The sequence below is a fragment of the Ornithorhynchus anatinus genome, chromosome 11 (genome assembly GCF_004115215.2).
Source record: "Ornithorhynchus anatinus isolate Pmale09 chromosome 11, mOrnAna1.pri.v4, whole genome shotgun sequence".
NCBI lineage: Eukaryota > Metazoa > Chordata > Mammalia > Monotremata > Ornithorhynchidae > Ornithorhynchus > Ornithorhynchus anatinus.
Genome location: NC_041738.1, coordinates 14,289,418 through 14,351,293, shown reverse-complemented (window position 1 = coordinate 14,351,293; position 61,876 = coordinate 14,289,418). Strand labels below are relative to the sequence as shown.

At 44.3% G+C, this 61,876-nt stretch overlaps 1 protein-coding gene across 1 annotated transcript; it reads left to right on the top strand.

Moving 5' to 3' along the window:
• Positions 1-4,228: 4,228 nt before the first annotated feature.
• On the top strand, positions 4,229-32,395 carry KRT23 (keratin 23). Its single transcript, XM_007664243.3, has 9 exons — positions 4,229-4,425; positions 4,997-5,787; positions 17,673-17,755; positions 18,110-18,266; positions 20,716-20,877; positions 20,966-21,085; positions 22,112-22,332; positions 24,268-24,299; positions 30,114-32,395. Exons 2-9 carry the CDS (start codon positions 5,392-5,394, stop codon positions 30,206-30,208), a joined length of 1,266 nt encoding a protein of 421 aa, XP_007662433.2. The 5' UTR covers positions 4,229-4,425; positions 4,997-5,391; the 3' UTR covers positions 30,209-32,395.
• The last annotated feature ends 29,481 nt before the right edge of the window (positions 32,396-61,876 follow it).

The window sequence follows — 61,876 nt, the reverse complement described above, 5'->3', positions numbered from 1 at the left end:
GTGACCTTGAGCACATCACTTAACTTTTCTATGCCTCAGTTTCCTCATCTATAAAATGGGAATTAAAACTGTGAACCCCATGTGGGACAGGGACTGTGTCCACCCTACTTAAGTACAGTTACTACAGTACTTAGTACACTTCCTGCCATGTAGTAAGCACTTAATAAATACCACAGTTATTATTACTGTTATTAATATCCTTCTCAAAAACCTGCTCCCCACCACGTCAGACAGAAACACACCTGAACAGTGGCTTCAAGGCACGCCATTAGCTCTCACCCTCTGACATCAACTCTCTTGTCCCACTACACCCCAGCTCACATTCTTGGCCCCTCCCAAACTAACCTTCCCACTCTGTCTCTGTTGACTCCTCCACCTCTTACTCTTCTTCCTGCCAGAGACTCCCCACTCCCTCAATTCCACCAAACCCCACTTCCTGATTAGGCTCCACCTTACCCGGTTACATCAATTCAATAACTATCCTCAGCACTTTTGTTCATATTCCTTCCCTCAGCAATTAGATCTATTGTCAACCTATATTAATTTACATTTATTTTTCTAGTTATCCTTCCAAACTCCATCTAACAGCAGTTGTAGTGCATTTGTTTTCTCCTGTTCCAGCTTTTTGTTAACAGCCTGTGCCTGTCGGGCTCACTCACCCCAGTCAGATTGTACACTCCTTGAGGCTAGGACTGTGTCACTTAATCTGTGGAACTTTTTTAAATACTTAGGGTACTGCTCTAAAACCTTTAGTTGCTCAATAGATCCCGTTGATTGACCAATCCTATTTTCTGGAGGAAACGAGAATAAGAGAATGTTTCATCATCCTGATTCCTAGCTCTTAAAAAGCCTATATCCTAAAATTTGATGATTCAGTGCCTTTATCCAAACTACCCTGGTACATGTCACTGAAGAAGCTATAAATATGTAATCCTTTATTTAATCCTAGGAATCAGAGATTATAATATAATAATAATGCTCGGATGTCCACTAGTGATTTGTCCTGAAATGTCGTTCACTGTTAAGAGCCAGGCAAGGATTGCTTTTTCACCCTGCTGTCATCAAGGAAGATGATGGAGTGATTGCCTTTGAAAAATACAGACTATAGTACCAATTAATTTTTTGTTGACGGCTTCCTCCTGATTTCTGATACACCCACATGCAACCCTATTCATTCACTCACCGCTCAACCTCTCCCTCAAGATACACACCTCCTCGATGCAGGCATTTCAACTCACAGAAAGCATACTTTAACTCCAAGATGAAATATACGTGCTAGCCATGAAACCATTAAAGAACAATGACTTAACAAAGAATATCTACATTCTATTACTCACTTGATTAAATATGGAATTGAATAAAAATTAAGAACTTCTTTATCGGAAGAGTAATTAAATACAGGTACACGCGTCAAGAAAGGTCATGAAATCACCAAATAAGGTTGTCAGATTTATTTATGGTTTGACACGCAAATGGTCGTGTGACTTGATCCACCCTCTGCTCCCATAGAGACTTATGCCACTCAAATTCTATGGAAATATTCTGTGTCCTCTCTTGCCAGATATTTTCAGGCAGAGTAGCCACATTAAATAAATAAAGGATAATTGCTGATCTATAGCACGTCTGACAACACCAATCCAAAGAATATTTTAAAATGGGATCGACAATGATTTACTCAAGAACTGACCTGCCTGAAGCTTGGGATCAAGATTAAATGTTTCTAAGGGGTTCTTCTCAGTGTCTGATTTAATGATTATGTTTATACATATGTATATTTTAGCATAATCATAATTAGATATACATATATCCAATTCAGCCATTCATGGGAGTACTAACTCCCTGTAAAATATGATGCTTAGTGGTTAGAAAACAGGGAGCATATTCTTTCCTAGAAGGATGTTTATTCAGTATAATAAAGTTACCATGTAATGTTCATTCATTCATTCAATAGTATTTATTGAGCGCTTACTATGTGCAGAGCACTGTACTAAGCGCTTGGAATGAACAAGTCGGCAACAGATAGAGACAGTCGCTGCCGTTTGACGGGCTTACGGTCTAATCGGGGGAGACGGACAGACGAGAACAATGGCAATAAATAGAGTCAAGGGGAAGAACATCTCGTAAAAACAATGGCAACTAAGTAGAATCAAGACTAAATAGAATCAAGACTAAATAGAATCAAGGAATGTTGGAATGGGAGAGCAAATTTTTAGTGCAATGGCTTTGTTTTTGTTTGTTTTATATCAAAACCTCAACTGTTGTATGAAAACTTGAAGTCTAACAAAAAAAAAATCTGAGTGTTTTCATACCTAAGAAAAAGCAGCACCGAAACTCAGGTTCTACAATCCACATTGTGAAATCTAGAGAAGCAGCTTGGCCTAGTGGAAAAAGCAGAGGCCTGGGAGTCAGAGGATCTGGGTTGCAATTCCACCTCGGCCACTTATCTGCTGTGGGCGAGTCACTTGACTTACCTGTCCCTCAGTTACCTCATCTATATAATGGGAATTCAATACCCGTTTTTCCTCCTATGTAGTATATGAGTCCCATATGGGCCAGGGACTTTGTCCAACCTGATTGCCAGCGCTTACTACAGTACCTGGCACACAGTAAGTGCTTCAGTAATGACATTTGAAAAAAATGTACAAATTAGGGACTCGTGAAGCCTGGTCCTAGCATCAGTGGTTAAAGTTACTCTCATTTTTAAGTGATTTCTGGACTGGCTTCTTTCTGGCAATACCAGTTTCTTGCTTCAAGTTCTCATTTTCACATATAAGAAAGGATACGTTATTTTAAACACTAGAAGATTCTGTTTGCCTTAATTGTAGTCCTTTTTCCCTTACACCTTTCTACGTACATTTTTTCTCAATCGGATCGTGACGGTATTGCCCCTCAGAAAAAAAAAACCCACCACGTATTTCATAAAATCAAATGAAGTGGGCCCTGCTCAAATTGTTATAGCTACTGTCTGAAGGACGATATGCGAGTGAAATGATGAATTCTTAGATATTTTATTTTCGATGCAGAATGCATCTTGTTTTTGCCTGACTTCAGTTACAGTTATAGAAGAAGTATCAACCTAAATTGCCTTCTTCCTCAGTATATGCGGTGCCACTGAAAGAGGTGGTGGTTGGGAAGTACCACGGCCTAATAGATAGAGCCCGGGCTTGGGAGTCAGAGGGACTTGGTTCTAATCCCAGCTCTGCCACTTGTCTGCTGGGTTACCTTGAGAGAGTCACTTAACTTCTCTGTGCCTCCGTAACCTCATCTGTAAAATGGAGATTAAATTTGTGAGCCCCATGTGAGATGTGGACTGTGTCCAACCTTATTAGCTTGTATCTATCCCAGTACACAAAGTAAGAGCTTACCAAACATCATAAAAAAATTCAAGTGGCAGAGGTTTAGGGCAAAACATTTTCATCTTTCCAATTGTTGAAAACCTTTTAAAACACAGATGTCAGCCAATTGTAAAGCGTCCTTTCCACATTTATTCTTTCCTTCCCCCTGGAGTGGCCCAAGACCCTCCCATAGTCTGAATCAATCCAGTAATCAATCATACTTATTGAGTGCTTACTATGTGCAGAGCACTCTACTAAGTGCTTGGGAGAGGACAATACAGCAGGTTTGGAAGACGCGTTTCCTGGCCACAAAGACCTTACAATCTAGAGAAGACAGGCATTAATATATATATATAAATTATAGTTACCTACATAAGTTCCATGGGGCTGACAAAATAATCCAAGTGTAAGGACAAGACAGAAGTGCGATGGAGTAGAGAAAACAAGGGCTTAGTTGGGAAAGACCTCTTAAAGACGATGGGATTTTGAAGGGCAAGGAAACTCCAGCCTCTAGTCCCCAGAGGACAACTGTGATTTACCACTTCTGCCCTTACCTCCTATGGAGAGTAGACTGGCCTTGGTGAAAAGCCACAGGCCTTGAAGTCAGAGAATCTGTGTTCTAACCCCAATTCCACCATGTAACTGCTCTTTGACCTTGATCAAATCACTGAGCTTCTCTATACTTCCGTTTCCTCATCTGTAAAATGGGGATTAAATATCTGTTCTCCCTCTCCCTTCGAACGTCAGCCCCATGTGGGACAGGGAGTGTGTCCGGCCCGATTATCTCGCATGAACCCCGGCGCTTAGTACAGTGCGCGGCACATAGTAGGCAGCTAACAGATGCCATCATTATGCAAACACCAGAACTAAATTTCCACTCTTCCTAGACTCTTCTCTAAGGAGTTCCTAAAGGACCTGAACAAATTGCCGGGAAGTTATCTGTCACGACGCTCCCAGTGAGACTACAAACAATCAATATGGTCTTGAGAGGCTGAGGAAAAGGGTCCAGCTCCAGCAGAACAAACCATCCTGCCTCTTCACAAGGATTAGAATTGGAGGCCTGACAAATTCCACCACATGCATTCATTTCGTGAGTGTTTCCCTGCTTTCCCAGGTTGAAGAGAAGGCAGACTTTTACCATGCTTCCTGTTCTAGACTGCTATGATAATAATAATAATGATAGTGTTTATTGAGTTCTTAATACGTGCCTAAATGCTGGGGGAGATAAAAGTTACAAGATACAAGGTCTGTGAAGTGTCTGAGCTGATTCAGCAATTGCAAGGGGCAGCAACATTTGGATGTTCAAATCTTTTGCCTAATAAGGTGGGTAGGACTGAAAGGTGCTAGGAAGTTGTAGGATCTCATTATTAATTCATCTGCACTCTGAATTTTGCTCTTTGAAAATCACTTTCCATTAACGGGGTATGGTAAGAACCACCGCTATGACAGTGTGACATTCCACATTCTTCAGTGCGCATTCTATTTCCCCGAACTGGCTCTCACTTATGTTCTCTGGGAAGGTCTAGGAATAAATCTTTGCCTGCAGATGCTTTGGTGATTCATGGATCTCTGATCATTTCCCAGCAAAAAGTAACCTTTTTTAAAAAAAAATTCTTACATTTCCTGGAAAGAATTCATACCACACCTTTGATCTTTTTCAGGATTTTAACCTACTCCAGCTTAGCTTTACTTGGACTCGAAACGGGAAAGCCCAGAGCATCCAGCCAAAGATCAGTGAGAAGTCAGAGACTAATGTTGACCCAGCTCTACAGGACACACCTCGCGGTTACAGTAAGAAGGGGGGAAGAAAAAAAACAACTAAAGCGGAATGCGGTTGTTGTTCCAAATAACAACAGCAATGGGTAACGATTTAGGAGTGCTGCAGAATTGACCAAGAGGAAACTCAGATTACGCAATGGCCCGATCTCGTCGGTACAGTCTCCGAGAGGGACACTCCCACAGAGAAGAGCATAAAAGAATACGGAGCAATCAGGGCTGATCATCTGCGCGGTGCCAGTGAGCAGAGAACAGCCCTCCACTCTTCCCTGATGGGACCATGAGCTCCTGTTATGGCTCCTTCCAGGCCCCTCCCAGGGGCGGCTGGGCCCGGCCCGGGAAGATCTGGAGGGCCCCCAGCGTCCACGGAGGAGCTGGTGGGATCTGTATCTCCGTTTCCTCCACCAGACCATTCTGCGGGGCCTCTTGGGAGAGGGGATATGGAGGCGGCTTCGGAGGGGGTGGTGAGAAGAGAGGCCTTCTGGGCGGGAATGGCAAAGAGACCATGCAGAACCTGAACGAGCGCCTGGCGGCTTATCTGGAGAAGGTCCGTTCCCTGGAGGCAGCCAATACTAAGCTGGAGAGCCGGATCTTGGAGTGGCATAAGAAGAGAGACCCTGACAAGAAGCAAAACTATACTGTTTATGAAGAAAACATCAACACTCTGCAAGAACAGGTAAGATCAGGCTGAACCTACGGGTTCCTCACTTTTAAGCGGGCCCTATTGGAAAGAGCACAGGTCTGGGAGGGCCTGGGTTCTAATTCCCCCTCCGCCATTTCATTCATTCATTCAGTCGTATTTATTTAGCATTGACTACATGCAGAGCACTGTACTAAGCGTTTGGGAAAGTACAATAAACAGTGACCATCCCTGCCCACAACAAGCTCCCAGTCTAAAGAGGGGGGAACAATTTGCCAGCTGTGCGACCTTGGGCAAGTCACTTAGATTTTCTGGGATGCAAGCAGCGTGGCTCAGTGGAAAGAGCGCGGGCTTGGGAGTCAGAGGTCATGGGTTCGACTCCCGGCTCAGCCACTTGTCAGCTGTGTGACTGTGGGCAAGTCATTTCACTTCCCTGAGCCTCAGTTCCCTCATCTGTAAAATGGGGATGAAGACTGTGAGCCTCACGTGGGGCAACCTCATTCCCCTGTATCTCCCCCAGCGCTTAGAACAGTGCTCTGCACATAGTAAGCGCTTAACAAATACCAACATCATTATTATTATTATTTATCTGCAAACTGGGGATTCAAAACATGTTCTCTGTGCCCCTTTCCTCATCTGTAAAATGGGGATTCTCTGATTTAAACTGTTCTCCCTCCTACTTACACTGCAAGTCCCATGTGGGACAGAGACTGTTTCCAACCTGATTAACTTTTATCGATTCCAGGGCTTAGAAGAGAGTTTGCCACGTAGTAAGCACATTTTTGGTAATCTGTAGGCATTCCTCTCCCACATTAGATTGCAAGCTTCTCGAGGACAAAGCTGTGCTTTACTTTTGTTTGGGGAAGTAGCATGGCATAGTGGCTAGAGCACAGGCCTGGTAGTCAGAAGGTCATGGGTTCTAATCCTGGCTCTGCCCCTTGTCTGCTGCATGACCACGGGCAAGTCACTTCACTTCTCTGGGCCTCAGTTCCCTCCTCTGTAAAGTGGAGATTGAGACTTTGAGCCCCACGTGGGACAGGGATCATGTCCAACCAATTTGCTTGTATCCACCCTAGCGCTTAGTACATAATAGGACCTTAACAAATACCACTATTATCATCATTATTATTATTACATGTTCTCAAGTGCCTCGCACAGTGATCTGCGCACAGTGAGGGTTCAGTAAATGTGATTGTTAATGAAGACTGTAAGTTTCTTTTGGAAGGGGAATGTATCTATCAACTTTACAGTATTATTCTCTAGATGCTTGGTATGGTGCTCGGGATACAGTAAGAGCTCAGTAAGTACCACTGATTGATCGATTGATTGATGATGGGACTGCTTGAAGAGAGGAACCAGACAAGGAAGGGAAGAATAAGAGGGAGAAGGTTGGGAGGAGATAAGAAAAATAATGATGTATGACAAATACACAAAAAAAATGTTGCTAAATAACACTTTCTTGTTACTTTACATGGAATTTAGGGGTGATAGTTTTAACCAAGACCCTCCTACAAAGTGATAGACAAATAAAGAAGGCAAAAAGTACAGTTCTTTTAAAGAGACGATATAGGTCTTCACCTTTATTTCCACCAAGTGAAGCTCTGTAGAGGAATGAGACTTGCTTTGGCTTGGCCAAATCAGTTGTTATCTAGGCAGGCCTAACTTCTCAAAGATCCTACAAGAGTCGGTGCTGGCTTCTCCTCACCAACTTGAGTTCTGATGTCATTTCTAGGATGACAGGTAAAAAATTAAGTCACCGGGTCACTCCTGATGGTGCCACGTCTGGTGAAGAAAGAAGTAGGACAGTAGTTTGGGGAAGAACAGTTAAAATTTATGTGATGGCATTTCAAGAGTATAAATGGGGAAGTGAGTGGTAAATGACTTCCCTCTCATCCCTGCAAAATTATCCGGCGCTTTGCAGAATCCTTCCCAGCTAACAGTGGCTTTGGCAGGATGTGAAGAAAGGACAGTGCACCCCTGAAATAATCTAAAAGAGCTCCCACTAAGTCGTAAAATGATATTACTATTTTGTGATTATTAAAGCAAATGGAGTTTTAACCTGAACTGGAAAATAGAACCCAAGTTTCCAAAAGAAGGGAATGTCTTCTAGGCCTGAAGTTACCCCTTGAAGTCTTCAAAATAATATATACTATGGCACTAAACACTTCATCTTACCAAGTTGCATGGAGGAAGAATTAAGTATGATAATATAAATCTGTTCTTCTAATGAACCCTAATTACTGAATAATCAACTTAATCACTACTTGGGAAATTACCTTAACTATATAGTACATGGCTGTCTTCAGAGAAAAACAAGGTGACTCAACAATCCTAACTATGTTTGTGTTTAATAATGATGTTTTGGCTTTGGAGTGGGGAGACTTGGAGATGCTTAATGATTCTCGATCCTTCAAGGACATATTTTCTGGCAGAAACGGGAAAGTATTACTAAATCAAGCAAATGGGCAGCGTGTCCTTATACTCTGCTGTTTCCCCTATCTGAAATGTGTTTTAACATCTGTCTCCCCACTTAGATTACAACCTTCTTGGGGGCAGGGATTGTGTCTACCAACTCAATTGCATTGTACTTTTTCGAGAGTTTAGCACAGTGTGCAAACACATCTACCAACTCTGTTAAATTGTTGTATTCTCCTAAGTGCTTAATACAGTGTCTGCACACAATAAGCGCTCAATATCATCTATTGATGAAGTACTTAGTAACTACCACAGATTGGTAGTAAATAAAGTAAATAATAATATTTGTGGAAAAGTGCTTACTATGGGCCAGGCACTGTCCTAAACCCTGGATACAAGCTAATCAGGTTGTACACAGTCCACGTCTCACATGGGGCTCGCAGTCTAAATCCCCATTTTACAGATGAGGTAACTGAGGCTCAGGGAAGTGACCTGACTTCCTCAAGGTCACACAGCAGACAAGTGGCGGAGCCGGAATTAGAACACACGATCTTCTGACTCTCAGGCCCCTTCTCTAAATAAAAACTGAGTGCCCAGAAGAGTTAAACTACCAAACTTCAAGAGGCAGCATGAGTTTACAGGCCAGAGGTGAGGAAAAGACATAGGATTCCGGCACTGAAAAGTTTAAAATGTCACTTTCCAGATGGTCATTCATTCATTCATTGTTTCAGAATGATTAGGAAACAGTTCAGAGGTGGCAATTCAGTATCCACCAACTCATTCTTCCATCTTTGATGAATAATTTATTGAATATTTTCTTTTTTAAAAAAGGAAAGCCACAATTCTCCAAAATCACAAGCAGGTTTTCCCACAGTTTATCAATCGATCCAATTTACGGAGCTCTTACTGGACATTTGAGGGAGGGCCATAAAGTTAGCAGACATGATCCCTGCCCTCAGGGAACTTAGAATCTCCCTGGGGAAACAGACAGTAAAATAAATTACAGGTGAGGGGGAAGCAATGGAATTTAACAATATGTAAATGCTAGTGGTGGGGGTGGTGAGAACCCGGTTGCTTAAGTGATGGGGAAATGCTGAAGAGGCAGTAGGAGAGGAAATAGAATGGGGAGATGAGAGATTAGTCAGGTAAGGCCTCCTGTTAGAGATGTGATTTCATTCATTTGGATTTATTGAGCGCTCACTGTGTGCAGTGCACTGGTTGGGAAGTACAATTCAGCAACAAATAGAGACAATCCCTGCCCACAACGACTCACAGTCTAGAAGCGGGGGAGACAGACATCAAAACAAGTAAACAGGCATCGGTAGCATCATTATAAATAAATAGAATTAGAGATATATATATATGCATTATTCATAAAGGTAAATAGAATTATAAATATGTACTTATGTACACTAGCGCTGTGGGGCGGGGAGGGGCCGTAGAGCAAAGGGAGCGAGGCGAGGTGATGGGGAGGGGAGGGGGAGCAGCGTAAATGGAGGATTTAGATTTCAGAAGGGCCGCGAATTTGGGGAGAGCAAGGGTCTGCCTGATGTGAAGGGAGAGGGCGTTTCACACTGAAGGGATGGAATGAGCAAGAAGTCAGTGAAGACAGAGATGAGGATGAGGCCCAGAATAATAATAATAATAATGGTATTTGTTAAGCGCTTACTATGTGCCAAACACTGTACTAAGCACTGGGGTGAATACAAGCAAATCAGGTTGGACACAGTCACAGTCACTGTGCCACTCAGGGCTCACATTCTCAATTCCCATTTGACAGACGAGGTAACTGGGGCAAAGAGAAGTGAAGTGATTTGCCCAAGGTCACACAAGGGACAGAGGGAAAATCAGGATTAGAACCCAGGTTCTTCCGACTCCCAGGCCCATTCGCTATCCACATTGCTTCTCATTGTAGTGGGGAGGGAAAACAGATCGAATACCTTAAAACCGAAAGTCAGGAGTTTCTGCTTCATGTGGAGAGGAATGGGCAGCCACTGCACGTTTTTTGGGTTTTTTATAGTATTTATTAAGTGCTTACTATGTGCCAGGCACTGTTCTAAGCGCTAGGGTAGATACAAGGTAATTGGGTTGGACACAGTCCCTGTCCCACATGGGGCTCCCAGATTTAATCTCCATTGTTCTTGTCTGTCCGTCTCCCCCGATTAGACCGTAAGCCCGTCAAAGGGCAGGGACTGTCTCTGTCCGTTACCGATTTGTACATTCCAAGCGCTTAGGACGGTGCTCTGCACATAGTAGGCGCTCAATAAATACTATTGAATGAATGAATGAATTTTACAGATAAGGAAACTGAGGCACAGAAAAGGTAAGTGACTTGCCCAAGGTCACAGAGCAGACAAGTGGCGGGGCCAGGATTAGAACCCAGCTCCTTCTGAATACCAGGCCCATGTTCTATCCACTAGGCCATGCTGCTTCTTGGTGTGATGGGGGTGGGGGGGAATGTGTACCAAATGATGGTTCAGAAAAATGGTGAGGATAATAATAATAGTGGTAATTGTTAAACCAAGCACTGTACTAAACGCTGGGGGGAGGGGGTCACAGTCTAAATAAGAGGGAGAGCAGGTATTGCACCCCCATTTTGAAGATGAGGGAACTGAGGCACAGAGAAGTGAAGTGACTTGCCCAAGGTCACACAGCAGTGAAGTGTGGGATTGGAACTCAAATCCTCTGACCGCCAAGCCCAGGTCCAGGCAGCAGAGTGAAGTGTGGGCTGTGGAGGGGAAAGAAGCTCGAAGCAGGGAGGTTTCCTTGCTTTGATGTGTATATTTCTATAATTCTATTTATTTATAATGATGCCTGTTTACTTGTTTTGATGTCTGCCTTCCCCCTTCTAGGCTGTAAGCCCGGTTTGGGCAGGGCTTATCTCTCTTTATTGCTGAATTGTACTTTCCAAGCGCTTAGTACCGCGCTCTGCACACAGAAAACGCTCAATAAATACGACTGAATGAAAGAAGGCTAACGCAAGGAAATGCAGTGAATTTCATTTGGTGAAATGACATTTTCGGTCAACTTTTGTTTATGAGGGGAACAGGCTCTTTTAAGAGCATGGGGAGTTAAACCTCTAGTTGTTTTCCTCATGACACCTTGTCCACCCAGCCTGTAACTGTTGAGTTGGGAAACTACAGAGATGCTAAGCTCCCAGGCAGCACAGGAATGATCAGTTTGTAACCTTCAAGTTGATCCATCAGTGGTATTTATTGAGCACTTCCTGTGTGCAGAGCCTTGGATGATTAATAATAATAATGCTAATAATGTTGGTATTTGTTAAGCGCTTACTCTGGGCAGAGCACTGTTCTAAGCGCTGGGGGAGATACAGGGTAATCAGGTCGTCCCACGTGAGGCTCACAGATGAGGTAACTGAGGCCCAGAGAAGCGAAGTGACCTGCCCACAGTCACACAGCTGACAAGCCGGGAGTCGAACTCATGACCTCTGACTCCGAAGCCCAGGCTCTTTCCACTGAGCCACGCTGCTTCCCCAGCTGTATTGAGGATTAGCAATACGCTGCTGTATTGATGATTACAATATAGCAGGGTTGACAGACACCTTCCCTGCCCACAAGGAGCTTATAGTCTGAGGAGAGTGGGAAGGGAATGAAGCGAGTTGCTCTATCCTCCTTGAATTTCAAAATGCACGACTATACCCTTGTGACCTTTGGATCAGAGCTGTGGCCAGTGAATTAATTATTGGTATTTATTGACCGCTAGCCGGGCGCAGATCCCTCCCCTAAGTGCCTGGGTGATTACAAAAGAGGTGGTAGACGTGTTCCCTCTCCACAGGGAGCTTCTAGTCTAGAGGGGGAGGCAGATCTGAAAATAAATTAGGAGAATGTACGTAAATGCAGTGAGGCTGGGAGGGGGTTGGCTGGGGCGGTGAATGTCAAGTGAGTAAGTGATGAGGAAGGGAGAGAGAGTAGGGGGAATGAGGGCTTAAAAAAGGGAAGGCTTCTAAATTCCTACTTCTAGGCAAAACATAATAATAATGTTGGTATTTGTTAAGCGCTTACTATGGGCAGAGCACTGTTCTAAGCGCTGGGGTAGATACAGGGTAAGCAGGTTGTCCCACGTGAGGCTCACAGTCTTCATCCCCATTTTCCAGATGAGGTCACTGAGGCCCAGAGCAGCGAAGTGACTTGCCCACAGTCACGCAGCTGCCAAGTGGCAGAGCCGGGATTCAAACCCATGACCTCTGACGCCCAAGCCCGAGCCCCGAATACAAATGAAAGACCAGAAAGTAGAGAAACAAATCAAGATACCTAGCATATTCTTTGGGTCGCTAAAATTTAACAGGGAGTGGAGGCAGCTTATGAGGTACCAGGCGCCGGATAAATACTAAAAATCTAGAGAGTGAAGTGGGGTCCAACCTCCTCTCTGACTTTCAGGACCCCCAACCCACGTCAAATCCTACTCCTTAAGCGGTTCCGTCTGCATCGTTTACGGGCCATATTCAGTATCAAGTGGCAAGGCTGGATGACGGACAATGAAGTCACCGAACCAAGTCGATCTCCTAACATAAAAGCCGTGCTCCTCTTCATCACGCTGGGTGGAACATGTGTAGAGAACGGACGACAAGTGAATACCCAAAAAGCTGCTGCCTAGTGAGCGTGGCCCAGGGGAAAGAGCCCGGGTTTGGGAGTCAGAGGTCATGGGTTCAGATCCCGGCTCAGCCACTTGTCAGCTGTGTGACTGCGGGCAAGTCATTTAACTTCTCTGTGCTTCAGTTCCCTCATCTGTAAAATGGGGATTAACTCTGAGCCTCACGCGGGACAACCTGATTACCCTGTATCCACCCCAGTGCTTAGAGCAGTGCTCTGCACATAGTAAACGCTTAACAAATATCAACATTATTATTCTTCCCAGATTAGACCGTAAGCCCATCAAAGGGCAGGGACTGTCTCTATCTGTTACCGATTTGTCCGTTCCAAGCGCTTAGTCCAGTGCTCTGCACATAGTAAGCGCTCAATAAATACTATTGAATGGACTGTAAGCTCCTTGTGGGCAGGGAACATGTCTGCTAACTCTGTTATATTGTACTCCCCCAAAGGCTTAGTACAGTGCTCCGCAAATAGTAAGGGCTCAGTAAATACCACTTTTGATTACTTGAACTGAAACTGGGAAACCGAAAGATAGGAGAGAACATTTTAAGGATATGGTAAAACAAAGCTTCAGACAGTGCTGCCTCTAAGTTGAAAATACAATCGCCTAAACAAGGTGCAAAGCTCTGCCCCTTGTCTGTTGTGTGACCTTGGGCAAGTCACTTAACTTCTCTGTGTCTCAGTTACCTCATCTGCAAAAGGTGGAGTAAAACTGTGAGCCCCATGTGGGACAGGGACTGTGTCCAACCTGATTAGCTGGCATCTACCCCAGTTCTTAGAACAGTGCTTGGCACATATTAAGCACTTAACAAATACCATAATTATTATTATTATTTTATGAACTGTGAGAAAAGAAGGCAAAAGGAAAAATGGCAGATGCTTCTATCTATGAGCACAACAGCATCAAAAGGGACAATTCTGTGGGTGAACTGCGTGGACATGAACATCTGTTGAACCCTTACTTTGTGCAAAACATTGTACTAAGCACTTGGGAGAGCACAATATACTAAGCGCTTGGGAAAAAACACTTTGGTGGTAGACACGATCCCTGTCTTTAAGGAGTTTACAGTCTAGTGGGGGAGAACGATGTTAAAATAAAGGTAAGGGAACCAACAGAGTGGCTCAATGGAAAGAGCACGGGCTTCGGAGTCAGGGGTCATGAGTTCAGATCCCAGCTCTGCCACTTGTCAGCTGTGTGACTGTGGGCAAGTCACTTAACTTCTCTGTGCCTCAGTTCCCTCGTCTGTAAAATGGGGATTAAGACTGTGAGCCCCACGTGGGACAACCTGATTCTCCTGTGTCTACCCCAGCGCTTAGAACAGTGTTCTGCACATAGTAAGTGCTTAACAAATACCAACATTATTATTATTATATAAGTGCAATGGGGGTAGGAGTGGGGTGGTACCTAAGTACTTGGGGGTGGGACTAAATGCGTGGTAAGAGTGGTGGGAATGAAAGCTTAGGGAAGCAGTGTGGCCTAGTGGAAAGAGCACAGGTCTGGGAGTCAGAGGTCTTGGCTTCTGCTCTGGGTTCCACCACTCGTCTGTTGTGTGACCTGGACGAGTCACTTGACTTCTCTGTGCCTCCGTTACCTCATCTGTAAAATGGGCATTAAGGCCGGGAGGCCCACATGGGCCATGGACTATTTCCAACCTGATTATATTGTATCTATTCCCAGCCCTTAGGACAGTGTCTGGCACATAGTAAGCACTTAACAAATACCATTTTTTTAAAAAGAAGACTTCCTGGAGGAGTTGTTTTCAGCCACATTCCAGGCAAAGATGAATTTCACCATTAGTGAAATATATTTACTCCCAACTGTAATAATAATAATATTGGTATTTGTTAAGCGATTACTAGGTGCCAAGCACTGTTCTAAGTGCTGGGGAGGATACAAGATCATCAGGTTGTCCCACATGGGGCTCACAGTCTTAATCCCCATTTTACAGATGAGGGAATTGAGGCACAGAGAAGTGAAGTGACTTACCCACAGTCACCCAGCTGACAAGTGGCGGGGCCAGGATTAGAACCCACAACCTCTGACTCCCAAGCCCGTGCTCTTGCCGCTAAGGCTCGCTGCTTCTCGGTAGACTGAATATATGTATATACGACTGTATATATGACTATATAGGCACTATGAATATCTATTGATCATGACTAAGTGGTTCTGAATCCTCCTTTGTCCAAACCCTAGTGGGTAAATATTAATAGCACACTTTGGCTAACCATGATTCAGCTCTCCGTAATACTAAAATCACTGCAGTAACCTAGGTACTTATTGCATAATGCTCCTTCTGATTCAGTGCATCACAAACCCAACCACAAACAGAACCCGAACGTGATACTCCTTCTTAAATGTCTGTATTCCCACAAGCGAACTGCACCGAGGAGATTAAGACTCAGTGATTCAGAATCAGAGGATGTGGGTTCTAATCCCAGTTCCACCTCTTGCCTTGAGCAAGTGACCTTGGACCGGTCCCTTAACTTCTCAGTTACTGCTCTGTAAAGTCGGAATTACGTACCTCTTCTCCAACCTGCTCGGTCTGGGAGGCCCATGTACCGCAGGCGCTGAGTCCCATCTGATTAATTTGTATCTATCACAGCGCTTCATACAGTGCTTGGCACCTAGTAAGCATTTAACAAATGCCACAATTATTGTTTCTATTATTATAGAGTATACACAGAAACCTTCTTTACTCACTGTTTCGAAGGGTGCCAGAAAAAAGAGTAATTTTAAAGATCACCCTAAACATCTGATCTCTCCCCGAATAATTGCTGTGTCCAATGAAAGAATCAGAATCTTGATCTAATTTTCATGGGGGTACTATTGTAAATTATTCTGGGAAAAGCAAACCAGCACTGAAGAGAATTGAATGTGACAGATAGTATTGCAGTAGCCATGCCGTAAAGTCTCAAGATTTAAACCTATTCAGGCATTAATTCATTAGTATTTGAGGTCCTATGAAATAAAGAGAACTGTACTAGACGCTGGCAGTATTCTATAAAATAATAATGTTGGTACTTGTGAAGCGCTTACTATGTGCAGAGCACTGTTCTAAGCGCTGGGGGAGATACAGGGTAATCAGGTTGTCCCACATGAGGCTCACACTCAATCACTGTTTTACAGATGAGAGAACTGAGGCACAGAGAAGTTAAGTGACTTGCCCACAGTCACACAGCTGACAAGTGGCAGAGCGGGGATTTGAACCCTTGACCTCCGGCTCCCAAGCTCTTTAAGCAAAAGGCACTGTGCCTGTTCTTGAATAAATCTGGGATCAGAACCCGGGTCCTTTGACTCCCAGATCCTTGCTTTATCCTCTAGGCTATGGGTTGTTGGTGTCAATTGGGAAAAAAGATTTAATAGTCGTCCTCTCAGCCAACCAATGAACCACACTTGTCTTCCTCTAGGCTAAAATGGTTCCCCATGATCAGGTTTCTAATTAGTCCCCTGGGCCTCCTCTCTCTCTGCCCTCCCAATAACTCTCACCACCAGGGCTTCCTGCCCTCCATCACCACCACCCCTACCCGTCTCCACCGTAGAACACCCTCCCTCCTCAAATCTGACAGACGATGACTCTCCCTCCTCTTCAAAGCCTTGCTGAAGGCACATCTCCTCCAAGAAGCCTTCCCAGACTAAGCCCCACTTTTCCTCATCTCTCACTCCCTTCTGCATCACCCTGACTTGCTCCCTTTGCTCTTCCCCCCTCTCAGCCCCTTAGCACTTACATAAATATCTGTCATTTTATTTATTTGTACTGATATCTGTCTTCCCCCTCTACACGGTAGGCCCGTTGTGGGCAGGGAATGCTCCTGTTTATTACTGTATTTTACTCCCCCGAACACTTAGTACAGTGCTCTGCACACAGTGAGCGGTCAATAAATACAATCGAATGAATGATGAATAAACGAATAATCTTATGAAAAACACGGATGGCAAGGTTTTTAGTAAAACCAGGGATCAGGCTTTGGTTAACCAGGAATCCAAAAAAGGTACTTGGGTGTTGGCCACTTAGTCTGTGTCATCCTGAGTTGCTCCCTTTATTCATCTCCCCTTCAAACCCCACAACAATTATGGACATATATGAAATTTATTTATTCATATTAATGTCTGTCTCCCTCTCTGGACTGTAAGCTTGCTGTGGACAGGGAATGTGTCTATTTATTGCTATACTGCACTGTCCCAAGCCCTTATTACAGTGTTCTGCACACAGCAAGCGCTCAATAAATACGACTGACCGACTGACAGACTTAGTTTACCGTCAGCCATCCTCTGGTTGGCATCATCATATTAATACAGTTGGTGGTCTTCATCCGATTCAGCCTAGAAGAGGAGGGTTCACACTGTAGATAAGCCCCATGATAACCACCATCCGTCATGCTTTTCCATCGATCCAACCTGAAAAGTCCAAGTCAAGAATCGGCAATGGAGTTTCAACTCTTCGTTGGAGTCCGCAGACCTAGAAGATCTCAGGGACAGGGAGAAGATATGTTGTCAGGGCCACCAGAGTTAGAAAGCACTCTGAATTGATATAACTTTGCCGTAAGTCCTACGTAATAGGTCAACTAAGTATTTTCTTCTGAGGATCCTTCAATTCTGAATGACCAAATTTTTCATCCTTGAAAAAAACAAAGGAGGGACTGATTTCTACACCCCTACAACTTGATATTACCATATCCGCCTTTGTCTCAGGAGATGTTTACAACGATTATCCTTGTCTGAGAATCAGGCAGTGTTTACAGTGATTATCCTTGTCTGACAACCAGAAAAGATGTTCCTTAATGACTAAGACTACTGCTATTTACCCAGAAAACGTAAGCAATGTGGGCTAGCGAGTCACCTCTCCCGTCTGGCACTGCCAGAATATCTTGTAATGTCTCCTTCTGTGTGTTTTACAGATCGTGGATGGCAAGCTTAACAATGCCAAGATTGTCCTTCAGATTGACAATGCCAGAATGGCAGTAGATGACTTCAGTTTCAAGTAAGTTCGTTCTTCTCGACATTATTTATTCTTTCTAAAAGAAAATATAAGAAAATGATTTTGGCCAGTCCCCCAAACAAATGTAATTAAAATAAATGATAAGCAACAATCATATAAAGTCCTAATTATCCATTTCCAAATGTACTTTACATTTGTTTCATCTTCATGGTAACTCAATTGTTACAGAATTAATCTTGTTTCAGCAAGCAGCAAACAAGGAGCATTAAAAGAAAGACAACCTAGAAATCTTTGTTCCATTTTTTTCATAAATATAAATAAGTGTTTATTTTCACATTACAAATGCTACAACTTTACATCAACAAGTGCATTTACCCTCATTTAATTCCCCCAAAGGTATGAGAATGAGCTTTCATTCACAAATGACATGGAAGTTGAGGTTGAGGCACTGCGTAAGATTTTAGATGATCTGACCATTATCACCACAGATCTGGAAATGGAGGTTGAAGGTATGAGGGAGGAACTCATCCTCATGAAGAAGAAACATGAACAGGTGAGGAAAAACTTTTAGTTTTGGGGACTTCTCTTTAAAAATGATATTTATGCAGCTTGACTGTTAACAAAGAGTTTCAGGCCACATGATCAACTACTCAATCAATCAGTGGTATTTACTGAGCACTTGCTGTGTGCAGAACCCTGTACCAAGCACTTGGGAGAGTACAAAGTAACAGAGTTAATAGACACAAACCCTGTCCATGATGAGTTTACAGGCTAGAGGGCGAGTCTGACATTAAAATAAATTATAAACAACAATCATATAAAGTCCTAATTATCCATTTCCCATACTTTATCACACCACTAAAGTGTAGATAATCTGTGACTCAGTTCAATGGGTTATCATATCATTCTCAGTATGAATGTCTGTTTGAATCTAATCACAGAATGCTGCATAAGAAACATTCGTAATCACCTCTTCATAAATTATTAAACAGCATGTGAAATGTAGAAACAGATATGGTAATAGTCAAGAGATTTGACTATTACCAAAAGTCAAAAGGGGGAAGCAGCGTGGCTCAGTGGAAAGAGCCTGGGCTTCGGAGTCAGAGGTCACGGGTTCGACTCCCGTCTCTGCCACTTGTCAGCTGGGTGACTGTGGGCAAGTCACTTCACTTCTCTGTGCCTCAGTACCTCATCTGTAAAATGGGGATTAACTGTGAGCCTCACGTGGGACAACCTGATTACCCTGTATCTACCCCAGCACTTAGAACAGTGCTCTGCACATAGTAAGCGCTTAACAAATACCAACATTATTATTTGGATAATATACAGAGACACAGTGCTTAATTGAATAAATTAAGTCTGAAAAAATCTCAGACGATCTCAAACTGAACTCCTTTCAGTGTTTTTTACGTGGAAACGTATTGGTGAGATCACAGTGTATTAGAGTAATTGTCACTGCTCCAGGTATAAAACTTCTGCTAATAATGGGTAGACTTACATTTCCAGGGCCTCAGACTACCTTTAAACAGTTCCAGCTAATTGGTATTCTCTTATGAATAGTATTCCTAAAAACAGAGAACAGAGAAACACTGAGAATCAAGGACACAGTTTCTAGACCCTGGAGAAATACAACTTCTGACTACCTTCTCCGAAGATAATGACTAATCATTAAACTTGTCCTGTGGCTGCTGGGTTCATTCAATTTCCTGATGAGAGTTGATTTATTATGACCATGAGCAAAGAGAGGATTTAAACAATCACTATACCTTTCCGGTGTTGGTTATGAAAGTGTTTCCTAACTTAAAAGTTTAACCATTCCCTTATGCAAGAACTTCAATCAAAAGAATGGCTTTGGTGGGTGTGAGCGGGGTGTTTATGTTATGTTCTAAGTCAGATCAATTCTTCCTGGAGCATTTCTAACGTAGGAATAAATTATTCTCATGCAAAAATTCATTTCCAGGCATAATGAAATAATATTTACTCATTTGGTTTATGGAATTAAGAGGAAAATTTCATCTACCCAATGTAAGCACAACAGTGAGGCCTAGTGGAAAGAGCACGGGCCTTGCAGTCAGAGAACCTGGCAGCCCGGCTCTGCCATTTGCCCGTTGTGTGACCTTGGGCAAGTCATTTAACTTCTTTGTGGTTCAGGTTCCTCAGCTGTAAAATGAGGATTCGCCGTCTCTTCACTCTCCCTTGTAGACTGTGAGCCCATGTAGAACAACGATTGTATTCAAACTGATTACCTTGTATCTGCTCCAGTCCTTAGTACAGTGTTTGGCACATAGTAAAAGGTATTCCTTAAAGCACTCCTTCACCTTACCCCCTCCTACCTCACCTCGCTACCCTCCTACTACAATCCAGCCTGCACACTTCATTCCTCCAATGTTAATCTTCTCATCTCCTCTATCTTGCCACCAACCCCTCACCCACATCCTACCTCTGACCTGGAACACCCTCCCTCCTTGTATCAGAAAAATATTTGCTCTCCCTCACTTAAAAGCCTTATGGAAGGCACATCTCCTCCAAGAAGACTTCCCTAAGCCCTACTCTCCTCTTCTCCCACTCCCTTTTTCTTCTCCCACTCCCTTTTGCATCACCTTGATTGCTCCCTTCATTCATCCTCCCACCCATCCCCACAATACATATTTATGTATCTGTAATTTATTTATTTAGATTACTGTCTCCCCCTCTAGACTGTGAGCTCAATGTGGGCAGGGAATGTGTCTGTTTTTGTATTCTACTCTCTCAAGCACTTAGTACAGTGCTTTGTACACGGTTCGTGCTCAATAAATACGATCGAATTGAACATAGTAAGCACTTGACAAATACCATTCATTATTATTATGACGATTATGATTATTGTTATTGTTACTAGCAGCAAAGAAGCAGAAGATAAATAACCTACACACTGCATCTGATCATTAGGAAATCTAATGCTTTTTATCAGCTTTTTTCCTCATTTGATTGGTGAATTTTCTCTTCATTATCAAAATGAACAGGAAATTGCGACCCATTGCATGCCAAATGATTTCAAGGTCAATGTAAAGGTGAATGCAACTCCTGGGGAAGATCTTGTTAAGATCCTAGAGGATATGAGGAAGGAATATGAGGTCATCATTACAAAAAAACGCAAAGATTTGGACACCTGGTACAAAGGAAAGGTAAAAGAAAAATGCACAGAACTGTGAAGATTCAATTAACTTATGACAAAGATACTAATGAATTCTACCCCTTGTTTCCACCCCATAGTCAGCCTCCGTTTCCCAGGACACTGGCATAGAAGTTGTGAAGACCAATAAAAGTGACATCAACGAGCTAAGGCGTACTTTCCAGGCCCTGGAGATTAACCTGCAAGCCCAGCGGAGCACAGTAAGTCTCCGCTCAGAATCCCGTAATTCCAAACTTCAGTTCCATTTCTTCGAAGCAACATCTATGATCGGTCTATTATTTCGTAGATGGGAGGCTTGAAAGAAAAGCTGGAGTTTCATCACTGTATAAGAATAGGAAAAGGAAAAAAGAAGTTCATAAAGGAAAATCAATCAATCAATTGTATTTTTTGGGTGCTTATTACAAAGCGCTTGGGAGAGTGCAATATAATAGAGTTAGTAGATATGTTCCCTGCCCACAAGAAGCTTACAAGCTAGAGAGGGAGACAGACATTAAAATAAATTAGGGAATTGTACATAAATGCTGTAGGGCAGAGGGTGGTGTGAATAGAAGTGTAAGGCTGACCCCAAGGGAGATCGAGCAGGGAAAATAAGGCCTTAGATGGGGAAGTTCTCTTGGAGGGGATGTGATTTTAATAAGGCTTTGAAGGGGGAGAGAGTGATGGTCTGTTGGATATAAAGCTGAAGGGAGTTCCAGGGAGAGGCAGGATGTGGGTGAGGAATCAGCCGTAAGATGGGCGAGGTCAAAGTTCAGTGAATATGTCCACTTAGGGGAAATGAAAGCCATTCCAGACTTTAGTACCAATTTATTGTTTAAGTAGGGAATTGCGAGTCTATAAAACCAGAGTTTAGAAGGCTAGACTGGAAGCTCATTGTGGGCAGGGAATGTACCTCCTAACTCTACTATACTGTACTCTCCCAAGTCAGTAAGTGCTCAATTAATACAGTGGACTGATTGATTGATTGATTGATTAATAGAATGCTCTTCCTACCACATTCATTTGTCCTATTAGCCAGTGGTTACTGAAATGCAACATTTGTGTTGCTGACAATTCGGGTTAGTCACTGAGCATATACAATATACATGATCAGCAGGGTCTGCGAATCCTGAAATCGATCAATACATGAACTCCAATCTTCGGTTTCTTTACATCTGACTCAATTATGATTGAAAGGTGCTGAGGCTTTCAAAGCAGTGACCTTTCGGGACCACTGATTCCTCTTTCAGAAGAGTGCCTTGGAAGCAATGCTGGATGAGACTAAAGCTCGCAACTCCTGCCAACTTCAGAACATGCAACAGGTCATCTCCCACTATGAGACCCAACTGGCCCAGCTACGCCATGACCTAGAACGGCAGAATAATGAGTATAAGATCCTCCTGGGCATCAAAACACACCTGGAGAAGGAGATTGCCACATACCGCCAGCTCATGGAGGGAGAGGGTAATGGGTAAGTCAAGAGTTGAGTAGAAGCTGGCAAGGCACGGGGGAAAACGTGCTTTATTCATTTGCTTTTTAAGTGGAAGATGTGTGGGATGAACGAAGAATATAAGGTTTTCTATGTGTTGAAAAGAGCCTAATTGTTTCTCCTCATTTTTTTTTTTACAACGGAGAAGTGAAGTCCGGTGAGTCAGAGGACTTGGGCCCTAATCCTGGCTCATCCACTTGCCTGCCTTGTGACCTGGGGCAAGTCACTTAAACTTTTCTCTGTCTCAGTTTCCTCATTTGCAAAATGGGAATTCAATACCTGGTTTCTCCTCTAAACTGGAGATTTAGACTGGGAGCTTTGTGTAGAACGAGGACTGTGTCTGATCCTGTTATTTTGTATTTACCCTAGTGATTAGCACAAAATAAGTGCCTATCAAATACCACAATTATTATTATTATTTCACTTGAAGATATGAAAACACATTTGGACTATGACGAAGATTGCTTATAAATGGAAGTCTGTATAAATCATTTATTTTTTTCAATCGGTACTTTTTGCATATCATATGCAAGGAGACAGGGCTTTATTTCGATAATACTTCCAAACGTATCTCCAGAGTACTTCCAAAATTCAAAACACAGCTCTGTTCCAATGTCAATACCAGGCCCAGTCCTAAATTTAAGCAATGAAGGCAAATTTTTGGCTCCCAGGGCACTGTGTGTCTGGCTACCATAAAATGTTTTTTCATTACACGATTTGAATTCAATACAATAGAGGTATGAAGGAATATTTTCTTCAAAACCCAAGCTTGTGCAACGACAATCTGCAAGTTGATGGAAGAAGCCCTTGTGCACATGGGTGTAATGGAGGAGAAGATATAATGCTGCTATACGTCCCAGCCTCTGCATAATAATAATGATGTTGGTATTTGTTAAGTTCTTACTATGTGCAGAGCACTGTTCTAAGCGCTGGGGTAGATACAGGGTCATCAGGTTGTCCTACATGAGGCTCACAGTTAATCCCCATTTTACAGGTGAGGCCCAGAGAAGTTAAGTGACTTGCCCACAGTCACCCAGCTGACAAGTGGCAGATCTGGGATTCGAACCCATGACCTCTGATTCCCAAGCCCGGGCTCTTTCCATTGAGCCACACTGCTTCCGCATCAGTTTTACTCTATCGTACCATAGAGGAATGTGTGTTTCATTATGTTTTTACAATTTTTCAGGATTTAGTAGAGAAAAATAACCACGAGGTGTAAGATAGCCAAGCATTCGACGTGATATTAAAGGAATTTGTATCAAAAAATGCCATGCGCAACAATACTTCAAACCATGTTCTCCTAACCTGTCAACTCCCAATAAATAAATGACTAGTCTAATGTGACCTTTTTCCCTAGCATAAGCTCCTACGTGAACACAAGTACTCTCATAGCAGAAATAACTCTCCTTGAATCATTTATTATAACAACGTTCTAACAATTTCACTATATGCTAGTAGTTTGAGGAGCAAATTTCTCAGCTGTCACCCCCAAAAATACAAATCAAAAAATTGCCTTCTCTTAAAAATGAGTCTAAAATTTACCTTATTTATTTTAAAGGATGTTGTTTCCTTGCAATATTTATGACATTGCCACAACTCAATTGGAAATATCAAAAAATCAGCAGTTTGGAGAGGAAATTTAGTGCAATTTCCCAGTCTTATTTTAGGAAAATAACAAAAGGAAGGAGGATTGGAGAAAACATCTTTGGACTAAGCCTTTGATTCTCTGAGTCTCTTGATGAGAAAACAAGAAATTCACATCATTCTTAACCCAGCCCTAATTGCTCAATTACTAATGCAACAAACCTAGGCACTCACTAATGGGTGAAAAGGACGAAGTTGTTAATGGAATAATTTTGCCTGAATTATAGCGCTAACAAAAACTATGTCTAAGCTTTTATCTTATTGCTCTTACAGGGGGATGGATGATTCTAAATCAACTAGGAAAGGTAAAACCTCTTTTTTCTCTATATTTGTTTCTTTATTAAGATGGTGATCGGGACAAGACAAACTTTGTTTCAAGATGAGAAGCAGCGTGGCCTAGTGGAAAGAACATAGGCCTGGGGGTTAGAAGGACCTGGGTTCTAATCCTGGGTCTGCCACTTGTCTGCTGTGGGACCTTGGGCATGTCAGTTAACTTCTCTGTGCCTCAGGTATCTCATCTGTAAAATGGGGATAAAGACCATGAGGCCCATGTGGGACATGGATTGCGTCCAGCCTGATTATCTCTAAAATGGCGATAAGCGCTTAGTACAGTGTTCTGCACACAGTAAGCGCTCAATAAATACGATTGAATGAATGAATGAATGAATGAATAATACATGCCACTCACCTCCTCATAGAGATGTGAAGTCAAAATAATCTAGTATAAAAAGCACAGGACTGGGAGTCAGGGGGCCTGGCTCCATCTCAGGCCAGCACTTAAGTGCTCTGTGCCTCAGTTTCCTCAAATGTAAAATGGGGATTAAATGTAAGTCCCACAGGAGACAGGAACTGAGACTGATCTGATTATCCCTGTATCGACCACAGCACTTAGTACAATGCTTAATATTCACTCATTCGATCAATCAATCATATTTACTGAGCACTTACTGTGTGCAGAGAACTGTACTAAGCACTTTGGAAAGTACAATTCGGTAACAGATAGAGAAAATCCCTACCCAACAACAGGCTCACGGCCTAGAAGGGGGAGACATAGTAAGCACTTAACAAATACCAGAATACCACAATTACTATTTTCTTCTGGATTGCATTTGAGGGCAGGAGGTCATGTCCACCTCTTGTGTACTCCTCCAAGCGCTTAGTAGATACTCCAGCGCTTAGTAAAACGCCTGGCACATCCAAGCACTTATCCTATCCCTCCTCGATTATTTGTCAGCCTCTTTACTGACCTCCCTGCCTCCTGTCTCTTTCTTCCAGTCCATACTTTCACTCTGCTGCTCAGATCATTTTTCTACAAACACATTCAGTTCCGTCAAAGGGCAGGGACCGTCTCTGTTACCGATTTGTCCATTCCAAGCGCTTAGTACAGTGCTCTGCACATCGTAAGCGCTCAATAAATACTACTGAATGAACGTTTCCTCCAGTGGTTGCCCATCCATCTCTACATCAAACAGAAACTCCTCACCACTGGCTTTAAAACCCTCCATCACCTTGACCCCTCCTACCTTACCTCGCTGCTCTCCCACTACGACCCAGCCCTCTCACTTGGCTCTCCTGATGCTAACCTACTCACTGTACCTTAATCTCATCTATCTTGCCGCTGAACCTCACTCACACCCTGCCATTCCCTCTTCATATCTGCCAGCCATTCACTCTCCCCACCTTCAACCTTCAGAGCCTTAGTAAAAACACATCTCCTCCAAGAGGTCTTCCCCGATCAAGTCCTCATTTCCTCTTCTCCCACTCCCTTCTGCGTCGACCTTGCACCCCTTATTCATCCCTCTTGAAGCTCCATAGCACTTATGGGAAGCAGCGTGGCGCAGTGGAAAGCGGCTGGGCTTCGGAGTCCGAGGTCACGGGTCCGACTCCCGGCTCTGCCACTTGTCAGCTGTGTGACTGTGGGCGAGTCACTTAACTTCTCTGGGCCTCAGTTACCTCATCTGTAAAATGGGGATTAACTGTGAGCCTCACGTGGGACAACCTGATTACCCTGTATCTACCCCGGCGCTTAGAAGAGTGCTCTGCACATAGTAAGCGCTTAACAAATACCAACGTTATTATTATGTATATACCCGTAATAATTTATTTATATTAATGTCAGTCTTAGAGGTAGACTGTAAGCTTATTGTGGGCCGGGAATGTGTGTACCAATTTTGTTATATTGTACTCTCCCAAGCTCTTAGTACGGTAAGTGCTCAATAAATACATTTGATTGACAGTAAGCACTTAACAAATTGCTCTGCTTTCTATTTTGTGTGAGTTTGATAGCAGAGAGAGCAGAATCCCAGTTAGATGCAGACTTCTAGAGAAATACCATGGCTTAAGTGGAAAGAGCATCAGTCTGGGAGATGGAGAACCTGGGTTCTAATCCTGGTTTCACCACTTGCCTGCTCTGCGATCTTGGCCAAGTCACTTCACTTTCTCACCTATAAACTGGAAATTAAATCCTACTTAGACTGTGAGCTCCAGGTGGGACAGGAATTGTGACCAACCTGCATATCTTGTATCTACCCCTGCACTTAATACAGTGCTCGGGACAGAGTAAGCACTTAACAAATGCCATGATTATTCTGCAGCACAAAATGCAATGTTTTCTATCTTAAATACTCAAACTTCAAGTCCACGAATAAAATCTCGTCTTTCCAAATTCAAATTGCAACCCACATACTAACCTTGCACCAACTGGAACTTTCTGCCATCAGCTCCATATTCAGATCTCTCTTCCGGAATGTCAACCACCACAAAACAAGGTTTCCTCTTTCTCCCCACCCTATTCTGATAAACGCGGGTAGTTTGTCTGTTCCTCGTGAGCCTCAGTATATTCTAGTAAGAACAGAATAGGGCCGGGAATCAACACAGGTCTTCAATTTTTATCCTGTGTGGTCTTGAGCAAGTTGATTAACTTCTCTAGGGTTAATTCCCTCATCTGTAAAATGGCAACAGTAATACACACCGCTCACCTCTTCATAGAGATGTGAGGGTAAAACAAGATAAGTAGCCTAGTATTAAAAGCACAAGATTGGGAGTCAGGAAGCCTGGGTTCTAATCCTGACTTCCCCTCGGGCAATCACTCAACTTCTCTATACCTCAGTTTCCTCAAATATAACATGGGGGTTAAATGTAAGCCCCTTGGGAGACAGGGACTGTGTCTGATCTGATTATCCCTATACCAACCACAGCACTTAGTACAGTGCTTAATACACAGTAAGCACTTAACAGATACCACAATATCACAGTTATTTTCTTCTAGATTGGATATGAGGGCAGAGACCACGTCCACCTCTAGTGTACTCTTCCACGCATGGCCAAGTGGCAAGAGCACGGGCTTGGGAGTCAAAGGTTCTAATCCTGACTCCACCACTTGTCTGCTAGGTGACATTTAACAAGTCACTTAACCTCTCAGTGCCTCAGTTACCTCATCTGTAAAATGGGGCTTAAGACTGTGAGCCCCACACGGGACAACCTGATTACTTTGTATCTATCCCGGCACTTAGTACTTGGCACCTATGAAGTGCTTAACAAATGACATAATTATTACTATATCTTAGTAAAGTGCTCTGCACCTGGTAAGTATTCAATAAATATGGATTGAAGCAACATGAATGCACTTTGGGAAAATAAAAGACAAATTTGAGATATTATAAGACCAGATCACCAAACTCCCTCCATAATTTGGAAAATGTGTGGGAAATTACTGCTCCTTCTAGCTTTTTTCTCAGAGGAAATACCCACAAGAAGGAAAGTCCTCTACCCTTATATTCGGCGCCTACATCAACATTTTGTAATCAAACCTTTCTTTCCTTAGGCTGTCACGTATACGATTTTGATTGTGCCTCCGTGAATCTAAATGAGCTGCCATTGATGAAAAATAGAAGCAGATCCATTTAGCTGATTAACCTTTAAAACAGTCCCAACCTCATTTTCATCCGGTGAAGGTGGCTGAGAACTGGTGGTTTTGATGGGGATTCAGTAGTTTCCTTTGAAGAAAATGAGGTTGGGCTCCCAACTAGACAGCCTATCTGCTGTGGTGTTTTCTAGTGACTGTTCCAAATAGGCCATATACTTCCATATAGGCCTGAAAATATATTTGTCAGGCAGCTGATCCTCGAGAATGCTTACAGCTTATTGCCCTCCCTGACTTCCTTTCCCCCATGTCAACCTGGGAAGAGACTGTTCAGAGGTCATAAAGAGCAACAATAGCAGGGAGAAATAAGAGAAGTCTGGAAAAATTCCAGTTTTCCCTGGTCAAGCAGGTGGATATAAGGATGGCATTTGTTAAGCGCTTGCTATGTGCCAAGGATATGCTGGCATTGGAGTTCTGGAGCTGGTTCTATAGCACAGAGTGTACTCTCTTAACAGAATATTGAATCTGTTCATTCAACCCAAACCCCAAGAGCTTTGGTTAGATTCAAGGTATCAGCCTTGCCTGAACGGATCTGTGTCCAAAATGGGTCTTTCTAGTGAAAAATCCCTACTATAAAATCCAAATGATAAAAGCAGCATGGCCTAATGGATAAAGCACAGGCCTGCGGGTCAGGAGGACCCGGATTCTAATCCTCACTCTGCCACTTCCCGCTGTGTGACCTTGGGCAAATCACTTCCCTTCTCTGTGCCTCAGTTACCTCATCTGTAAAACAGGGAGTAAAACCGTGACCCGATTGGAGAAATGGATTCTGTCCAACCTATCTTGTATCTACTCCAGTGCTTGGGACATAGTAGCGCTTAACAGATACCATAAAAAAATTCCCAGGTATAGAAACAATCTTATCCATCACAATCAATAATATTTATTGAGCACTTACTGTGTGCTGAGCACCTGGGAGAGGATGTTCCAGTAGACTTGGAAGACATGATCTGTGCCCCCAAAGAGCTTTCAATCTGCATGAAAAACCTTAAGATTCTGCTGTCACATTGCATCTTGTTCAGTAAGAGGAAAAGTAATGGTATTTATTAAACACCTACTGTATGCAAAACCCTCTACTAAACAATGGGATTTAGACAAGGCCCCCGACTCTCAAAAGACTTCCAGTCTAAGAATAAAGAAAGGAAGGCTAGCATCAGATGCATAAGAAAAGATGAAATTTTAAATCAATCATTCATACTTATTAAGTGTTTACTGTGTGCAGAACGGTGTACAGAGCTCTTCAAAAAATAACAGAGATGTAAAATAATAAGTATAAATAAAGCAATAGGGTACTCTGGCTAAAGGAACAGAGGTTCAGGCTCCTCAAGGCTCAGAATCTAACTTTCACAGCTGCAGAGACAGCTGTGGAGATCAGCTGCTGCTACCTGGGGCCTCTGACTCCGCTGTCATGGTGCAGGTCGGGAGAGAAGCCAAAGGATGATCCAGAGGGAAGTTGAGGGACGCCCAGGAGTCTTGCTTGCCAGTCCAGAAGGGTCCAAGGATGTGCCCTTGTGTCCTTCCTGCCTCACTAGACCGGAGAGAGGCAGAGAGGCTCTGAGTTTGCCTGGTAACTAATGACTTGAGCAAAATACAAACTAAGACATGAACTCTTAGGAGCCTTGGAAAGGATGGTCCTGATTAACAGCCAAGAGATTAGTTCCTCGGCCCCTACGGTAGAATAAAAGAAAGCTCTGCCACTCATTTCAGGGAGCATTCCCTTGGTTAAGGAAGGTCTTTTCAACCTTAATAAGATGGGAAATGTGTTACAAAATAAAGCTAATCACCCGAGCAACCCTAAGCTTGTAATTTGGATTAAGATATTTGGCCTAGGTACTGAACAAGCCAACACCAATAATAATAATTGTAATATTTAAGTCCTTACTATGTGCCAGGCACTGTACTAAGCACTGAGGTGGATACAAACCCATTGGATTGGACACGGTCCCTATTCCACGTGGGGCTCACAGTCTTAATTCCCATTTTACAGATGAGGCATCTGAGGCTCAGAGAAGTTAAGTGACTGGCTCAAGGCCAAAAAGCAGAGAAGTGGTGGAGCCAGGATTAGAACCCATGACCTTCTGACTCCCAGACCCATGCTCTATCCACTACGCCCCACTGCTCATCCATATAAACAAGTTAAGGGCATCTGCAAACTTATCTCTAACAAGACTTTCGCGATTTTTTTTTTCGCCTTCAGAGTCCACTAAATCTGCTGCACCAAAGATCAAGGCTATCGTGCAGGACAGTGTGAATGGGAGAGTGGTCCTTTCCCAAGTGAGCGAGATCCAGTAGAGCATATGAAGCAAAGAAAACTTCCTGACAAACAGGAAATACGATGCTGTTTTTCCTGCCCTGCCTGGGTAGGAGCACATGTGGGTGTGTTCTACATGGTGGATTGGGAGCTCTAATTTTATCTACCTGAAGTCTTTCTCTAACTTGTTCTTCAAGCCCTGACTGACATCCCAGAGAGCTTTCCCAAGCTCATCCTCTGCCCCCATCTCTCCACTGTATTGTAACATTTGGAGTTTATCATAATTAATTTCTATATTTTCTAATACGATTTCCTATCAGCTGCATTAAGTATACTTTTGTGATTGTACAGATAGGCAGAAACTCAAGAGTTAGCTAGCTCTTACACTTAACTCCCAGCATGTTTCCACGTCCTCCAAAATAAACTCCTTCTATCTCACGAAGATCATTCAGTTTCACTTACTATCCCAGTCTTAAGACCCAAACTTTCAGAAAGTTATTTTTTGTACCTAACCTTTATGTGATTTGATTCCGTTCTCACTTGGACTTTCCTCGGTGAAAGGAGGACAGCCAGTACAACTTCCATCTCTTTATACCAACTCTTCAAAAACTTCCTAACTGTGATTGTTATTTATGTACCTCATAGCTTTCGCTAAACTCCCATGTGGTTTCTGTTTCTCATTGCCCTTCTCTGGATCTTCTCGTATATTTGCTTCAGTTTCCTTAACTTGGGGAGATTTCCCAAATGAAGATCTAAATAGTATGGCGTTGCTCAAGATCCTCTCATGGCTCTTACAAGCTATGCTCCACTTAACTGCATTCCCAAGTTGTCACCACACACAGACGCTTACAGAATGTTGTTAGGTACGTTCCAGGTCAACAACTGAGTCACATAACCACTCCGAAAGCAAATCTCCAATCAATTGTGTGTCCACCTTAAAATAGAATGCCCTGGATCTTAGAAATCCGGCTAGCTAATGGATTTTCTATCATCTACATCCAAGAGCATGATCCCTGAGCAAAAGGACAGGTAAAGAGGAAATATTTAAGAGGCTTGAGAAATTGCCATCTGAACCAAAGGGAGAGAGACATAAGGAGGCAGAAAGGAAGTGTAGATGCAGAACATCAGAACTGATATGACACAAAAATATTGAGCTTGACCATCTGAAAGAAATCTAGAACTGGGAAGGAAAAGAGACTGCCTGGATTAGATAGCTAATAAGTGACCTAAATGATTTGGATCCCATACCGATAGTTCCAGAATCTCAGACTAGAGACTTCTACCCTGGATCAATCAATCAATCAATCATATGTATTGAGCACTTACTCAGAATACTATACTAAGCACATGGGAGAGTAGAATATAACTGAGTTGGTAGACATGTACCCGGCCCACAAGGAGCTAAAAGTCTAGAGTCTGAATAAGACTACCATGGGCAAAAAAATTACATGAGGGAAATGTCAGTAGAAACGCCTTCAGAATATTATGCTTAGTCAATCAATGGAATTTACTAAGTTCCTACTGGGTGCTAGGCACTGTACTAAGCACTTGATAGAATTCAGCAACAGCAAGACACATGCTTGCTGCCACACAATCAGGCTCACAATCAGAGCTGATAACTTGTTTATTTTGTTAAAAGCAGAGCCATCTATCTTTTGGACCAGATTACCTAAATCAATCAATCAATGGTATTTATTGAGTGCTTACCGTGTGCAGAGCACTGTACTAAGCACTCGGGAGTGTACGACTCAACAGAGTTGGTAGACACATTCCCTGCCTGCAATAAGCTTACACTCTAGAATTACAGTCTACAGTCTAAAGTTTTATCTGAACTAGATAATAACTGGCAGAACTGGGCTGACTGGGCACTACGGACTAATTGAGCCATCTCCCAGCAAGGATGATTGGACCTGGGAGGTTCTTCTTACGCAGTATCATGTACACCATTTCACATCACTGCTTTGCTCAAAGAGATTCTAATCCACAGAGTAGATCAAAGGGAAAAAGGGAATCGTCAACTCTTCCTGAAAAAACTTTTGAGTTTTTGCATGATACAGTCAACTAAAAGATGGTGGGGAGATATGCAAAGTTTAGACTGCAAAGGAAGACAAATTAATGAACAGTTCTATGATAACGTGCTCTATTTTCATGCTAAAACATATCTCAAGTGACCTAGAAATATCGCAGAAGTTGCAAAATAAAATATGACTCTCAAAATTCAGAAATTACAGTTATTCAGGTTGTCTTACTATTTGTTTTGGATATTACATACCATACGTTTTCTGTTCAAATGAGTTCTCTCTCCCAACACCACCTCAACACCCTCCGCCTAATCAGATTTGCTTTATTAGTGCATGTTCTTTCATCAAAGAGAGATGTATAATGTCCAAATAACACAGTACTAGCCAAATTTCAGAGATTTGGAATAAACTGCCTAAGTGCCTCTTTCCCTATCTGTAGTACGGAGAAAATAGCATTTGTGCATCAATCAATCAGTCAGTCATACTAATGGAGCACTTACTGTGGGCAGAGCACTGTATTACGTGCTTGAGAGAGTACAGTACAACAGAATTTGTAGAGATGTGCACATACTAATTAGCTAGTCTTTTAAAGATGGTTCACTGAGTATCTGATTCACTGAGAGGTGAATTACCATAACCGGAAGAAAACACAGGGCCAGCTCTAGTTTCTGGAAGCTGCTTTCCAAAAATCCAATCCATCATTATCATATTTTTTGTGATTTCATCATAAAATGGAAAAATGTAAGGCTTATAATTTCTTTCACCCAACAAAAACGATGTTGTAGAAATAAACTGGTGTATATTCCTAAAATACTGCCCTCAGGTTTACTAAGGAAAGTGAAAAGATCTGTATATTTTCACAATTCAGAGCTGGAATGAAAATCTAGAAGCTCCTCACTTGGGAATTAGAGCAAGTCTTCATTCATTCAATTCAATAGTATTTATTGAGCGCTTACTGTGTGCAGAGCACTGTACTAGCGCTTGGAATGGACAATTCGGCAACAGATAGAGACGATCCCTGCCCATTGACAGGCTTACAGTCTTCCACGATAGACCTCTCTCTCTCCCCTGAGTCTATTTCCTACAGGAACTTTTCAATGTATCTATTCAAATCAATTTAATGTTTAGGGTGTGGACGAATGCCATAAAGTCAGTTTGTTTGTATTGGGCTTTCACAAACTCACACACACCTACTTCATGAGAAATAGTTTTCACCACTCCTAAGAAATCCAGGAACGCATACTACCGAACAAAGAGTTGGCTAATCCGACGATGCATAAAGCATCATTAGAACATCTATAAACATTATTTTTATACCACTTATTGTGTCCCTGGTCTCAATGATTATCAATTCAGTGATTTTGCACAACTGCCCAGCTGATGAAATGCCCGAGTATCTTCATTTTCAAGGGTTACCAGGAGCCTCTCGGCAACTCCAGATCCGGTGCCCAGGAAGGCTCCTGCTTACCTGTGTTTTCCCCAATATTTTTTTTCAAAAAGTCAGTCAGTTAATTGTAGCCACTGAGTGCTTACCGCCTGCAGAGCACACTGGGAGAGGACAATATAACAATACAACCGACACATTCCCTGCCCAGGACGAGCTTGCGGTCTAAAGGGGGAGACAGATATTAATATAAATAAATAAAATGATAGAAATGTAGAGAAATGCTGTGGGGCTGGGAGAGGGGATGAATAAAGGGAGCAGAAGGGAGAGGGAGAAGAGGAAAGGAGGGCTGTGTTGGGAAAGACCTCTTGGAGGAGATGTCCCTTCAATATGACTTTGAAGAGGGGCTTGGCTGGGCCGTGGCAGAGATGGGCCTGGATCCATTCATTCATTCATTCAATAATATTTATTGAGCGCTTACTATGTGCAGAGCACTGTACTAAGCGCTTGGAATGTACAAATCGGCAACAGATAGAGACAGTCCCTGCCCTCTGACGGGCTTACGGTCTAATCGGGGGAGACGGACAGACGAGAACGATGCCAATAAATAGAGTCAAGGGGAAGAACATCTCGTAAAAACAATGGCAAATAAATAGAATCAGGGTGATGTACATCTCATTAAACAAAATAAATAGGGTGATGAAAATATATACAGCTGAGCGGACGAGTACAGTGCCGAGGGGGTGGGACGGGAGAGGGGGAGGAGGAGAGGGGAAGGGGGGAGAAGAGGGTTTAGCTGCGGAGAGGTGAAGGGGGGGGATCCAAACAGTCAAGGGCTACGTAGTCTCACAAAGCTACCCCTATCCCTCATTTCCTTAACTGGCCCTGCTGAGTTGGGTGGCAGAAGAGGCGGAGGTGTGGTGGGGGGAAAATACCCTCCCAAGCATTTGGTACAGTGCTCAACATACAGGAAGCGCTCAATAAATACAAATGAATGAATAAAGGGTTAAGGGATCCCCCGATATTCATTATCCAGTTTCCCACAAGCAGATTTTAGGGTTCTTTAACTGAGCAAGGCCTTGGCACAGCTGTGGGTCCAAGAGATGGATAATTGAGGGAGATGCTCTTTTTTTCTCTTTGGTTCATTCTTTCAACTTGATGTACCCTCCTAAGTAATATGGCTACAAGTGAAGGATTAGAGTCTTCGCATTACTATAACCCTAAGGCTGAAGCACTGTGGCCTAGTTAGAGAAGCAGCGAGGCTCAGTGGAAAGAGCATGGGTTTGGGAGTCAGAGGTCGTGGGTTCGAATCCCAGCTCTGCCACTTGTCAGCTGTGTGACTGTGGGTAAGTCACTTCACTTCTCGGTGCCTCAGTTACCTCATCTGTAAAATAGGGATTAACCGTGAGCCCCACGTGGGACAACTTGATTACCCTGTGTCTACCCCAGCGCTTAGAACAGTGCTCAGCACATAGTAAGCGCTTAACAAATACCAACATTATTATTATTATTAGTGGATAGAACATGGGCCTGGGAATCAGAAGGACCTGCGTTTTAATCACTTGCCTGCTGTGTGACCTTAGGCAAATCACTTCACTGCTCTGAACCTCAGTTACCTCAACTGGAAAATGGGGATTAAGACTCTGAGCTCCACATGGAACAGGGACTTTGTCCAACCTGATTAGGTTGTATCTACCCCAGTTCCCAAAATTCATTCATTCATTCAATAGTATTTATTGAGCGCTTACTATGTGCAGAGCACTGTACTAAGCGCTTGGGATGAACAAGTCGGCAACAGATAGAGACAGTCCCTGCCGTTTGACAGGCTTACAGTCTAATCGGGGGAGACGGACAGACGAGAACAATGGCACTAAACAGCGTCAAGGGGAAGAACATCTCGTAAAAACAATGGCAACTAAATAGAATCGAGGCGATGTACAATTCATTAACAAAATAAATAGGGTAACGAAAATATATACAGTTGAGCGGACGAGTACAGTGCTGTGGGGATGGGAAGGGAGAGGTGGAGGAGCAGAGGGAAAAGGGGAAAATGAGGCTTTAGCTGCGGAGAGGTAAAGGGGGGATGGCAGAGGGAGTAGAGGGGGAAGAGGAGCTCAGTCTGGGAACGCCTCTTGGAGGAGGTGATTTTTAAGTAAGGTTTTGAAGAGGGAAAGAGAATCAGTTTGGCGGAGGTGAGGAGGGAGAGCGTTCCAGGACCGCGGGAGGACGCGACCCGGGGGTCGACGGCGGGATAGGCGAGACCGAGGGACGGCGAGGAGGTGGGCGGCAGAGGAGCGGAGCGTGCGGGGTGGGCGGTAGAAAGAGAGAAGGGAGGAGAGGTAGGAAGGGGCAAGGTGATGGAGAGCCTTGAAGCCTAGAGTGAGGAGTTTTTGTTTGGAGCGGAGGTCGATAGGCAACCACTGGAGTTGTTTAAGAAGGGGAGTGACACGCCCAGATCGTTTCTGCAGGAAGATGAGCCGGGCAGCGGAGTGAAGAATAGACCGGAGCGGGGCGAGAGAGGAGGAAGGGAGGTCAGAGAGAAGGCCGACACAGTAGTCTAGCCGGGATATAACGAGAGCCCGTAATAGTAAGGTAGCCGTTTGGGTGGAGAGGAAAGGGCGGATCTTGGCGATATTGTAGAGGTGAAACCGGCAGGTCTTGGTAACGGATAGGATGTGTGGGGTGAACGAGAGGGACGAGTCAAGGATGACACCGAGATTGCGGGCCTGCGGGACGGGAAGGATGGTCGTGCCATCCACGGTGATGGAGAAGTCTGGGAGCGGACCGGGTTTGGGAGGGAAGATGAGGAGCTCAGTCTTGCTCATGTTGAGTTTTAGGTGGCGGGCCGACATCCAGGTGGAGACGTCCCGGAGGCAGGAGGAGATGCGAGCCCGAAGGGAGGGGGAGAGGACAGGGGCGGAGATGTAGATCTGCGTGTCATCTGCGTAGAGATGGTAGTCAAAGCCGTGAGAGCGGATGAGTTCACCGAGGGAGTGAGTGTAAATGGAGAACAGAAGAGGGCCAAGAACTGACCCTTGAGGAACTCCAACAGTTAAAGGATGGGAGGGGGAGGAGGCTCCAGCGTAGGAGACCGAGAATGATCGGCCAGAGAGGTAAAACAGGGCTTGACACAGAGTAAGTGCTTAACAAATGCTATTATCGTTATTATTATTTTTATTATTATTTTACGGAAAAAATAACATGATAGAATCGCTTCAGGGCAAAACTTCTGAATGGATAGAGTGGATTACCACAGTGTCGCATACTGCCTAGCCACTGATTGAGGGTGTGATCAACCGATGAATCAATCAAGGGTGTTCAGTGAGCACTTATTATGTGCAGAGCACTGTACTAAAAGCTGGGGAGAATACAGGACAACACAGAAGCAGCAGCAGTGGAAAGAGTCCGGGCTTGGGAATCAGAGGTCGTGGGTTCTAATCCCGGCTCCGCCACTTGCCAGCTGTGTGACTTTGGGCAAGTCACTTCACTTCTCTGGGCCTCAGTCCCCTCATCTGTAAAATGGGGATTAAGACTGTGAGCCCCACAGTGAGACAACCTGATCACCTTGTATCCCCCAGCGCTTAGAACAGTGCTTTGCACATAGTAAGCGCTTAACAAATACCACCTTTATTATTATTATTAATTGGTAGACTGTTCCCTGCCTACAAGGAGTTTACAGTCTAGAAGGGGAGACAGACATCAACCAATCAGTGGTATTTACTGAGTGCTTACTGTGTGTAGAGTCTAATCCCAACTCCACCACTTGTCTGCTGTGTGACCTGGGGCAAGGCACTTCACTTCTCTGGGCCTCGGTTCCCTCATCTGTAAAATGGGGAGTGGGACTGCGAGCCCCATGTGGGACAGGGACTGTGTCCAAACTGATTTGCTCGTATCCACCCCAGAGCTTAGAACAGTGCCTGGCACACAGTAAGCGCTTAACAAATGCCACAATTACTATTCTTATTTTATTACAATGGAGTTGGTAGACCCGCTCCCTACCCATGAGGTGATTACAGTTTAAAGGGGGAGAGAGGCATTAATATAGACAAATAAAGTACGGATATAATAATAATAATGTTGGTATTTGTTAAGCGCTTACTAGGTGCAGAGCACTGTTCTAAGCGCTGGGGTAGACACAAGGGAATCAGGTTGTCCCACATGGGGCTCCCAGTCTTAATCCCCATTTTCCAGATGAGGGAACTGAGGCCCAGAGAAGTGAAGTGACTTGCCCACAGCCACACAGCTGACAAGTGGTGGAGCCGGGATTCGAACCCATGACCTCTGGATATGTATATAAGCGCCGTGGTCACTGAGGGTGGGGTTAATATTAAGTGCTCCAAGCATACAAATAGAAGTGTAAAGCCACTCAGAAGGGAGAGGGAGTAAGAGAAAAGAGGTCTTAATCGGGCAAGGCCTCTTGGAGGAGATGTGATTTTATGTGATATAGATCGATGACAATGAAGTTTAAAATAGGTAAGTAAACATATATAACCTGCTCTGCATTAAGCTAAACCTACGGCTATCTATATTTGAAGGTTGCACCCAACTCTCTTTACTTCCATTCAGAATCTCCCGTATGTCTTCTATGCAATATTGATGGCCCCTCCAGATTCACCAGTTCTTTCCACTTCTGGCAAGCCAATCAATCAATCAATCAATCAATCAAAAAGCATTCATTGATTGTTCACATCTTCTCCAAAGGAACTTCCCCATTTAAGTCCTCTCTTCCCCAGTTCCCTCTCCCTCGTGTAGTCTAAGCACCTGGGTCTGTGATCTTCGAACGTTTGATATTCACCCCGCCTTCAGCGGAACTTACGTACTCATCTCTAAATTATAGATTCTAAATTATATATTTATATTAATATCTGCCTCCTATGGGGTGTAAGCTTGATGGGGGAAGGAAATGTTTCTACCAACTCTGTTGTACTCTCCTAAATGCTTGGTACAGTGCTCTGCAACACAGTGATCGCAAATACTATTGTTGATGATGATGATTTATTGAGCATTTTCTGTGTGCAGACCACTGTGCTAAGCACTTGGAAAAATACAGTAGAGCCCAAGGTGGTACTCACGTTGGGAGGGTCTATCCATCTGATTTCTTCCTACACTACTGATGTCAAGAAAACCTTGTAACATACTTATCCACACGATGCTTTAAAATGTTAACAGGTCTGAAACTGATATCCAGATTAAGCTAGACACTTCTAAAAACAAGTGAATTAAATGAAGCAACCTAAAATCAATTGTAGGAGGTAAATGAGTCATAATTTCAGTAATGACCTCGATGATATTTCCCAGCTATCCAGCCTCCACTCTTCTGATCTTTAAGTAGAACGCTGTGTGTGAGTCCGGACATGTGGTTTGCTCTACCACAAAAAGTTCTAACATTAAGAAAGAAAAATAGGACTCGGAAGAAAAACAAAACCCCCAACTTGAAAAAAATGATGGAAAAACAGAAGTAGAGATTTAAGTAAAAAGAAAACTGAACCTTTCGAAAACAGAGATCTCTGTCCCCTTTTTGCAGCATGGGAAAGATGAACAGTCACCTGTTTTAAAAACAGGTGAAGAGAGTCAGCTACACTTCTGGGAAGTGGTGGGAAGCCAAGAGAATTGGGAAAATAACTCACTAATTTGAAACCACTACAAAGAATGAAGGCCAAAGCTGAGGCGGGACTTCATACCTAAACTCTGTAGTACTGTATTATTTTCTTTGCAAACCTTTAAGGATCAGAAGGTAATACTAGGGCATTCACTGCTTATTTAGCCAAGATTGTAGCACTGGGATAAAAATTCTCCTTGTTTAATAGCACACTGCTCAGCATCCCCACTAAGAAAAACATCCAAAGCAAGTCAACCCCCACCCTTCGAATACATTAGCAAGTTAAGCAGATCTACTAGAAGACAGAGAAATACAAAGAGAAAGCTCTCAATTGCAGTACCACATACTAATAATAATACTGATGGTATTTGTTAAGCGCTTACTAGGTGCAAAGCACTGTTCTAAGCGCTGGGGGGGAATGCAAGGTGATCAGGCTGTCCCACGTGGGGCTCCCAGTCTTAATCCCCATTTTACAGTTGAGGGAACTGAGGCCCAGAAAAGTGAAGTGACTGGCCCAAAGTCACACAGCTAAGTGGCGGAGCTGGGATTCGAACCCCTGACCTCTGACTCCCAAGCCCAGGCTCTTTCCACTGAACCGCACTGCTTCTCAGGTAAGTTTGCGCACAGTAAACGCTTAACAAATATCACTGTTATCATTTGAATTGCACCACTAATAACGGTGCTGTTTTCTGACTGTAAACAGTATTCTGAAAGGTCCACAGTCCCTTTTGTCTGATATAATAATAATACTAATTATGGAGCGCTTGCCTTGTGCCAAGCCCTGTCCTATCTAGTCCATGACCCAGGAATACTGATCAGATCCTGTCCAGGAGTTCGAAAATGCCACCGAGAAGAGGAGATTCCCATGAACAAATGATTGGATCTGGGCATTTACCGTGGGACTTTGGGGGGAAGTGCACCTTTCCAAGTCTCCATTCCACCACAGGAAAAACCACAATAACAGCTTCCACGAAGAAATTTCCAAAGCCTGATAGATCAAGTCGAGTTTCAAGGGTGCAGGGCAGTTTAGGAATGCCACCTAATATTCATAATCACCCATCCTATTGGTTACATTTCACTTGAAACTGTAAAGGAATACAACCCTGGGGAGGCTTAAAAACAGAAATGGGAAAACAGGGCTAGGGATAGGTTTATTAGCCCAAAATTGCACCTCGGTCTGCCATCTCTCTGTCTCCCAGCTCTGTCTCCTGCCTGGGCCGTTGACTCAGTAGCTAGCTGAGTGTGTGTTTGTGTGTGTTCCCGTGTTGTTGTTTTTTAATGGTGTTTGTTAAGCGCTTACTATGTGCTAGGCACATACTAAGCACTGGAATAGATACCAAGTTGGACTCAGCTTATGTCCCATATGGGGCTCTCAGTTTGGAAGTGGGTTCTCACTATCGGTCAAATGTATTTATCGAGCACTTACTATGTGCAGAGCACCGTACTTAGCATTTGGGAGTAGGCATGTTCCATGCCCACTTGGAGCTTACTACAGGATGTTTTATCCCCAAGCACCTTTCTGAAATGGCCTGAGGAGCATTCAGGATGGTTTCACCGTGAGGTAATGCAGACGGGAGAGGCCCAAGTTGCTAATAACATATTTAAATTCCTGATGAGCTAATCACCCTTATGAGTTTTGCTATGGGACATTCTTTGTGTCTGAGGCAATTATTTTCATGTTGCTGCCTTTTCTTCCTTTGTCTCCTGCCTTAGTGAATAGCAAAACAACAACTCAGGCTATCGTATGGGGGAGACAAATTCATGAAATCTTTTAGCACTTTCAGAACACCCACGTATAAAGAGCAGCCTGACAAAATATGGTTAGTTTCTAAGGAGAAAAGTTCGATTTTTTCCTCCGTCAATGGCAACTATTCAGCGCTTTCTGTGTGCAGAGCACTGTACTAAGCGTTTGGGAGACTGCAGTAGAATAGAATTAGCCAACGCGTTCCAGGACCATAACAAGCTTACATTCTTTTCCCACTTCAAAGCCTTATTGAAGGCACATGTCCTCCAAGAGGCTTTCCCTGACTAAGCCCTCCTTTCCTCTTCTCCCGCTCCCTTCTGCATCACCCTAACTTGCTCCCTTTTTATTCTTCCCCCTCCCGGCCTCCCAGCACTCATATCCATGTCTGTAATTTATTGATTTATATTAATGTCTGTCTCCCCTTCTAGACCGTAACTTCACTGTGGACACGGAATGTGTCTGTTTTATTGTTTTACTATACTCTCCCAAGCCCTTCGAACAGCGCTTTGCACATAGTAAGCGCTCAATAAATATGATTGAATGAATGCATGAAAGAATAGACAGATATAAAATTACTCAGGGACTGATCCTGGAGAAAGCTTGTTCCCAGTTTTCTCACCATTTCCCTCTTCCCCTTCGCCACCCCAAATTCATTCATCCAGTCGTATTTATTGAGCACTTTCTGTGTGCAGAGCAGTGCATAAAGAGTTGGAAAAGTACAATAAAACAACCAACAGTGACAATGAGCTTACAGTCTTTGAGAGGGGGGAGACAGCCATCAAGGCAAATGAATAAAAATTAAAGATATGTACATAAGTCCTGAGGGGCTGGGAGAAGGGAGGAGAAAAGTGAGCAAGTCAGGGCAACGCAAATCCAGGACTACGTCTTATAACCAATTACTCAATTGATCAAAAGGATTTACAGAGTGATTACTGTGTGCAGAGCCTGAACTAAGTGCTTGGGAGAGTACAATTCTGTTGCTAAACAGGGTCCCTGCCTACCAGAGGTTTATGGTCTAGTGGGAAAGATAGACAATAAAAGAAAATACAGATAGAAGCAACAGAGTATGAGGATATGTGCATAAATGCTAGGGAGATAGCATTCAACTTTCTTCTCCCCATCCTTTTTATACCCACCCCTATACAGTGAGTGCACAAAAGATAATAAATGCTCCCTATTATTATTTTGGGGGTTGGGGAAGACAGGAGGAGAGATGGAGAGAGTATATTCTTTGTCTGTATGTTCAAAGATGGTGATACTTATTGTAGAAATTTGAAACTGGTGTTCTGTTGAACTCCACGCCCAGGAAGGTTCCTCGGAAGAAATCCACTACCTAACCCTCAAACAGTGTTCCGAACTGAGACGTTCAAAAGACACTGTCGGCTGGTTGAAATCAAGGAAGCGGATGACAGATCTAGAAATGAGTAAGTCCTAGAAAAGAGAAAATGTAAGAAGGAAATGAAGGAAAAAATATACCCTCTGCATAACAAAGGATTAGTAACCAAGAATAGTTCTGAAAGATCACTGTAATTACTGCCTTCATTCCCGCAACTGATGAATGAGATGGGAGATGTTTTGGATTGATTTTGGAGGGGCTGGGGTAAAAGGTATTTTGTCAGGGTACTGCTATTAACTTCTTGAGATTTCTCAATTTCCAAAATTCTAGTCAAGATTGACAGTTTTGCCTTAATAGTTTTACAGAACATTCTTGGCTCTAGTGAAGCAGTGTGGCCTAGTTGAAAGAGCACAGGTCTGGAATTCAGAGGACCTGGGTTCTAATCAGCGTGGCTCAGTGGAAAGAGCCCGGGCTTTGGAGTCAGAGGTCATGAGTTCGAATCCCAGCTCTGCCACTTGTCTGCTGTGTGACTTTGGGCAAGTCACTTCACTTCTCTGTGCCTCAGTTCCCTCATCTGTAAAATGGGGATGAAGACTGTGAGCCCCACGTGGGACAACCTGATTCCCCTGTGTCTACCCCAGCGCTTAGAACAGTGCTCTGCACATAGTAAGCGCTTGACAAATACCAACATTATCATTAATCCTGGCTCTTTCATTTGCCTGCTGTGTGATGTTGGGCAAATCACTTCACTTCTCTGTTTCCCTCTAAACTGGTAAGCTCCTTTTTTTTTTTTTGATGGTACTAGTTAAGCACTTACTATGTGTCAAGCACTGTTCTAAGTCCTGGGATAGATGCAAGTTGATCAAGTTTGACCCAGACTCTGTCCCACATGGGGCTCACAGTTTAAATTGAAGGGAGGAGGATTTAATTCTCATTTTGTAGATGAGGTAACTGAGGCAGCTAGAAATTAAGTGACTTGCCCAAAGTCACACAGCAAGAATTCGTGGCTCAGTGGAAAGAGCACGGGCTTTGGAGTCAGGGCTCATGAGTTCGAATCCCAGCTCTGCCACTTTTTGGCTGTGTGACTGTGGGCAAGTCACTTAACTTCTCTGTGCCTCAGTTCCCTCATCTGTAAAATGGGGATTAAGACTGTGAGCCCCACGTGGGACAACCTGATTCCCCTATGTCTACCCCAGCGCTTAGAACAGTGCTCGGCACATAGTAAGCGCTTAACAAATGCCAACATTATTATTATTAAGAATTGAAAGGATTAGAACCCAGATCCTCCGACTCCCAGGTCCTCGCTCTTTCCACTAGCCAATCGTGATTCTCCTTGTGGGCAGGGAACACGTCTATCAACTCTGTTTTATTGTATTCTCCCAGAGCTCTTAGTACAGTTCTCTGCACACGGTAAGCGCTCACTAAGACCACTGATTGATTGGTTTCCTCCTTTGTAAAATGAGGATTCAATACCAGTCATTCATTCAATTTATTGAATGAATTTATTCATTTCAATTCAATTCATTTATTGAGCACATACTGTATGCCAAGCACTTTACCAAATAATAATAATAATAATAATGTTGGTATTTGTTAAGTGCTTACTATGTGCAGAGCACTGTTCTAAGCACTGGGGTAAATACAGGGCAATCAGGTTGTCCCACGTGAGGCTCACAGTTAATCCCCATTTTACAGATGAGGTAACTGAGGCACAGAGAAGTTCAGTGACTCGCCTGCAGTCACACAGCTGACAAGTGGCAGAGCCGGGAGTCGAACTCATGACCTCTGACTCCAAAGCCCAGGCTCTTTCCACTGAGCCACGCTGAGAGTACAATATCACTATAATGAATAGACACATTCCCTGCCCACAATGAGCTTACAGTCTAGAGGAGACTGTAACCCCATGTGGGGCAGGGTCTAAATCCAATCTGATTATCCCGAGCCCGTTGTTGGGTGGGGATTGTCTCTATCTGTTGCCGAACTGTACTTTCCAAACAGTACAGTGCTCTGCACACAGTAAGCGCTCAATAGATACGACTGAATGAATGAAGAATTATCTTGTCTGCCCCAGGGCTTAATACAGTGCTTGGCACGCAGTAAGCACTTAATAAATACTGCAATTATTATTGATCTTTTTACCTGGCTTTACTAGGTTAATTCCCAGTACTGGTCTTACTTCTCCTGTCTAAACTATCCAGGCAGTAAGCGCTGGATTTCCCCTAATAATCCTACGGAATATTGTCACCGAGAGAGGTAATCGTTACTTGGATGGTGGGTTGACAACACAATCACTTTTAATGTAGGGATCTGGGCAAGTCACAGGTCTCCGTTAATGACTTCTGTGTCACTAATCAGCTATGGGGCAGACTCCAGGCTGAGGCAGTGAATCTCCCATTAAAGAGTGTGTCCGTGTGTCACGTGTGACGTGGGTCTCTTAAGGACACAGCTCGATCTGAAGGGCTTCGCTTGGCTGCCTTATGAATCAGGAAGGGCAGACTTTGAAAATACAAACCGAGAAGCAACGTTGCCTAATGGAAAGAGCACAAGCCTGCCGGTCAGAGAACCTGGACTCTAATTCCGGCTCCGCCGCTCGTTGGCTGTGTGACCCTGGGCAAGTTACTTAACTTCTCTGGGCCTCAGTTTCCTCATCAGTAAAATGGGCATTCAATGCCCATTCTCCCGTCAACTTAGACTGTGAACCTCACATTCGTACAGTGCTCTGCACATAGTTAGCACTCAATAAATACAACTGAATGACTATGAGACAGGAATTGTGCTGACCTGATGACCACATATGTATTCCCAGGACCGTGCTCTATCCACTAGGCCATATTCCCAACTCTATCCCTTCTGGATGTGTACCCTCGGGCAATCACTTAAATTATCTTTGCCTCAGTTGCCTTATCAGTAAATGGGGATTATCAATCAATCATATCAATCATCCATATTTATTGAGCACGGACTATGTGCAGATTACAGTCCTAAGTGTTCGGGAGAGTACAATATAAAGAGTAGGTAGACATGTTCCCTCTATACTGTAAGCTCATCATAGTCAGGGGATGTATCTGTTCATTTTTATATTGTACTCTCCCAAGAGCTTAGTAGAGTGCTCTGCACACAGTAAGCGCTCAATAAATACAATTGACTGACTGATGTTCCCTGCTCAAATGCATCTTCAGGGGTCTCAATTCAGTTGATGGGCCTCATTTTGCCCACTCCTGCTCTTTTCTCCCTCCTACTCAGACGCTATTAAAAATCCAAGCAGTAAATCTACAGACGGCCCACCGTTACTTTTTGGCGTGGAACAAAATCTATGGAAAAATTTCCATCAATTACTTAGAAGTAAACTCATCATCAAGAAGTAGCATGGCTTCGTGGAAAGAAAATGGGATTGGGAGACAGAGGATCTGGACTCTAATCCCCTGCTAGTTCTGCTGCTTGCCTGCTGTGTGACCTTAGGCAAGTCACTAAACTTCTCTGGGCCTCAGTTTCCTCATCTGTTCTCCCTCTAACTTAGACTGTGAGCCCAATATGGGACAGGGTCTGTGTCTGATCTGATTACCTTGTATCTTCCCCAGAGCTTGGTATGTAGTAAGTATTTAATAAATCCCACAGTTATTGTTATCTGATAAGGAGAATCGGGTTACAGCAATGGATTTCTAAGTTGGATATCCTTTCTCTTTACCCTGAAAAAATGAATTCATTTCTTTCCAATTAAATTTTGCCTATAATTTACTAAATGAGATGATACTTTTCTAGGAGACGAGCAAGTCAGGTTGAGGTCCCTAGAAGCTGGAAGTGAGTTTCTCCCACAGTACAATTTAAAGTAAAATGATTTCCAGGAAAACCAATTCCCACTGATCTATCTCATCTAAGGTTATCAGTATGGATAAGGTAAACCAAACTTCCATTTACGTTACACAAACCCACACAAACACATATTCCTTCGGGGGGGGGGGGGTTGCCCTTTTTTTTGATGGCAATTGTAATTTTAGCTTTGAGCTACTGTTTTATTTATTCAAAAGGGAATCCCGTCCCCATTAGAGTAAGCTGACCTTGCCTTGGCTCTGAACTTCAAGTAATACTGGTCAGAAAAAAAGCTCACCTAAATAAACCTCCAAGAGAGAAAGAAAACATATGATTCACTGATCTTGGCATTATCCTAGACTCCTCCCTCTATTTCAACCCCACATTCAATCTGTCACCAACCCCTGTCAGATTTTCCTCCTCAACATTTCCAGAATCCATCCTTTCTTTCCCATCCATCTGGCCATGAGCTGGTCTAGGCATTTATCATGTCCAGGCTTGACTGCCGCATCAGTCTCCTCACTGACATCTTCTCCTCACTGACATCTCCATACATGGGTGCTAATCAGTCCATATTTCACTCTGTTGCCTGGATCATCTTTCTACAGAAACGTTCAAGAAGTCACCCCCCACTCAAAAATCTCCGGTGGTTGCCTATCCATCTCCATATCAAACAAAAACTCCTCACCATTGGCTTTCAAACACTTCATCGTCTTGCCCCCTACCTCACCTTGCTTCTCTCCTTTTACAACCCAGCCCTCATCCTTCACTCCTCTGGTGCTAACCTTCTCAGTGTGCCTCCATCTCGCCTGCTCGCCACCAACCCCGGGCCCTGACCTGCCTCTGGCCTGAAATGCCCTCCCTCCTCAAATCCAACAGATTGTTACTCTCCCCGCCTTCAAAGCCTTATTGAAGGCCCATCTCCTCCAAGAGGCCTTCCCAGACTAAGCCCCATTTTTCCTCATCTCCCACTCCCTTCTGCATCACCTTGACTTAGTCCCTTTGCTCTTCCCCCCTCCCAGCTCCACAGCACTTATGTACATATCCATAATTTTATATGTATTGAATGAATGAATGACATGGGTTCTAATCCCGGCTCGGCCGCTTGCCTGCTGTATGACCTTGGACAAGTCACTTAACTTCTCTATGCCTCAGTTACCTCCTCTGTAAAATGGAAATTAAGACTGGGAGCCCCACGTGGGACAACCTGATTACCTTTTGTGTACTCAAGCCCTTAGAACAGTGCTTGGCATGTAGTAAGAGCTTTTAAAATACCATTAATATTATTATTATCAATAATAATAAAAGAGCAAGGATGACACCTATGGACTAAAGGTGATAAGTACAGGCTGGGCCAGAATCTACCCTCCTCACCCTGTATGGTATCTTTAATCTGATTCAATCTATTCATGACACTAATCCCAATTTGAATGAGCGTAAAGTCACAGCCTGGTACCCATGGCATTTAGGCAGTGTATCAGTTGTTTTTCAGGCTGTGAGAAAAGCTGAGGATGTAATCTGACCAGAAAATGGTCATGCTGCTCTCCTTTCTACAATTGTTTGAACTTCATAAACCTAGAGCATAGAACTGATAACTGTGGTATTTGTTAAGCACTTATTATGTGCCAGGCACTGTTCTAAGCACTGGGGTAGATACACTCTAATCGGGTCAGACACAATACAGTACAGAGTATAGGGCTCATAATCTTAATCCCCATTTTACAGATGAGGGAACTGAGGCCCTGAAAAATGAAGTGACTTGTCCAAGATCACAGAACAGACAAGTGGCAGACCCGGGATTAGAACCCAGGTCCTTCTGATTCCCAGACCCAGGTTCTATCTGCTCGGCCGTGTTCCTGCTCTGATGTAGGGAGTGCCTTCATTCCCCTCTGAGTTTCCTTCTGAAGAAGTGCATCCGGAGCCAACTAGCCAATTGTTAAAATCCACCCTTTCCTCTCCATCCAAACCGCTGCACGCTGATCCAAGAACTATCCTTCCTTGCCTACTCCCTTTGGCTCCTTGCTGACCTCCGGACCTCCTCTCTCTCCCCATTCCGGTCCATATTTCATTCTGCTGCATGGATCATTTTTCAACAAAATTGTTCAGGCTATGTCTCCCCACTCCTCATGAACCTTTAATGGCTGCCCATCCACCTCTGCATCAAACCAAAACTCCTTACCATCAGCTTTAAAGCACTAAATCAGTAAATCCCCATTTTACTTCACCCAACTAATCTCCTACCACAGCCCAGCCTGCATATTCCATTCCTCTAGCGCCAGGTAACTCACTGTGCCCCGATCTCGTCTGTCTCACCACCGACCGCTTCCCCACCTCCACCCTGGCTTGGAACTGCCTCCCCCTCCATATATGCCAGATCACCACTCTCTCCGCCTTCAGAGCATCGTTAAGGTCACATCTCTTCCAAGAGGTCTTTCCTGATTAAGCCCTTTTTTCCCCAGCTCTCTCTCCTTTCTGCGTCGACTGTGCACTTCAATCTGCGTCCTTTGGATATTTGATATTCTCCACACCCAAACGCCGGAAGAGTTATGTACATATCTTTAAATTATATATTATAAATTATTTATATTAATGTCTGTATTCCCCTCTAGACTCTAAGCTCATTAGGGGAGGAGAACAGGTCCATTAATTCTCCCTACCTTCAAAGCCTTATTGAAGGCACATCTCCTCCAAGAGGCCTTCTCTGTTTAAGCCCTCTTCTCCACTTCTCCCACTCCCTCCTTCACTTCCTTGACTTGCTCCCTTTATTTACCGCCCCCCCCGCCAGCCCCACAGCAGGTATTTTATCAATTTTATCAATTTGTTTTGTCTGTCTCCTCTTCTAGACTTTGAGCTCATGTGAGAAGGGAATGTGTCTGCTACATCATTATATTGTACTTTTGTATAAATAAATAAATACTATCGACTGACTGAATATCGTATTGTACTCTCCCAAGTGGAGGGTCAGAAGCCGGAGCTGACCATCAAGCCCCTCTTGGGTCGGGGACCTGCCCGAGGAAGCCAGAATCTCTCCTCCTGGAGGGCCCGAAGCCGGAACAGACCATCAGTTAGCTCCCAGGGCAGGGAGCTGCCCGAGAAAACTGGAATCTCTCCTCCTGGAGGGCCTGGAGCCACAGCAGACCATCAGTCCCCTTTCATTCATTCAGTCAGCCATATTTATTAAGTGCTTACTGTGTGAAGAGCACTGTACTGAATGCTTGGGGAAGTACAACAATAAAGAAGGATAATCCCTGCCCATAACAAGCTCACACTCTAGCCAGGGAGCTAGACCTACCCGAGGAAGCCAGCCGGGATCTCTCCTCCTGGAGGGCCAGAAGCCAAAGCAGTCAATCGAGCACCCCAGGCCTGGGAACCCCGAGAATGTCGAGATCTCCCCTACTGATCGGGTCATCACACTTTGGAACCATTGTCTACCGTCTTCCCACCCACCCACCTGCCAACCAGGATTCTGGGACATTGCATTCTCGAGCCGGCTGACAAACCTCCAGGTGACCAAGACTGTTTTACACGCCAGTCCATTTCAAAAGCTGCCTACCCGCTCACCTACTCTGCCCCACTCAGATTATTTACTCTTTTCCTCCACTGTCTTCACCCCCTTTCCTCCTAAAACAATTCAGCCATGTCCTCAGGATTGCTCTGAACACTGGACTCTTCCCTTTCCCGCCCCAAGGACAATTCAGCCATCCCTCCAGGGCTCCCCAGTCACTCCCCTTTTCACAATGAATGGCCCAAGGACAATCCAATCATCTCCTCTGGGTATCACCAGATTATGTTGCTATTGCTGTCCTATATTAAATGATAATTGTTCTAAATGCTCTCTATCTCACCGACCTCACCATGACCCTTCAATCCCTCCCTGCTCCTGTCTTCCCATCCCAGTCCTCTCTTCCCACCTCACCTCCCCCTCAGCTCATCCTCCAACGTGGTGATGGCCGGGGAGTTTCTTCCTCAGGCTCTCCATTCTGGTGATAGAGGAGTGGTCAAGACTTCAGTTTAGGAATATGCGCATTTAGTAACTTCCATGATCAATAAGGACTTTGAGACCCCTGTAAGTTGTTCTTGCAATTTCCGAGATTATTGACTTCATATATCCTATTTTCTCATTCAGTGTATCGGATAGAATAAGTACATGAGGAACAAATAGGAAAGCACAGGAAAAGCAGCTTCTGAGCTGCACAGCTGCCACTGGCTTTGGTCCAAGAGCCCAACTGAGCAAACTAAAAAGAAGGCATGAAAATCATCTGAATCGATCATGCTTAGACTTGAATTAGCCTCTCTCAAAAGAGAAAATGCACAGAAAGGACACATCTGCCCCTAAGAAGAGAAAGTGAATCTGGCAGTTTCACTCTGAGTTCCTGGCAGAGCAAATAAACATGAACCACTCAATCATGTAAAATAACAAGGAGAGAGACTGCAAGGTCAGGTGGGTACACTGAACCAGGTCAGAAGACCAGATTCTATCTTACTTAGATCTGACTTTGATTCGGTCGTATTTATGGAGCGCTTACTGTGTGCAGAGCACTGAACCGAACATTTGGTAGAGTACAGTATAATAATAAACAGACACATTCCCTGCCCACAGTGAGCTGGAGTCTGGGGTGGGAGGGTATTATACTATTATGATACTCATTAAGCGCTTACTATATGCCAAACACCGGAGTTGATACAAGATACTCGGGTAGGATACAGTCCCTGATCCACATGGGGCCCACAGTCCCAATCCCCATTTTACGGAGGAGACAACTGAGGCCCAGAGATGTCAAACGACACGCCCAAACGTCACACAGCAGCTACGTGGCAGCCAGGTCCTTCTGACTCCCAGGCCCGTGCTCTATCCACGAAGCCACTCTGCTTCTCAGTGCCCCTTAACTCCGCTTCCAGTGTCAGCCTCAATGCCGTCATCCTGTTTGCTTCCTGGTACCTCTCTCGCAGCTCCATCCCCGACTACCCTTACATCATGGAACAGCTGTTTGCACTTATTTGGGATTTCCTCATGGAGATCATCATAGATATTAAGATCATATCACTAAAATCCTGCATGCAAAACCATTGTTCCTACACACCGTTAAATCAGGCTTAAAGGGTCTGGTTGGCATTATCAGAATGGTCCCTGCCTGTCACGAGGAGAGGGAAACTTCTTCCAAGAGAGACATGGAAGATTGGGAAGGGATTCCCAACTTTCCAGAATTCGTTTCTGAGTCTAAACTAACTTCCTGGGAATTTCCCCCAGGGAGATTTTGTTCCTAAACTTTACAACAAACAAAAAACAATGGTATTCGTGAAGTGTTTACTACGTACCAAACACTAAGTGCTGGGATAGATACAAGGTAATCAGGTTGTCCCACGTGGGGCTCACAGTCTTCATCCCCATTTTACAGATGAGGTAACTGAGGCACAGAGAAGTTAAGTGACTTGCCCAGAGTCGCACAGCTGATAAGTGGTGGAGCCGGGATTAGAACCCACGACCTCTGACTCCCAAGCCTGGGCTCTCTCCACTAAGCCACGCTGCTTCTCTAGGCAGTGGAACTGAGTGCTTGTCTTGTTTTCCGAATTCCTCTCCCGCAACCGGAATGCATTGGAAGGCACGGGCAAAGACACGTCAAAGACACCTCATTTCTGACATTTCGGTGAGGTGGAAAAAATTCAGTGTGCAATTTGGGAAAATGATGCTTAGACCTATGACCAATATAACTTCCAGTGGGTGTGGACAAACATACGATTTTTATTGGGGCTGCACCACCAGTTCCCGAATATTGGTCAGACAGAGAAAACTTATCAGCTGATGCACTATATATGGGGGCAGGTCCTTCAGATAGACGTATTGAGTACTTTGGGCTTTGTCCCAAGATGAATGATAAATTGTTGAGTTGTCAGCTATATCCCTTTACCCACTGTTCTGCTTTTTCTGAAGTTGCTACCTAAATATAATTCTGCCTCATTCTGCCTGGAATCGCTTCCCCACTGGGCCATGAAGAAGGGTCCGCGATCATTTTCCACTCTCCCGCTCAATTCCATGATGAATGTGGCTGGAATGAGCCAAGGCAGCATTCTAGGGATGGTAAACTCCTTGTGGGAAGGGAACATGCCTACCAAATCTGTTCGATTGCACTCTCCCGAGCTCTTAGCACAGGGTTCTATACAAAGTAAGTGTTCAATAAAGATGAATGACGGATTAAATGATGGCCTAGGATCTTTGACGTCGTGGGACGTAGATCCGTGTATCCAATGGGTCACTAGGCCAAGACCCAGTTAAGGGAGAAGAGGAGCGGTCAAGGGAAGATGCATAATTCTTAACGATCCCAATTCTCCCACGGGACCAAGTTATTTCCTGGTAAAAGTTGGGGTGCTAAGATGGATGCATACGCTATTACATTTCAAAAGCTGCCTGCCTTCTCACAAGCTCTGCCCAGCCCGGGCAATTTATTCCTTTACTCTGGCCTCTTCACTCCCAAGCCCCCTAGGACAATCCAACCAACAGGATTGCCCCAGACACTCTCCATGAGTCAGGGACAATTCAGCTATGGCCCCAGGGCTTCCTTAGTCACTGACCTTTTCACACTCAAGGGCACAAGGACAATTCAACCACCTCCTCTGGGTATCACTGGATTAGGTTGCTATTGCTGTCCTTTATTTTTGTAATCGCTACTGTTTACTTCAATTGACCCTTCAATTCCACGTCCCTGCAGCTTCTGCTCCTGTCTACCCATCCCTGTCCTCTCCTTCCACCTCACCTCCCCGTCATCATTCCTCCCATCCTCTTGCACCACCTCCACACCTCCTCCCCGCCCCATTCCTGTAATCCTTCTGTCCAGTGCCACCCAGTGCCACCCCTCAACCCTCACCCCCCGTGCAGACCCCCACTCCTCATCCTCCTCCCTCTGCATGGGCCCTCAACTCACTCCCATCCAACCCCTCCCCACCCATTGCACCGCCCTCACCCCTTCTCCCCATCCCTTCCTGCTCATTCAATCCCGGCGCTATCCCTCGTCCCACTCTCCCCATGCCAGTCCTTGTCAACTCACTCCTATACAAACCCTCCCCGTCCCTCGCGCCGTCCCCTCCCACACTCCCCCATCCATAGCTGCTGCCAAGTGTGGCCTGTGGAACCCCTACATGGGGAAGCTCCCCTTCATCCTTGACTTGTTCCTGTCTCAGTCACTTCTCCTCACCATCACCGGAACCTGGATCTCCTCTAACGACATGGCTTCCCCTGCTGCTTTCCGGGGAGGGGCTCATCTTCTCCCACTCCCCTAGACTCGCTGGGTAAGGAGGAGTCGTTGGTTTCCTTCTCATGTTTCCACTGCCACTTTCTCACCATCCCATCTCCCCCATCCTTTCCTTTCCTTTGAGGCCCATACCATCCATCTTTACCACCCAATCCAAATTCTAGTAGCTGTCATCTATCACCCCCCAGGTCCCACCACCAGCTTCTTTAACCATTTTGATCTCTTTCTCACATTCCTTCTTTCTTTCTCCATGACCTACATTTGATCCTTAGGGACTTCAATGTCTCCATAGATGTTCCTGATGACCCTTCTGCCACCTGCCTTCTATCACCCCTCAACTCCGCTGACCTCCTGCTTCACCCCCGCCTCACCCTCCCACCATCTTGGACACACACTGGATCTTATAATCTCTAACCACTGCACAATCTCTACCCTCACTAACTCTGAAAACCCTCTGTCTAACAACGTCCCTACTTGCCTCCTCTCCCACACACCTCCTCCTTATAAGTCTGTACTATTTCCAAACAGTCTCTGGACCCCCTCCAACTTTCTCAACTTATCATGTCCCACTTAGCCCCCATACCCAAACTCTTGATGACCAAGTAGACGTTCTCAACACCACTCTCGCTACTGAACTCAACTCACTCACTCCCCTATCCCTTGAGAGCAGCTGAGCACTGCTGGCAGAAATCTCAATATCAGGCCGAACTTGTCCACTTGAAGTTTATCCTTGTATGCTTTAACTCTGCCCTCGCAGAGTGAACTCCCTCCTCAGGTCCCCTGACCCCTCACCTTTCCCATTCCTTGCCCCAAATACCTGGCTACCTACTTTATTAAGAGAATTGGCACCGTGAGATGTGAGCTCCCTAAAATCTCCCCTTCCCTTCCTCATTCCCTCCCCATCCTTGTCCCTTCTTCAACTCTCCTATTCTTACCAGTAGTATCTCTAGAGGAGATCTCCTGCATCCTCTCAAAAGCCACCCCTTCCGTATGCACATCTGACCCCATTCCTTTGCATTTTATCAAAACTCTTGCCCTTCCTTTCTTCCCTCCCTAACAGTCAGCTTCAACCATTCCCTCTCCAGTGGCTTCTTCCTCAATGCTTTCAAACAAGCCCTGGTCGCCCCTGTCCTAAAAGAACTCTCCCTTGGCCCCTAGACTCCCTCCAGCTATCACCCCATCTCTCTCCTTCTGTTCTTCTCCAAACTCCTTGACCAAGTTGTCTACACTCCCTATCTCAAATTCTTCTCCATCCAATTCTTTCATTGACCCTCTTCAATCTGGCTTCCATCCCCTTCACTCCAAGGAAACCACCCTCTCTAAGGTCACCAGTGAGCTTTTTCTTGCCAAATCCATTGGCCTCTACTCCATGCTCATCCTCTTTGACCTCTCAGCTGCCGTCGACACTCTGGACCACCCCCTTCTACTGGAAGCCCTACTGAGATCTCACCTCCTCCAAGAGGCCTTCCCAGACTGAGCCCCCCTTTTCCTCTGCTTCCTCTCCCCTCCCCCCACCCTTTGCTCCTCTCCCTTCCCCTCCCCTCAGCACTGTGCTCATTTGTATAATTTATTTCCCTATTTATTTTGTTAATGAGGTATACATCCTCTTGATTCTATTTATCTTGATGATGTTGTCTTGTTTTTGTTTTGTTCTGTTTTGCTTTGCTGTCTGTCTCCCCCATTTAGACTGTGACCCTGTCACTGGGCAGAGATTGTCTCTACCTGTTGCCAAATTGTACATTCCAAGCACTTAGTACAATGCTCTGCACATAGTAAGAGCTCAATAAATACTATTGAATTGAATGAAACATCCAATCTTGGATTCACTGACTCTATCCTCTCCTGGTTCTCCTCATCTCTCTGCTGTTGGGTCTCAGGCTTCTTCGCGGGCTCCTCCTCTGCCTCCCACCCCCTAACTGTGGGGGTCCCTCAAGGTTCAGTTCTGGGTGCCCTCCTATTCTCCATCTACACCCACTCCCTTGGAGAACTCATTCACTCCCATGGCTCTAACTACCACCCCTATGTGGATGATACCCAAATCTACACCTTCCTCCCCCGATCCCTCTCCAGTCTCGCATCTCCTCTTGCCTTCAAGACATCTCTACTTGGATGTCCTCCCACCACTTCAAACTTAACGTGTCCAAAAATGAACTCCTCATCTTCCCACCCAAACCCTGTCTTCCCCATGACTTTCCCATAGCTGTAGATGGCCCCACCATCCTTCCTGACTCATAAGCCCATAACCTTGGCATTATCCTTGACTCTGCTGTCTCATTCAACCCATCCATTCAATCCATCACTAAATCTCATCGGTCCCACCTTCACAAAATTGCTAAAATCCACCCTTTTCTCTCCGTCTAAATTGCTACCACATTAATACAATCACTCGTCCTATTCCGCCAGGACGACTGCATCAGCCTCCTTGCTGGCCTCCCAGCCTCCTATCTCTCCCCACTCGAGTCCATACCTCACTCTGCTGGCCGGATAATTTTTCTATGAAAACATTCAGGACATGTCACCCCACTCCTCAACAAACTCCATTGGATGTATGGGGGAAGCAGCGTGGCTCAGTGGAAAAGAGCCCGGGCTTCGGAGTCAGAGGTCATGAGTTGGACTCCGGCTCTGCCACTTGTCAGCTGTGTGACTGTGGGCAAGTCACTTCACTTCTCTGTGCCTCAGTTACCTCATCTGGAAAATGGGGACGAACTGTGATCCTCACGTGGGACAACCTGAGTACCCTGTATCTACCCCAGCGCTTAGAACAGTGCTCTGCACATAGTAAGCGCTTAACAAATACCAACATTATTATTATCATCATTATTATGCTCATCCACCTCTGCATCAAAAAAACCAAAAACTCCTCACTATTAGCTTTAAAGCACTCCACCACCTTGCCTCCTCCTACAACCCAGCCCGCACACTTCGCTCCTCTTGTGCCAAGCTCCTCTCTGTGCCTGGATCTCGCCTGTCTTGCTGCTGACCCTTGGCCCACGTCTTGCCTCTGGCCTCTAGTGTCCTCCCTCTTCAAATCTGACAATTACTCTCCCCCATCTTCAAAGCCTTATTGAAGGTACATCTCTCCAAGGGGCCTTCCCAGCCTAAGCCCCACTTTTCCTTACCTCCCACTCCCTTCTGCAGCACCCTGACTTGCTCCTTTGGCTCTTCCCCCATCCCAGCCCCACAGCACTTAGGCTCATATCTGTAATTTTATTTATTTGCATTGATGTCTGCCTCCCTCCAACTTTAGACTGTGAGCTCATTGTGCGCAGGGAATGTGATTGTTTATTGTTGCGTTGTACTCTCCCACGAGCTTAGTACAGTGCTCTGCACATAGTAAGCCCTCAATGAATGTATGAGTGGTGAACGGAGATGCCTTTTAGTACTGCACTAATCAAGAAGAGCTCTTTCATCATCAATCAATTAATGAATGGTATTTATTAACTGTACTAAGCACTTGGAAGAATACAGTACAGTTGGAATACAAGAAGTGTTCAAGAATGCAAGAATATTCACAAGCAGCAGGATTTCCTAATGGGTAGAGCATGGGCCTGAGAGTGTGAAGGTCCTGGGCTCTAATCCTGGCTCCGCCATTTGTCTGCTGAGCGATCTTGGGAAAGAGACTTAACGTCTCTGTGCCTCAGTTAATTCATCTGTAAAATAGGGATTAAGACTGTGAGCTCCATGTGGTACATGGACTGTGTCCAGTTAGATTATTTTGTATCTACCCCAATGTTTTAAGTTTGTTGTGGGCAGGAATGTGTCTATTTGTTGTTATATTATACCGTCTCAAGGGATTAGACAGTGCTTTACACACAGTAAACGCTCAATAAATACGATTGAATGAAGATAATTAGCACTTTACAAATACCATTAACAACGTTGGTTGACGTAATCCCTGCCCTCAAAGAACTAACAATCATCATTATCAATGGTATTTACTGAGGGTCTACTGAGTACTAGGCACTGAATTAAGCTCTTGGAGGAGTAGAGTCACAGCAAGATACATATTCCTGGCTCTCAAGCTTACAATCTAATGGGGGAGACAGACAAACCTTTTAATTGGAAAACCATAAACAGGAAGCAGTGCGAACATAGAACAAAGCAGCCAAAAAATAATAAATGTACTGAGATATGTATATATATATATGTATATATATATATATATGAATTCCAAGGACACAATCCAAGTACACAAATGCTTAGAGTGAAAACTGGTTTGATGCAGACTGGGAATTTTCGAATTAATCAAGGCTAGCTTCCTGGAGTAGGTGAGATTTTAGGCTGACTTTCAAGATGAGGAGAGCTGTGTTTGAGTAGATTTGGCAGGGAAGGGTATTTCAGACCAGGGGATTAGCGTGAGCTAGGAGAATCAAGGGTGAGGGGCAGTAATACGACAAGTTTTGGAAAAGCAAAGAGATGATTTGGGAAGTAGCTGGGTGGATCGTGGGGGAGGGCGGCAGTTGAGGGGAAAGTGGACAGAGCAGAATGGGTGAGCTGGTGTTCAGTCAATGGATAAAGAGTCTGTGCTTGATGCAAAAGAAGATGGGTAACCTTTGGAGGTTTCTGACTTCCAAGCAACTTAGCGCAAAGGTGATTCACATAGCAGCTTGGAGTATGGATGGGGGGGGGGAAAGCTGGAGGCAGGGAGATCGGCCAGGAGAATGATTCATTCATTCAATTGTATTTATTCCATGTTTACTGTATGCAGAGCACCGAACTAAATGCTTGGGATAATATGGTACAACAATAAACAGCCACATTCCCTGTCCACAATGGGCTCACAGACTAAAGTGGTGAATTACTCCAACCATGATATGACAAGAGCTTGGACCACGATAGAACTGTTTGAGAGGGGAGGAAGAGTGGATCTTGGAGATATTACTGTGACTTATTCAAACCATTAGGTCTCTTCAAATTGATTCCTAAAATTTCCCCCCCCCCCAAAAAAAACAACAGAAAAGATTTAAAGTAATACTTTGTTGTTGATGCTGTTGCTTATTTTGGGGGAAATGTTTAAATGGAAATGAAATGAATGTGGGCAGTGCAAATGATTGAAACAAACTTTTGTATTAAGAGGTAGTAGGTATGATGGATACACAATAGGTCTGCAATTTATTAATCTACAGCTCCCCTCATAAATGAAAGCTTTATGACCCACGGCTCCTGGCTAAATAGCGGTAGAATTCCCATCCTGCCTTCCCCTTTCTCCACTACGAGTGCTGAAGCTGAACCTTAGAACATTGAGAAAGGGAAGAGTTATCTTGATAAGCCTCCTTGAAAACAAACAATCTAGAAGGAATTCACCGTACAGGAGGATCTCCGTCAATATAGTCAGATTGGCTTCGTACTACCCGTGTGATCAGAAACATTCTCACAAAAGTAGTAATGATGATGATGATGATGGTATTTGTTAAGCTCTTACTATGTGTCAAGCACTGTTCTAAGCACTGGGAATGGAAGTAGTAATAGTAATAGTAGAAGGAGAAGGAATAGTTAGTGGTGGTAATAGTGGCATTCGTAGGAGAAGCAGTGTGGCTCAGTGGAAAGAGCCTGGGCTTGGGAGTCAGAGGTCATGGGTTCAAATGCCGGCTCTGACACTTGTCAGCTGTGTGACTGTGGGCAAGTCACTTCACTTCTCTGGGCCTCAGTTACCTCATCTGTAAAATGGGGATTAACTGTGAGCCTCATGTGGGATAACCTGATTACCCTTATCTACCCCAGCGCTTAGAATGGTGCTCTGCATATAGTAAGCGCTTAACAAATACCAACATTATTAATAGAGGTAATAATTGAGCACCTGCTGTGCAAAGCACTGTAATAAATTTCCGGAAAAATGCACTGATAAGAATTAGACACATTCGTGACCCCGAGGGGGTCCTCAGTATAAGAGTAAAGTGGGGAAAGGGGGTTGACAACAAACACAAGTAATGCAAAAACAACATAAAAGACATCATCTTTTATGAATGATAAAAATAGAATAAAAGTAGTTGGGTACCATGGCTTAGAGGAACTGAATTTCTGGTTCCTTTGTAGCTCAAAGACCAACAGGTCACAATAGCCACCGCTGTAAGTGCTTCCCAACATTCTAAAGTTTTCAAACTAAATGTGTCCAAATTAGAACTTCTTGTCTTCCCACCCAAATCCCGTCCTCCCCGGTCCTCCCCATAACTGTGAAAAGTACGACTAACCTCCCAATATCACAACCTTGGTGTTGTCTTCAATTCATCTTCCTCATTCCACCCAGGAAAACCTGTCAGTTCTGCCTTTCCAACACAGCTAAAATTCGCCCTTTCCTCTCCATCCAAATTGTTACGCACTGATCCATGGACTACTCCCTCCCCTGGTTTGACTCCTGCGTTAACCTCCTTGCTGACCTCCCGACCTCCTCTCTCACTCTACTGCATGGATCATTTTTCAACCAAAATGTTCAGCCCATATCTCCCCATGCCTCAAGAACCCTCACTGGCTGCCCATCCACCTCCGCATCAAACCGAAACTCCCTACCATCAGCTCTAAGGTACTCAATCAGCTTGCACCCCTCTACTTCACCTCACCGATCTCCTAGCACAGTCCAGCCTTCACATTCCATTCTGCTAGCCCCAGTTCATTCGCTATGCCCCGATCTCATCTGTCTTATCACCAACTGCTTTCCCACCTCCCCCCAGCCTGGAACTCCCTCCCCCTCCATATAAGCCAGACCGCCACTCCCTCGACCTTCAAAGCATTGTTAAGGTCGCATCTCCTCCAAGTGGCCTTCCCTGACTATGCCCTCCTTTCTTCTTCTCCTACTTAGAGCTCACCTCCTCCAAGAGGCCTTCCCAGACTGAGCTCCCCTTTTCCCTCTGCTCCCTCTACCCCCCCTTCACCTCTCCGCAGCTAAACCCTCTTCTCCACCCTTTCCCTCTGCTCCTCCCCTTCTCCCGTCCCATCCCCTCGGCACCGTACTCGTCCGCTCAAGTGTATATATCTTCATCACCCTATTTATTTTGTTAAGGAGATGTACATCACCCTGATTCTATTTATTTGCCATTGCTTTAATGAGATGTTCTTCCCTTCGATTCTATTTATCGCCATCGTTCTCGTCTGTCCGTCTCCCCCGATTAGACCGTAAGCCCGTCAAAGGGTAGGGACCATCTCTATCTGTTACCTACCAACTGCTTAGTACAGTGCTCTGCACATACTAAGCACTCAGTAAGTACTACTGAATGAATGAATTCCCTTTGGCACCACCTTGACTCACTCCCTTTATTTATCCCCACTCCCAGCTCCAACATTATGGACATTCCCGTCATTTTATTTATTTATTTTGTCTGTCTCTCCTTCTAGACAGGAAGCTTGTGTGATCAGGTATTTGTGTCTGTTAAATCGTTATATTGTACTCTCCTAAGTGTTTAGTACAGTGCTCTGCACACGGTCAGCCCTCCATAAATACCACTGACTGACTGCGTGTATTGCACTCTCCCAAATGTTTAGTACGGCGTACTGCATGTGGTAAGCGCTCGATAATAAATGCCACTGATTTAAAGTTGAAAAGATCTTACTTAGGTTGTGAGCCCTTCCAGAGACAAGGTTCATGTATAATTCCCACCTGCATACCCTTTCCCAGTGCTTAGTAGAGTGGTCTGCGCAAAGCAAGCACTTAATAAATGCTATTACTAATATTAAACTGCTAAAGATTCCTCCCCTTTCTTGGGCCTAAAGCGGGGACTGGTGGGAAGCCCCAGTGAGGTGGCAACTGAGCATCAGGATGCAGGTTTCTGGGTCAGTGGATAAGGAGCGGCTGGAGATTATGCTACTGTTGATGGCTTCTCATCTGCCCCAGTTTGAAACAGGGACCAACTGGAATTTTTTTTTAGTATTTGCTAAGCACATACTATGTCCAAGGTACAGTACTAAGTGCTGGGCTAGATACATGCCAATCAGATTAGACACAGTCCATGTTCCATATGGGGCTCACAGCTTTGATCCCCATTTTACAGATGAGGTAACTGAGACACAGAGAAGTGAAGTGACTTGCCCATTGTCACACAGCGGATACAAACTGAGAATAGAACCCAGGCCCCAGGTTCATGCTGTTTCCACTAAACCACTCTGCTTCTTGAAACTCCAGCGTGATGGTGGCTGGGCAGTTTCTCTCTCAGGGTCTCCAGTCTGGTGATAAAGGAGTGGTCAAGACTTCCGTGGCTCGGTGGAAAGAGCCTGGGCTTCGGAGTAAGAGGTCATGAGTTCGACTCCCGGCTCTGCCACTTGTCAGCTGTGTGACCTTGGGCAAGTCACTTAGCTTCTCTGTGCCTCAGTTACCTCATCTGTAAAATGGGGATTAACTGTGAGCCTCACGTGGGACAACCTGATTACCCTGTATCACCCCCAGCGCTCAGAACAGTGCTCTGCACATAGTAAGCGCTTAACAAACATCAACATTATTATTCAGTTTAGGAATATGCCCCTTTAGTAATTTCCATGATCAAAAAGGACTTTGAGACCCCTGTAGACTGTAGATGCAGTTTCCAAGATTATTGACTTCATATATCCTTCTTTCTCATTCAGTGCATTGGGGAGAATAAGTACCTAAGG

Bases quoted from the DNA above. Each gene is read 5' to 3' on its own strand.
- KRT23 (XM_007664243.3), top strand. From the start codon at position 5,392: ATGAGCTCCTGTTATGGCTCCTTCCAGGCCCCTCCCAGGGGCGGCTGG. The intron at 5,788-17,672 runs GTAAGATCAGGC...TGTGTTTTACAG, and splicing joins TCAACACTCTGCAAGAACAG to ATCGTGGATGGCAAGCTTAA. The intron at 17,756-18,109 runs GTAAGTTCGTTC...ATTCCCCCAAAG, and splicing joins GTAGATGACTTCAGTTTCAA to GTATGAGAATGAGCTTTCAT.